Source organism: Marmota flaviventris, chromosome 9 (assembly GCF_047511675.1).
Source record: "Marmota flaviventris isolate mMarFla1 chromosome 9, mMarFla1.hap1, whole genome shotgun sequence".
Taxonomy (NCBI): domain Eukaryota; kingdom Metazoa; phylum Chordata; class Mammalia; order Rodentia; family Sciuridae; genus Marmota; species Marmota flaviventris.
In genome coordinates, this window is record NC_092506.1 from 90,719,629 (window position 1) to 90,791,717 (window position 72,089).

Genomic DNA, 72,089 nt, shown 5'->3' on the forward strand with positions numbered 1-72,089 from the left:
TCTGTCCCTCCTGCACAACATAGCTTTTCCCTAACTCAGGACGTGGTGACATCATTCATCCAGTTGCCAAACCAAAAATAAGAGGCTGTTTTCTTTTTACCTTATCCTGCACTGCATCCACTGGTAAGCTTACCCACTCATCTTCATCTCTTAGAGATAATTATTGCAAAAGCCGTTATCCCTTTTTGGAATCGAATTTATTTTAATGTATAAAACCTAAAAATTGTACATATTAATGGGGTGATATGTGATATTCCAATACATAAATGTACATTGCAGAACATTTAAATCAGGCTAACTATATCTATCTCCTCAAACGGGATTTTATTCTTTTTATGGCTGAATAGTATCCCATCATGTAAATGCACTCATTTTCTTTATTCATAATTTGATAGGCATTTAGGTTGTTTTCATTACTTGACTATTGTGAATAGTGCTGTAAAGAACCTGGGAATGCAAATTATCTCTTTGACATACAGATTTCATTTCCTTTGAATATATACCCAGGTGTGAGAGAGCTGGATCAGGTGTTAGTTCCAGCTTTACTTCTTTGTAGAACATCCATACTGTCTTCCATAAAGTTTGTTCTAATTTACCCTTCTACCAACAATGTGCCTAAAAACTGATATCTCTCAACTGAAATATTTAAACAGCTTTCAACTGGACTCTTTGATTCTATGTTTATCCAATTACTTCTCTGCTTAAAAACTGCTAAGGTAGCATATAAATCTTTATAAATCTTCTGCAATAGACGTCAAGTCATCTACTTTCCATTGCAATTCACTTAACTCTATTAACATGTTATGATTTCAACATTGGCAGGAAGAAAAAAGGGAGAATAAAGAGTATGTAGGGAAGAAGATAAATTCAAGCATGGAGAAAAAAAACAGGAAAGAACAGTCGAATATCAATGTGAAAGAGATAGAGCAGATGGAAAGAAAAATGGAGAAAGGGCAGAGAAGAAAAAAATAAGAGAATAAAAAAATCTCTATAAGCTTTTAGCTGGCTTTTCCTTCTATATTTTAGTGAAAGGGATTGCCAGATTCTTAAGAGAGATCTATACCTCATAGCTTCTACATGTTTCTGTCAATTTGTTTTGTGAAAGCTTAGATAAAACTTAGCTTTCATGAAAGTATTCTTTACTGCATGTACCTGCTTTAGACACTTGTTTTAATGATGGATGTTAACTGTAATAGGTTAATAGGTGGCTGGGCAGAGCAGAGGCTGGACAACATGTCTAGAATGTGTAAGGATTGACAAGATTAATAAAGCTTTTTTCTTAAAAAAAAAAAAAAAAAAAAAAAAAAAGCCAGGACGATTCTAAGGATTTCCACAGCAAATAGAATCTAAATTATTTTCCACTGGCAAAAAAAAAAAAAAAAACCTCTGTGTGGTATGTCTCAGATCTAACTATCTAACAGTTCTCTCTATCACACACCCCCTAATTTTCTCTCTCATACCAGATTAGCTTTCCTTGTTCACCTCTTACATGAAAGGCCATTCCTGTCTCAGGCCCCTTACCCTCCTTTCTCATTTTGCCTTAGGGTTTGTCACAATTCCCTCCCCATTTTCCAGGTATGTACTGACGTTATCACCTTGGTGAAGTGGTCAGAACTAATCACCCAATGAACATGCCTTCCTGTGACTCTCTTTACTCCCACCCTCAAAACACCATCTCCTTCTTGGGCCTCATCCTCTTCTTTACTCTGGTTCATTCTCTGAAATTTCAGTATTGTGGATGACCACATAGCATGTGTGACTCACAACTAGCGGGGTGTGTGTGTATAATTTTATTAACCACATTATTCTGTTTTGGTAAGTTGTTATTTTTTATGTCTTTATTGCTTTATGATTTTATTCAAAGATGTTATAAATATGTCTTATAAAGGTGAGCTCTATACGCCAGAGCAGAATGGTAAGTGGCAGTGATGGGCTTGGTGAATATAGTTTCCTTGTGTTACTTCAGTTCTCTTTCCACTGTTCCATAAAGCCCTTTTAAACCTGCTTTAGCTCAAGTAAGGTCATTATGTAACTTGGGATAGAAGGTACCGTCACACATTAGAACTGATGCCTGGAACACTTCAGTGTTCTCCATGTCTTCATCTTTACTTTCTTTTTTTTAAAATCCTAAGAAGAATTGAGGATCAGGGATGTGAATGTTAACTTTGCTTTTGAAGGACCTTTGTTAGAGGCAGTGGTGAGAGAAACCCACATTATCCGAATGTCAAAACAGTGGTCTTTCTATGGCTCCTGTACAGGTGTCTCACTCCAAGTGATATATGAGGGTTTGATGGTAGTTATCTGTTGGAGAGACAGCCAATTCCTGAACTGATGTAGTTTTTTTCTTCAGTTCTACTTTCTTTACTTTCATCTTCACATTCTGAGGTGGAGTGAACACAAATTTAAGATATAGTGCTCTCCTCTGAAAGTCATTTCCAGTGATGAAATTTGATGAAAATCTTTACTGGGATTACTTCTCATGACAATAGAGGTCTTAGAGTTTACATTTGTGATCTGGGGTTTGGGGCAGTTATATAGATAACATAGAAATAATACATAGATAATACACAAAGAGGAAGATGCTGCAGTTTTTCTCAGAATTACTATCCTCGCATTCATGAAGAAATTCTGAAAGAATATGAAAAATATATTTTTTAGCATAACTAAATTTCTGGAATCTACACACTTCAAACTCTTTCCATTGAGCTGATAAATAAATGACCATCTTCCATGGGGCTACTCTATGAAACATGAAAATTTAGCCCATTTTCCAAACTCCATGTTTGTTTCAGAGAACTTTATCCTCTGCCAGGTGAAAAAGAGGACAGAGATTATCTGAAACAAAAAAGAGTGCATTATCTTCTTCCTTATATAAGTGAAAGTAATCAAAATATTTAATTGAGGCTTTTCTTCAATAGCATTGATTACTCTGAAAAAGAGGTGCACATCTCTGTATAAAAGTTTGATAATCTTTCAACAACAAAAAAAAATTCTAGATGAATGTTCCAAGAACTGGGGACATGGCTCATTTCCAGGTTATATTCTAGAACAAAGGTCAGTGAATTATGCCCTGCACACCAAAATCAGTCTTACACCTGTTTAATGTTCACCTTTGTTTTTTGTTGTTTTCCTTTTCTTTCTTTTGCTTCTCTCCCCACAAATCCCTGTGTGTGTGGGGGGGGTGGTGTTAGGGACTGAACTCCGGGGCTTCATATGTTCCAGGCAAGTGCTCTCCCACTGAGCTGCCTCACCAGCCCTGGCACCTGTTTTTGTAAACAGAATTTGGCTGGAGGACATCCACACTCACTGCATACTCTCTGTCCATTGTTACTGTTTTGCAATTACAAATCTGAGCTGTGAAAGATATGATATCATCTAAAAATTTACTATTTTTCAAAGCAAGAATGTGCTGACCTGTGTTCTATAGAGAAAGAATATTTTATGTTTACTGAGCCTCAAATTCCCTGTGTCCACTTTTAACTAGTAGAAATCTAGATTCTCAGAGATTTCTCCCAGGGGCTATGCCACAGCTCAGCAGAAGATGCTGGATTTCCCCCCAGTGAACATTCCATACTGGGAATGATGGCAGTCTCCATTGTATGGCCAGAAGCTTAGACTCCCTAAAGGCTAACTATGAATTCAATTTGGCCCTCAAACCATTCATTCACTTTACAGACACCTATCATGTGTCAGATGCCATTTCTGATGTGTTTGGGATGTCTTTGTCAACACACAGAAAAAGATCCCCACCTCATGTAGCTTATACTTCAGGAGACAGAGTCAGAATTATAAAACAAATTACTATCATGATTATGTAAGGGTGATAATTATTAAAGAAAATGTTCAGCTGTATTAAAGTGATTGGAGTAGGCCAGGGCTATTTGTGGTATTAAGTAAAATAATTAGACCAAACAGGTCCTAGAGATGGGGATGATTTATTCTTCACTTGCAAATGGGAGAAATAAAGGCAGAAATAGCACAAGAATGGTAGAAAAAGAAGATACTAACCCTTTGGCCTAGATTTCTCCCTAAATATTTTGCCTGCCATTTCATTTTTCTCAATGATATCAATGGCGAGGTTTTCAGTATTGTTCTCAATGAAGTTCACAATCTTCTGTTCAGCATCACAATTTAACACATTCTTTTCCATCAAGTCATGAAAAATGCCATCAAGCAGGTTCATGGCAATGAACTTTATCATGTTAACTAAAGTGTTCCCTTAGCTGTGGAACGATAAGTTATTAATATGGACAGAAGACATCTAATCTAGAAAACTAGTTGTCCTCAAGTTTTAATGGACCAAAGAATTTCCTGGGAAAAATCCCTACACTTCATTCCAGATATTCTAATTTGATAGTTGAGGAGAAAGCTCACAAATTTTTGTTTCTTTCTTTTTTTTTTTTTTTTAAGGAGAAAGGGGAGAGAGAGAGAGAGAGAGAGAGAGGGAGAGGGAGGGAGGGAGGGAAGAGTGCCACAGTCTGGCTGGGTGTGGTCAGCCACCACACACCTTGCAGATTCAAACAGCAACTCTTTATTCTCGAACTGTTACCGGCACTTTACACACATGTTCTGGGGAAATTCACGTTCTCTCTGAATCCCGCGAGAACTCAAGGGGAACTCAAGGAGCGGGCGCGCCTGAGACAGCAGGATACGCCTTATTCCCAGCAGGGTACACCTTAAACCTGGAACAGCCCTAAACCCAAGGAGAGGCCTAAACCCTGATCCGCCCTAAACCCGGATCCGCCCTGGTCCTTGAGCAAGGTCACCTTACATGAAATGTCACTGCAAATGACCTGGGTCAATATGGAGAGTCCTTCCTCTAAGCAACATTGGGTAGGCTGACAAAGAAATTGCCATGTGTCATTCCTACTTGGCAATGGCTCTCAGCAGAAGAGGAGAGAGAGAATCTTTTTTTTTTTTTTTTTTTTGTAGATGGACACAACACATGCCTTTATTTTTTTATGTGGTGCTGAGAATCAAACCCGGGTCCTGCCCGTGCTAAGCGAGTGCTCTACCGCTGAGCCATAATCCCAACCCACAAATTTTTATTTCTAACAATTTCTCAGGTGATGCCCAAGCTGCCACTCTAAGAACCACACTCAAAATAACACCTATCTTGTCAAGGCTTTTCCTTTTTCACAGTGGAAATACTGAGTTCAGAGAAGGGAAGCAACTTCACTAAAAAGCTTAGCAACAGCTAAGCTACAGCCTTTGTACCACCCAGGATCCCTTCCCTTTCTGTCATTTTCTGAATAACTTATTTAAAAAGACATTATATTCAATATGTGCAGCAATAAAACATAAACACATTACACCTATAAAATAATACATTTTTGTTTCAATTGCTAAGTCTGGTAAGTGGTTCTGCTTGTAGAGATTTAGAGTACAAACCATGGCTGGTTTACTTGCTGTTACAAATGAAAGGTCATACCGAGAGCAGAAATATGGAAGAAATGCAAATTACTATGCTCAATGCATGGCTTTTACCCTGGAAACAGAACACCTATGAAATGGGTAAGAATTTCAGGTCAGTAAGAGCCAAAATGAAAGACTTAAATCACAGGAAAAATCTTAACATAGGTCTGGATTGTTTACATTTTCTTTCTTTCAAGAAGCTGTGAAATATTAACTAAGATACTTTGTTTGTGTGCTCATTGCTGTGCTCCAAGCCACAATAGCCTCCTCTATTCCTAGACTAAAGCAGCTGTGTCTAGTGAGTCCTTACTACAAGCATCCTTCTTTCACCCAGCAGAGTTGTAGCTCCCTTAAAATAGTCACAAACAAAGAAAAACAAGCCACACCCCAGCCAGGAACCTGGACAACAAAAGCAGTGGAAGTGAAAGCAGGCTGAAAAATCTGCTTCCTTTCCTCTGGGAACAGTGTGTCCATGCTGACTAACTGGGGAATTCCAGCTTCCCAAATTATTTTGTTCCCTGTCAGGATAGAGTGAAATTTTTGCTCTTGTATGCGAACTTCATCTTTCATACAGCAGTTCCCGGGATGATAACATACACATTCACATGCAGATAAAAGTCTCTGTGTTCTGTGTTCCAGTCTATTTTCAGCAGTATCAATAGATCCAGTTAAACTCTATTTGCCTCTGCCACTACCAGCCTCTAAGGAGCAGGAAGGCATTCCTTCAGCCCAGGACTTGTGAATTTGGAACACTTTAGGGGAGAGGGAGAATGACAGAGAAGTGTCCAAAGGTGAAACTCCTACCACTGTTTAAAGCCCTTATGAATGATCTCTTTTTTTTTTTTTTCAGTCTCTCCTGTTCTTTTGTTAGTTTGGAATGCTATTTACCTTTGAGATTCATAAATATATTTTTGTTTATTAAATAAATTTTTTACTTAAATTTTCAAAAATGTGTACCTAATGATGGTCATTAAAATGAAATAATAGAGCAGCTTACACTGTGGAGAAAGGATTATCCACTTTGTTTAATTTCACAGTACAATGTAACCACAATTATATATTTACTTTGCATCTTTGTGAATTTTTTTCCCATATTCTTTTGTAAAGAATTCCAACCCAATGACTTAATACAACACTGATTTTATCACTGGCACACACACACACATACACACACACATACACACACATACATACATGCATATTCTTTTCAGTCTGGGTATTGAACCCAGGGGTTCTCTGTCATAGATCTTCATTTCAATTTTTATTTTTGATTTTGAGACAGGGTCTTGCTAAGGCTGGCTTCCATCTTGTGATCCCCTGCTTCAACCTCCCAAGTTGCTGGGATAACAGGCATGTGCCACCATGCTAGGCTAGTCTCTTTATGTCCTTTGCCTTAACTCTAAACTGAATTTATGAATTGGTTTTGGCTGCCATGATGCCCTAGATGGACTTCTTGAAGTTCTGAGTCCTGCTTTTACAAAACCTTGTGCACTGTTACTTTTTGGACATCTGTATCTCTATGTCAATAAACCTGGGCTAATTTGATAAAGGAAAAAAGCCAACAAATAGAGGAGAGCCCAGTGACCCATCCATTGTCATCTTATACCAGCCTTGAATCAGCCTTGAATCTCCAAATATGAAGGATCTTCGTCTTTTTGTTAGAGATGCCTACCTATGTGCCGGTGATCTCAAAAACATTGATGACCAGCACACAAGAAGAACCAGCCAGCTGACTGCTTGCCTTGTGAGCAATAGTAAATGGTTATTCATTAGACCATAGAATATTTGGATGTTTTGAGACTTAACAATAGATGACTGACAGGCACATATTGATCTTTAGCGTTTTCCTTTTAGTACTAGTATTGTATAATCAAATTAACAATCATTTCTTTTTGCATTTTTTATTTGTTCTAATTAGTTATACATGACAGTAGAATGCATTTTGACATATCATACATAAATGGAGTATAATGTCTTATTCTGTTTAAACATGATGTAGAAATACACTAGTTATGTAATCGCTAGAATTATGCTAGTTGTATAATATGCACATAAGGTAATAATGTCTGATTCATTCCACTGTCCTCCCAACCCCCAAACTTCTTCCCATCCCTTCACTCCCCTCTGTCTAATCCAAAGTATATCTATTTTTTTCCTAACCACTACAACCCCCTCCCTTTTTTGTGAATTAGCATCTGCATATCAGAGTAAATATTTGGCCTTTGGTTGTTTGGGATTGGCTTATTTTGCTTAGCATGATTCCATTTATTTACCAGCAAATGCCATAATTTTATTTTTCTTTAAGGATGAGTAACATTCCATTGTATATGAATACCACATTTACTTTATCCATTCATCTATTAAAGGGCACCTAGGTAAGTTCCATAGTTTAGCTATTGTGAATTTAGCTTCTATAAACATTGATATGGCTGTATCAGTGTAGTATGCTTTTTTAAGTCCTTTGGGTATAACTGAAGAATGGGATAACTGGAAAAATGATGGTTCCATTCCAAATTTTCTGAGGAATCTCCATACTGGTTTCCATAGTGGTTGCATCAAGTTGCAGCCCCATCAGCAGTGTATGAGTGTACCTTTTCCCCCACATCCTCGCCAACATTTATTGTTGCTTGTATTCTTTACAATTGCCATTCTGACTGGAGTGAGATGAAATCTCAGTGGAGTTTTGATTTGCATTTCTCTAATCCTTAGAGATGTTGAATATTTTTTCATGTATTTGTTGATAAATTGTATTTCTTCCATCTGTTCATATCCTTAGCCCACTTATTGATTGGGTTGTTTGTTTATTTGGTGTTAAGTTTTTGAGGTATGTATGTATCTTAGAGATTAATATTCTATCTGAGGTGCATGCAGCAAAGATTTTCTCCCATTCTGTAGGCTTTCTCTTTAGGTTATTATTGTTTCCTATAGTGTGAAGAAGCTTTTTAGTTGATTCCATCCCATTTTATTGATTCTTGATTTTACTTCTTGCACTTTAGGAGTCTTGTTAAGGAAGTCAGTTCCTAAGACAACATTGTGGAAACTTGGGCCTACTTTTTTCTCTATTAGGCGCAGGGTCTCTTGTCTAATTCCTAGGTCATTGATAGACTTTGAGTTGATTTTTTGGGCAGGATGAGAGATAGGGTTCTAACTTCATTTTGCTACATGTGGATTTTCAGTTTTCCCAGCACCATATGTTGAAGAGGCTACCTTTTCTCCAATTAATGTTTTTGGAGATTTTGTATAGTATTAGATTTATGTGGGTATTTATGTGATATGAGTATCTATGTGGGTTTGTCTCTGTGTCTCTATTCTGTACCATTAGTCTATGGGTCTGTTTTAGTGCCAATACCATGCTGTCTTTGTTACTATGACTCTGTAGTATATTTTAAGTTCTGGTGTTTTGATGCCTCCTGATTCACTTTTCTTGCTAAGGATTGTTTTGGCTACTCTGGGCCTCTTATTTTTCCCAAATGAATTTCATGATTGTTTTTCTACTTCTATGAAGAATGTCATTAGGATTTTAATAGGAATTGCATTAAGTCTGTATAACTCTTTTGGTAGTATGGCCATTTTGACAATATTAATTCTGTCTATCCAGGAGCATTGGAGATCTTTCCATCTTCTAAGATCTTCTTCAGTGTCTTTCTTTAGTGTTCTGTAGTTTACATTATAGAGGTCTTTCACCATTTTTGTTAGATTGATTCCCAAGTGTTTTATTTTATTTTTTTTGAAGCTATTGTGAATGGAAGAGTCTCCTTAATTTCTCTTTCAGTGGATTCATCAGTGACATACGTATAGGAACACATTTGATATATGGGTATTAATTTTATATCCTGCTACTTTGCTGGATTCATCTATTAGTTCTAGAAGTTTTCTGTGGAATTTTTTGGATCCTGTTAATATAGATTCATTTTGTGGGAAATTCTTCTTTTTGTATTCATATTCTTTTAATTTTTTCTTCTGATTGCTCTGGCTAGAAGTTTAAGGATGATGTTGAATAAAAGTGGTGAAAGGGGGTTTCCCTGTCTTGTTCCAGTTCTTAAAGGGAATACTTTCACTTAGAATGATTTTGGCTTTGGGTTTAGCATAGATAGCTTTTACAATGTAGAGATGTGTTCCTACTATCCCTTGGTTTTCTACTGTTTGGAATATGAAGGGGTGTTATATTTTGTTAAATGCTTTTTCTGCATTTATTGAGATGTGTTATTCCTACTGTTTGAGTCCTAGGTAGGTGAGCCAAGAGAAATGCTGCCTCACACTAATTCACCATCTTTGAGCCAATAATTTTGTTTTTAACTTCAGAATGTATGACAAAATTTTTAAAAAGTCATAGTAAGGACTATCTAGTTTTTAAATGGTTGTATAAAATAGATATCAGTGTATTAAAATTTTAAAATGTTTTGTTCGGTTAATATGTTTAAAAGGCAAGTAATTCAGTAGAATGGAAAAGCATATAATAAAAACCATCTTCTCCCCTTTACCCTCAGTCCCACATTCTAGTTGTAATTTCTCTGTTATTTCTGATAGTGTTTTATTTTTCCAGTGATAATCTTTAGAACACTTAATAATGCCTATTCTATCACTCTATCTCCTGATATATTAAGTAAAATAATGCCACTGACTACCATGTATGAAAAATGAAATGTGTCTCTATCTTGTTGGTTACCATGACTCTCAGCTTTTTTCTTGATTAATTTAGAAAATCGTCAATAATATATTCAAACTTCATTTTTCTTCCAGCAGTATTGCTCATTAACTTAAATCTTCTGTATGTAATTTGATGACAGCTGTCCCATGCCATTTTTCTCCATAGTTTAACACCTCCAATAATGTCATCATCTTATTTTTCATTACCTTCATTATGCAAAAACTACATAACACAAAATTTACCATCTTCACCATTTTTATGTGTTTAGTCCAGTGACATTGGACACATTCATACTATTGTGCCACAGTCAGCACTAGGGAGCTCTAAAACTTTTTTTTTTCATTTTGTACAACTGAAAATGTGTACCCACTAACTAATAAATGCTTGCTATGGTTTGAATATCATTTTAGCATGTTCCTCCAAAGACATATGTGCCTGAAACTTGGTTCCCAGTGTGGTGGCATTGAAATGGTAGAACTTTTAAGAGGTGGGGCCTAAGTGTAAAATAATTACACCATTGGGGGCCCACCTTTGTAAGGTATAAATGTTTATATCATGAAGTGAGTTGATTCTGGCAAGTCTTTTGGTTGTTATAAAGTAAGAATATGCCAAGTACTTGGTTCCCTTTCAGTTTCTCTTTCATGTTGTGATATAGCCATGGGGTCCTTGCAAGGATACTTTTTGGACCCTCCAGACATCAGAATCATGAGCCAAATAAACCTCTTTATTTTTAAAAGTACCCAAGCTCAGGTATTCAGTTATAGCAACATAGAAAGGACTAATACGTTCCCCACTTCTTCCTCTTCCTAGCCCCTGGCAACAAACATTCTACTATCTGTTTATCTCTGTGAATTTGACTATTTTAGGTATCTCATAAATGTGGAATCATACAGTTTTGTTTTGTTTTTGTGGATTGCTTATTTTCCCTCACATAATATCTGCAAAGTTCATCTGTAGCATATGTCAGAATTTCCTTCCATTTTTAAGGCTAAATAGTATGCATACACACACACATATTCATATCCACACACATACATATACATACACACACATTTCACATTTTGCTTATCCATTCATCAGTTAATAGATACTCAGATTGCTTCCATGTTTTAGCTATTGTAAATAATTCTGCCTATGAAATGGGTATGCAGATATCTGTTTGAGACTCTACCTTCTATACTTTGGGGTATACACCCAGAAGTGGGATTGCTACATTGCATGGTGATTCAATTTTAAATTTTTCAGAAACCACCATACTGTTTTTCACAGTGGCTACATAATTTTACACCCCTACCAACAGTGCATAGTGGCTGTAATTATACCACATCCTTGAACACCAATTGTTATTTTCTGTTCTTAGGGGGTTTCATGTTTTATAGTAGCCAACTTACTGTGTGAGGTGATGTCTGCATAGAGTCCAGAGGATACAGACTTCTCATCACAGTTTTAGGCACCATCTCTTTCTATCCTACTGCTGGAGGTAAGTCACAGCTGGTTCTCTTTCCTCAGTGAAGTGCAGATATTTTATGAGCCATAAGCTAAAAAATCCAATCCACTTTTCCCACTTTATTTTCACACACTCACCATGTTAATTGAAATCTTGTTGTCAATTGAGGAATACCAAAAGGCACTGTTAATTTGTTTTCATTTTTATTGAAATAAAAATGTTTAAATACATGTACAAAAGTGCTTCTTAAAGTTGATAAAGGAAGGCTGGGCTGCCTGTGGTTTCCTGCAGAAGAAATAAAGGAGAGAAGGTCAAGAGGTTGCAGCCTTTGTTCCACTTGTTACCATGACTCTTCCATTCTCTCCCATGTGCTTGCTGATACCCTTGATATCCACTTATGTCCTGTGTACTCTAGTCAGGAAATGGCACTTAAAATGAACTTTGCAAAACCTAAGTTATAGTATATCACTTCTCTGTTCAAAAGTACTTGAAGGGTTTTCGTTCTCACTCAGGACAAAACATAATTAATATTTGCTATGGGATCACCAAAGCCTTTGGCTCAGGCTCATCCCCATTTCTCTGAATCTGTCTCTGCCATTTTTTCCACTCTCATTCTTCTCTGGCTACACTGGTTTCTTGCAGCTCTTTAAACATAGCAAGTACATCTCTGCACCAGGGCATTTTTACTTGCTTTTGTCCTGGGGTGGGACACTTTTCCTGGATAAGAATCACAAGGTTTATTTCCCCTCTCTGTCCATTCTTTGTTCTGATTTCATCATTTCAAATAATGCTTTCCTGAATAACCTATCATTAGCAGTACAACCTCTACCTCTTGGTGTCCCCCTTCGCTTTTTTTATTTTCTACTTTACTCTTATCTCTCTGTGACTTATGATAAATTTGTGTGTTTATGAATTCAGATCCTGATTCTACTTATTAGACTATGAGATCTTTGAGGGTAAAGCTTCCATTTACTTTGTTCCCTGGTATGTTTCATGCATCTGTAACAGAACCTGATAGTGCTGACAAATATTAGTCAAAAAATAATTCAGTTCTCAAATGTGGTCCTATTGGATGAATTAGATAATAAAGCCTGTCCTGAAATATCTATGCAATTTTATGACTAAAGTGTCAGAAAGCAGAAATAAAAGATGAATTCAGTACATATTTTCAGTGTTGAAATAAATTTTAAAATAATGTGAAATTTAAAGTATGTTTTTCAGAGGGATCAATCATATGATAGGGTGTGATGATATAATGCTGTTGTGAGTAAATAAAGTAATCATTGGGTCTAAATTAATTTATCCACTTATCCACTCTAAAATATTTTAATCAAAAAATGTTTGAGGGTTAACATGAAAGCTTGAAGGAATTACTGAGAAGTAATTGAGGATCTGAGATATACTGTGAGTGATTTGTCATCTACAGTGTGAGAACAGCACAAGAACCAGAGCACACAGGGTACAAGTCAAGGATATATGTTGTTGTTTTCCAGAAATGAGGAATAGACCCAAGAGTGCTTTACCATTGAGAAACATCCATCCACAGTGGGTTTTTTTTAATTAAATATTTTTGAGACAGGGTCTTGCTAAATTGCTAGGCTGATATCAAACTTATAATCCTCCTGCTTTAGCCTCCTGAGTTATTGGAATTACATTTCCAGGATGTATTTTATATTGTTTGGTAAAGTAGCTCAATGCCACCAATGTGATACTTTTGGTCCACTCTGTGGACCAAAGAGCTGTTTCTTCCATATTCAGCTCCCTCCTTTGTTTTCTGTTTATTTTCAAGGTCTGATATCACATTTGGCAACACTGTGTGTGTGTGTGTGTGTGTGTGTGTGTGTGTGTGTGTGAATGCATGTATGTATATGTGTGTGCATGTGCATTTTGTGTATGAGACAGCTCAAGAGAGAGAAAGGGAATTGGGAGGGCTAATGAGAGAGAAATGAATATGTAACAATTTAAGCATAAGTACATTTGTATTTTAATAATTGCTATCCAGGATCTTTCATTGTTTATCATTTTTTGCCTTGGTTTTGCCTCCTTGATTGATTGATTGCTGTGTTGGTTGTGGAGGTAAAGGGGATTCAGATGCATACAAGGAGAATAAAAACTAGCAAATTATTACCAACTATGTCAACAAAGAATCCTAGGTTGATCATTGAAGCAATCAGGTGCAATTGGTCACTAAACCTCACCACCAATATGACCCTCCTACCTATTTCACTTCCTAACACCAATGCAGGACTTACAATAGCCAGGAAAGAGGTAGAAAGGTTTTGTCAAGGTTACTCTCTCAACAGTGGGCATCTGGGCTCGAACACCTGGTTCCTCAAATGAACTTCTTACCTAAAACCAAAAACAGCTCTAGATGAGATAAGCCTTATAAATTCACAGAAAATATTTTGCACCATAAACCAGAAAATTCCAGGAGTGGAAAGGACACTCCTGGGGCTGATGAGACCAAACCCATGGATATTCTACCTTGCTGATACTTCTAATCTTCCTGTCAGAATTGAGAACCAATCTAGGACTGTAATCTTTACTTAAAAAATAACAACTGCCTCATCCAAGCCCTTTCTATATCCATTTCCTCTCCTTTCTATTTGTGAATTATAAACCTCACCGTTAATTATTCCTGGAGGTCTGTTAATGAGGATTGGATTTAGAAGAGTCCCTGTTTTTAACCCTCACACAGGATGACTCCTCAATTTGAGGAGAATTGATTCACAGGATTGTCTTCAAGACTTGAATACAGAACAGCTTTCACTTCCACCTCTGCAACAAGCTGACCTCTGAAATCTTGTCTGGAACTGATCAGTGAGATCTTCCTTACCCTAAACACACTATTTTTGGTCTTTTTTCTAGGAGCATCCTGAAAGTACTATCTCTAATTTTTATTCATCCAACAGGTCTTAACTTTCTAGGTTCCTATTTGCAGAAACCCTGACTTGTTACAATAGAATATTCTCCAATATTCTCATAAGTACATCTCTTTTCCCAGGGAAGTATTACTGTCCTCTACAGTATTAAATTTTAAAACAACCACAGTTTCCTGTGTTATTTAATTAATTTATTTATTTTTAGTTGTTGTGGGACCTTTATTTTATTTATTTATATGTGGTACTGAGAATCTAACTCAGTGCCTCACACATGCTAGACAACCGCTTTACCGGTAAGCCACAACTCCAGTCTCTCCTATGTTCTTAATACCAGTCCCTCCTCTGTAAAAAAAATGAGCATTCATTCATTCATTCATTCATCTATTTATTCAATTAATATTAATTGAAGATCTGTTTGGTGCATGTTGAAATGTTCAGCAAATTCTTGCCTTCATTAAGCTTTCATGTGAGTGAGAAAATACACATTAAAAAAGCCAAAACACGTAAATAAAATATATACTGAGTGGATGGCGGTAAGTACTATAAAGAAAAATAATTTAGGAACAAGGGTGAATAAGGAATGTCCCAAATCAAGGAAGAAGTATTAAGTCTCCCTTTCCTGATCATTCCCTTTAAAGAATGCATTTATTCTCTTCCACATGTTTAGGTCTTTCTCTTTATGGATATCATCGTAATCTGTAATCACATACTTCTTTCTTGACCTACTTTTCTTAATACCCATATGTCTGACAGCAATTTAAGTCCTGTGTGGTCTTAAGCTCACAATAAGTTTCATTTACCCCAACATCAACAGGAGAGAACCCATCCCCTTGTAGACCACCCAGTATGCATTTATAATAAATTAAGCAATGAAAGTTAATGTCAAATACTTTTCATTCTCTGAATTCTAAGAACTCATAGCTTTCTATCCCATAATATAAAGCTTAGATTTTATGTCATTTTGTTGTACTTTGATCTCCCACTGTGGCACACTAGCTCCCTTTTCTAAACCTGATTTTAAATACCTGAATGACAGAAAACAGGTACTTTTTCTTGCTTGATACAGTACATCACTGACATGTGAAAGTTGAATAACGATATTGTTCTTTATGAATAAATAAATGGCTGAATTGAAAAGGAAAGAGAAGCTTACCCTCAGAAATAGTTCCTCGAGGTGATTGCAGCAGGAATATTTCTGGAAGCATTTGATAAGTTCTATGATGAAGGGAGAGCCCCCAGTTTTGTATCTCCAGGAAATGTTATCTGTGGAGATTTAGGTGTTATGGTGTCATGCCTTGGTCTGAGGGCTTTCGCTATTTGCTCTGTTCAATTTTTTTTTGTGTTTTAGATTTTTTTTTCTTTTTTAAAACATAGCTTAGGAATTACCTTTTACAGGTTTAGGGGAAGACTTTATCATTCCCACATTAACATCACAGGAAATCCATAAACACAGAGAATATTAAAATGAATAGAGAAAAAAAGTTTCTGGAGGGGAGGTATATGTTTATGTCATAGATTGTGGTGATAAGTTCATACTATCTCCAAATTCATTAAGTTCTATACATTAAATCTGCACAGTGTTTTTGTATGTCGATTTTGCATCAGTGAAAATATTTTAGAAATAAGAATTGAGAGTTTGCAATTTAGGGAATGTGAATGTAAGGCTTCTAAAATGTTTATCTGCAGCCAAACTACTAATTGCTGTTACCTATTATTAGACTGAATGAGCCTCCCCATGACATTATCTACTCTTTTAAAAGGGCATCCACTTTCCTACTGGAGCATGTAACAGCATCATACATGGACAATCAAATTGGAAATATGGAGAAAATGACTTGGAGTTGATCACATGAGATGGGGAGACCAGTTCTGGGGCTCATAAAATCTCCATTAAAAATGTTAAATAGATTTAGTAGAAAATGATATCAGTCATATGTGCTTAAGTGGTGTGTAGTTAAGGGGATTCCTTGTATTGGGTTGCTTTAATATTTGGGCATATCTTTGATTGTAAGTGTAATATTGAAAATAAAAGAACATTTTTTAGTGTTGAGGCTAAGAATCTCTGACCCCCAGCACAGATAAGATTTATGTAAAATATATCAAAAGCCTTCAAAATGTCTCTCAGACTACTGCTGCACAGGGCCTATCTTGATTTCCTACAATCATTGAAAAGTAGCCTTAGGACCATAAATGTCTGTCTGTAACTGAAAGACATACGTGGGGTTGATGAATAGAAAGCAATGAAGTCCTTCTCCACATGGGTCTTGTAAACACCATCTTCATCCAGGTTCATCTGAGAGTATAAAGAGCTGTCTTCCAGGGCTGGAGAGTCTCCAACCCATGTTTCGCCTCTGTTTCCTGTAGAGACATCAACTATCTGCACCCTGTGCCCCCCTCAGTATGACTGTCACAATTGCCCACCTTGTTCTTCTGAATGTTCACCCAATTAGTTACACACACCACTGTCTCCAGAGAGAGAAGAGTGAGAGAGGGCATTATACCAACAAAGAATTAACATATCACAAAAAGAAAACAAACCATTTTTTTAAGAAGAATAAAGAAGGAGTTAAAGCCTTATCTGCATAGTTTCAGAGTACAGCTATCAGTTTTTAGTAAAATTATTTTTGCTTAAAAGAAAAAAAGAGCCAGGCATGGTGGCACACGCTTTTAATTCCAGTGGCTCTGCAGGTGAGGCAGGAGGATCAGTAGTTCAAAGCCAGCTTCAGCAAAAGCGAGGTGTTAAGCAACTCAGTGAGGCCCTGTCTCTAAATAAAATACAAAATAGTGCTGGGGATGTGTCTCAATAGAACAATGCCCATAACTTCAATCTCCAGTACCCAGAAAAAAAAAAGCAACAGTAGCTCCCAATAGCCACCAGGAAACTAAAATTTAACTGCTATCCCTCATGTCCCCTAAAAAACCTACTTACTTCATCATCAATATTATATATAAACAGGGTGCTGTTGTTATATAATGGTTCCACTTTCTTTTTAAAAATTATTTTGATATATAATTATTAACATATTAACAGTACAAATTAATTGATTTCACTGAAACATTTCTACACATGTATATATTATGTCAATTTCCCTTCTACCCTCTTACCATTTCTTTTTATCTGCTCTACACCCAGATCCCTCTTTATTCCCTGATGATCCCTCTTCTTTTTTTTAGTTCTGTTTTCTTTTGTTCTCATTTATGAGATAAAACATGTGATACTTCTCTTTTTGTGTCTGATTATTTTGCTTAACATCATGTACCCAAGATGGATCCTTTTCCTGCAAATGGCACAATTTTATTCTTCTTTATAGTTGAATAATATTCCTTTGTATGTGTGGATATATGTGTTTTTGTATACATATATGAAAGTGTGTATATATGCATGTTTTCTTCATCCATTCATCTATTGATAGGCACCTAGGCTGATTCCATATCTTAACTATTATGAATAATGCTGCAATAAACACAGGAAGCAGCATTCTCTCTTTTGTATGCTGACCTCATTACCTTGGGGTATAAGCAGAGGCTGGAATAGTTAGATCCTACAGTAGTTTTACTTTTAATTTTGGATAAATCTACATACTGTGAAAAACATCAAATTACCTGGAAAGAACAATTGAGAGGAGGAAAAATTGAATTTGGACTCCTAACTTTAGAGGTTCACTTCACAGTCATCTGACTTCATTATTCTCAGGACTTCATCCTCCCAAGACCAGAACATCATGGCAGAAAGGCATAGCAGAGGAAAACTTTTCAGCTCATGGCAGCCAGAAAGCAGAGAGGGGAAGAGAGGAGGGGACCAGGGAGCAGGTAAACACTTTCAGGGTGTCCTCCAATGACCTACTTCTTCTAACTAGGTCCCACCTCCCTGTAGTCCATTCAGCTATCAGTGGATGAATCTAGCACATGGACTAATCCTCTAATGAGATCAGAGCCCTAATCATTGCTTAAAATCCCTATCTCTGAACCTTGCTGTATTGGGGCCACGCTTCTAATGCATGAGCTTTGAGGGCCATTCTAGTTCTAAATCATAACAGGCTCTTTTTTCTCTCCATCCTTGCCACCATTTGTTATCTTTTGCTTTGTTGGTAATAACCATTCCACTGGAATGAGATGGAATATCAATGTAGTTTTAATTTGCATTTCTGTTATAGAAAAAGTTGTTGAACTTTTTTATAGGCTTTTTGTTCATTTGTACTTTTTTAGAAAAGTATCTGTTCAGATCATTGGCCCATTAATTGGCTGAATTATTTGTTCTTTTGTTGTTACTTTTTTAAAGTTCGTTATATATTCTGGATATATATTCATCCTTTTTCAAAAGAGTGGTTGGCAAAGATTTTCTCCCATTCTATAAGCTGACTCTTCACTCTGTTGTTTCCTTTGCTATGCAGAAAGCTTTTTAATTTGCTGCTATCCATTAGTCAATTCTTGCTTTTGTCAGAAAATTATTGACTCTGACATTATCTTGTAGTATATCTACCATATTTTCCTCTCATAGTCCATGTCTTACATTAAAATCTTCCATTCATTTTGAGCTAATGTTTTGCAGGGTAAAGACAAGCATCTAGTTTCATACTTCTGTGTGTGGATATGAAATTTTCCTGGCTCCATTTGTTGAAGAAACTATCTTTTTTCCAAAGTATGTTGTTGGCACCCTTGTTGAAAATCAGATGGTAGTAGATGAGTGGATTCATTTCTGGGTCTTTGATTTTATTTCATCCTTCTATATGTCTGTTTTAATGCCAATATCATGCTGTTTTTGTGGCTTTGTAGTATAATTTGAAATCAGGTATTGTGATTCTTCCAGCATTGCTTTTATTTATTTAATATTTTGCTTGTTTATTTATTTATTTACTTTTTGCTCAGGATTCCTTTCCCTATCTGGAATATTTCATACTTCATAAGAATTTTAGGATTGTTTGTTTTTAGTTCTGTGAACAATATCATTAGTATTTTAATTTTGTTTTGTTTTTATTGATTTGTTTGTTCAGTACTGGGGACTGAACCCAAGGACACTTTACCACTGAACTATATCCCCAGCCCTTTTTATTTTTTTTTTTATTTTAAGGGTCTGGCTAAGTTGCTTAGGTCCTCACTAAGTTGCTGAGACTGGCCTTGAATTTACAATTCTCCAACTTCAGGATCCTAAGTCACCGAAATCATAGATATTTTGCCACCATGTCCAGCACTAGCAACAGTGTTTTGGTGGAGGTTTCTTTGAATCTATAGATTATTCAGGGTAATATTGCCATTTTAACATATTATTAATCCTCCACATTCTTGAGTGTGAGAGGATTTTTCAACCTTCTAGTGTCTTCTTCAGTTACTTTTTCAGTGTTTTATTATTTTTCATTCTAGAGGCCTTTTACCTCCTTGGCTAGGTTTATTTGTAGATATTTTATTTCTTTTGAGGCCATTGTGAATGCAATTGTTTTCCTGATTTCTTTCTCAGCAAGTTTTTATTGTTGTATAGGAGGACCGATTTTTGTATGTTGATTTTGTATTCTTCTACCTTACTGAATTTGTTTATCAGTATTTGTGAAGACTTGAAGGTTTTCTATCTGCAAATTGAGAAAATTTGACTTCTTCCTTTCAAACTTTCAACCCTGTTGTTTCTTTCTTTTGCCTAATTTCTCTGGCTATAATTTATAGTACCATATTGAATAAGAGTGGTAAGCATGGATATCCTCTTCTTGTTCCTAATCTTAAAGGAAATACTTTCAGGTTTTCTCAATTCTGTATGGTGTTGACTATGGGTCTGTCATATAGCATTCATTATGTTGAGATATACTTTTTCTGTATTTAATTTATTCAGGAATTTTTATCAGGAAGGCAGATTGAATTTTATCAAAGGCTTTTACTGCATCAATTGAGATGATTATGTGATTTCATACTGGATTTGATTTATGTGCTTTATTATAGTTATTTATTTGGATATTTTGAACCATATTTGCATCTCTGGAATAAATTAACTTGATCATTGTACATGATCTTTTAAATGTGCTGTTCAATTTGCATTATTTTATTGAGGACTTTTGCATTTATGCTTATCAGGGATATTCATCTGTAGTTTTATTTGTTGTTGTGTCTTTATCAGGTTTTATTAGCAGGATAATATTGGCTTCATAAAATGAGTTTGAAAGGGTTTCTTCCCTTTATATTTTATGAAATATTTTGAAAATCATTGGTGTCAATTCTTTTTAAAATCTGGTAGAACTGAGCAATGAATCCATCTAGTCCTAGGCCTTTCTTTGTTGGAAGTCTTTTTATTATTGCTTTAATCTCACTACTCATAATGATCCATTTAGGTTTTTATACACATTTGATTTTGTTTTATCAAGTCATATGTGACTAGAAATGGCCCATTTCTTCTAGATTATCTAATTTATTGGCTTATGTTTTAAAAATGTTCTCTAATTATCCTTTATATTTTAGTGATATTTTTGTCTCCTTTTTCATGTTTAGCTTCATTTAGTTCAATCTTGTCTTTTGGGGGGGCAGAGGTCAGTTTAGCTAAAATTTTGTTTTATCTTTTCAAAGAAACAATTCAATTTTTTTGTTGCTGTTGATACTTTGTACTATCTTTTTGTCTTCATTTTTTTCTCCTCTGATCTTTATCATTTGTTTCCTTCTATTAAATTTGGTTTGATTTCTTGATATTTTAAGCCCTTGAGATGTATGACTGTGTTATTTATTTAAAATGTTTCTGTTTGTTTCTTGATGTAGGCACTCGCTGCCATAAACATTCCCCTTAGTACTGCTTCTGCGATGTCATACAGGTTCTGGCATGTGGTGTGTCCATTTTCACTTGGTTTTTATATTTTTACATTTCCCATCCCTGATTTCTTCAATAACTTACTCACTGTTCATTCAAAACCTCCATGTGCATAATATCTTTAGTTTTTCTTGCTGTTAATTTCTAGTTTCATTTCTCTGTGATAAGATATAAGAAATTATTTTAGTTTTTTTTTTTTAATCTGTAAGGACTTGTTTATGACCTAATAAGTGTTATATTTTGGAATAAAGTTCCATGTGCTCCTGAAAAGAATGTGTTCTTCAAATGTTGGATGAAATATTATATAGATAATTGTCAAGTCCATTTGATCTATAATGTTTCCCTGGTTTTTATTTTTGGTGGAGGTAGTGTGTGTCTGAAAGAGCTATGTATTGGTGAGAGTGGGTCAGTGAAGTCACTCACTATTATTATATTAGAGAATTTCCTTACTTTCAAATGCATTTCATTAAAATGATTCTGTTCCAGAGTTTTAATATTTATGCTTAACAGACTTAGAAATTCTGGAATTCTCTTTCATCACTTACACTGAATTAAAATTATATAAAAATGTCTTCACTGAATTAGAGCAAATTATAGTCCATGCTTTTATAATTATGTCAATATGAATCCTAATGTTATGTATAACTAAAAAAATAACAAAGGGAAAAAAGTGAACAAAATGTCTTAACTGACAAGAAAAATTCTCATAATACCACTGTAAATGGGATTTTCTAATAATTAAATTTAGTTTATGTGCAGTAGATAAGGCCTATGATTATTTCTGTAGACATAAAACATCCATCATAGTGTCCTGCACACCTTCAAAATTATTTTATCTTCCATCTCAGAACTCACCACCTCTGCAGGCCTGCACAATGATGACCTTGGGTTTGTCTTTAAGCGCGACACAGTTGCAGTTGTTGAATATCTGGAAGATGCTGTCATAAGGTAGCACATCTTCATTTTCCTTACTATGCATAGTTCCACAGATTCCATGAAGGGTGCCATGAGACATAAGCACCAAGAACATGCTGTCTGAGGATTTGTGCTCTGGTAAGTCAGCAAATTTCTTCAGCTCTAACTTCATATCCTGTGAAAAGGCCAATTTCATACTTTAATAAGAGATATTAAAGTCAATCTGACTTCCTAGATTCACTACAAGCATTCAAGGAAACACACATAATTTTTATCATGGTATCTTTACATAGTGGTTACTCAATAATGATAATTGTTTTATTTTTCTTTCTCAATAGGACAGTAGGTTCAAACTTTCTGATCTTGATGACATATTATAAACTGTCTTCTTAATGTATTATATATTCATGAATGCTACTCACAATATTTCTTCCTTTCTCCCTCTATCTTTTCTCTCCTTAACTAACTGGAGTCTTATGTTTTAAATGCATCATACCACTTTCCTTCTTAACTCCTTCCTATACGCTTAAACTAAAATAGAAAGCTTCTGGCCTGATTGTATTCCACTCTCCAGCTATACTCCTGCCCTTGCTTGTCTTGCTGGTCTCTTTCCCATACTATATTTATTCTCAGCTTAGCCCTTTCAATTTCTAATTAATTATTGGGGTCAGGACCCATGCCAATCATTTTTTTGTCTAGATGCATGTAATTAAGGATATTTGAAGTTGAAAAGAGACATAGAGATCCTGGGAAATAGTAGACTAGAGGGATCCATCTGTATGGTAGCTATTCTTAGATTGAATAAGAACAACAGTTCTGGGTCTGCATATTGGGAAAGTACTTACAAGGGGCACTTTCATTTCAAATTGGTGGTCTGAACTCTGTGATAAGGAGCAAGACCTAGAGGGATAGAACCTGGACTAATCAGGGTTGGGCAGAAAGGGTGACCTGCAGTGTCCTGCTACCAGCTCTACTACATCTCCTATGCCCACAAGGATCTGAAGAAACTGCTAAAGTAATCTGGAGACTTTTCACACACCTCTTCCCAGGACAGAAACAGAGGTTCTCAGAACAAGGGATGCAGCACAATCTGGATTGTTCCACAGACTCACTGGGCAAGAGGCCTTTCCAGTAGCACCTGCCAGAGTTGCAATCCCATCCCCAATTGGAAGAACATAGTCATACTGAAGTGAATCTGTTCACAACAGTTCACACTCCCTCCAATACTTTTTTTCCGGGTAAGGAGGGGGTAAAGCTTAGAATACAGATGTTCTTACCAAGTTTGGCTAATATGAGAAAGAGCTGAGAACTAACAAATAGTATGAAAAGTGTGCAATGCAAACATTCTTATAGCTGGATAATTCTAAACTTGAAACATTGGAAAGAAATTTCTCCTTTTTTAATACCTCAGTAAGAAGAAAACATGTTTTTTTATGATTGCAAAGTGATTTCTAGTGTTTTCCCTCATTATTATTTTCTTTTTCATAGTTGTATCTAATTTACTTATATTGTCAATAAATTATATTCTTTCTCGATAGACCTTTTCTTCTTTTCATTTCCATTCCCTTCTCTGCCACTCTTTTTCCGTCCTCATTTTAAATTCTGTCTCACTTACTTCCTCCACCATTTTTTCTTTCTTGTTTTTGTCCCTTCTTTGAATAAAATTTGATATTAAGTATACTACCATTAATATTTAACCTGTCAGTTTATTTTATATTATGTCTTACCTACTTCTTTCATTGCTTAATGGAGTTGTAGAGATTATTGGTAATTAGTTTTTTTAAACATATGTTGACATATGGTTTGCTATTATGCTATCACTGTTACTGTAAGTTACTCTTTTCTCTCAGAGCACTGGTGGTTGAACTTAGAACATTGATTATGCCAATTGGATGTTCTCAAGCCAAGATATACCCCTCAACTCAGAGTAGATTGTAAAGAGATAATGACTCACTAAAGAATTTCATAGCTACTAAACCAACATTGAAAAAGATGCTTAAAGAAATCCTATACATATAAGTAGATGTAATTAACAACCAAAAAAAGATCATGAAAGAATAAATCTTGTTAAAAGACTAGATAGGCAAATACTAATTAGGATTAAATTAGACATTAGAAGTAAATCAAGATGGTAGAGAATAATAAATGCCTTCCTATAATAGCACTGAATGTTAATAATTTCAACTCTTCATTTAAAAGACATAAATTTGAAGTTTTGATTTTTAAAAAAGAACAAACTATGTATTGCCTACAAGAAACGTAACTCACAAGCAAATACATTAATAGGTTAAAAGTGAGAGGATGAAAAATTATATTCTATGCATATGGAACCCAAAAGCAAACAGTACTTAATTTAAGCTCTCATATCTGACAAAATAGACTTCAAGCCAAAATAAATCTGAAGAGACAAATGAAAGTCACTACAAACTTGTAAATGGAACAGTCCAACAAAAAGATATAATGATAATAAAAAGTTATGCCCCAAACTTTGAAGTACCTACTTACATAAACCAAACTCTGTTCAACATGAAGGTTCAGATAGATTCCAATAGAATAAAATTTGATAATTTCAATACATCTTTTACCAATAGAAAGATCATCAGTTATAAAATGAGCAAGAATTTAAAACATGATAAATCAAATAAAATTAACAGACATCTATAGAACATGTGATTCAACAATAGCTGAATTTACTTTCTTCTCAGATGCTATTTTGGAATTCTTTTCCAAAATAGTCCACAGTTTAAGCTATAAAACAAGATTTGGCAAAAAAAACTGATTGATAACAATCCCCTGAATTTTAACAGATCATAATGGAATGATATTAGAAAGCAACACAAGAAAAAACTAAAGAAAGCATATAAATCCATGAAAATAGATTGAAACATTTTTATATGATGAATGTGTCATCAAGGAAGGCATAGAAAAAATTAAAACATTTTTAGAATCACATAAGAATATAAATAGTATATACCAAAACCTCTTTGACACTAGAAAGGCAGTTCTATGAATAGAGTCCATAATAATGAATGCCTATATTAAAAAATCAGAAAGGAATCAAATAACCTACTGATGCAGCTCAAGGTCTTAGAAAATAAGAACAATCAATTGCACAACCAACAACAAGAAGGAAATAAAAAAGATCAGAACCAAAATTGATGAAGTAGAAAACAAAAATACAAAGGTGTGGTTCTTTGAAAAGAAAATAATATTTGTAATCTCTTAATGTCATTGAAATCCAGAAAAGCGATAGGAACTACATCAAAAAAGTGTATTCCAATAAACAGAAAAATTATGAGGAAATGGATAACGTTCTAGACACATATGACCTATCAAAATTGACCCAAGAGGGGGAAAAAATAAATAGGCCAATAACAATCAATGTAAGTGAAGGAAAACTAAGAAGTCTTCCAGAAAAGAAAAGTTCAGGACCAGATGTTTTCCCATCTAAATTAAGCCAGATATTTAAAGAAAAATTAATGCCCATGTTCCTCAAATTATTTCATGAAATAGAAACTGGTGGAACACTCTGTATTAATTCTATGAAACAAGTATCACTCCAATACCCAAACCAGATACAAATATATCAAGGAAAGGAAGCTAGAGACCAATAACCCTGTTAAACATAGGCAGAAAGTCTGTAATAAAATATTGGTAAATCATATTCAGAACGCATTAAAAAGATTGCACATCATGACCAAGTTGGCTTCATTCCAAGGAAACAGGGTGGTTCAACATATGCAAATAAATAAATGTAATTCACCCTAAAATAGAATAGACACAGAGAAAACCTTCAAAAAATTCAGCATCCATTAATGACAAAAACATGTAGAAGCTAGGGATAAAAGGAACTTAAATAACATTATATGGGCTCTATACAACAAGCCCAAAGCTAACATTATAGTGAATTGGGGCCATCTAAAAGCATTTCCTCTAAAATCCGAAAAAGCCAAAGTTATTAATTCTCACCAGTCTTATTCAGTGCAGTAATTAAAATTCTAGCCAGGGAAATTAGGCAAGAAAATGAAATTAAAATGATACAAATAATAAAGGAAAAAGTCAAAATATCACAGTTTGCAGATTATACATTTCTATAATTAGAAGATCCTAAAAGCTTCACCAAAGTCTTCTAGAGCTGGTAAACAAATTCAGTAAACTAATAGGATACAAAATTAACATACAAAAACAAGAATTTTTCTATAATCCAAGAGTGAATTTGCTAAGAAAGAAATAAGAAAAATAATACCTATCATAATAATCTCAAAAAATACTAACAATGAATCTAAACAAAAATGAGAAAAACCTCTTTAGCATATATAGAAAAAAATTGAAGAATACACTAGAAGATTGAAAGACATCCTGTGTTCATGAATGGACAGAATTAATATTGGTAAAATGGCTGTATTACCAAATTGCATTGAATTACCAGATTCAATGCAATTTCCATTAAAGTACCAATGAAACTTTTTACAGAACTAGAAACCTGCTCCTTAGATTCACATGGAAGAATAATAGACCTAGAATAGTCAACATGACACTGAGCAAAAGGAGCAACACTGGAATCATCATAATACCCAATTCCAAATTATATATTTCAAATTATAGATATGTAATAACAAAACAATACAGTACAGGAATAAAAGCAGAAATATATAACAATGGGATAGAATAGAAGACCAAGAGACAAACCCCAACTGATACAGTCATCTAATCCTTGACAAAGACACGAAAAACATATGTTGGAGAAAAGATAGCCTCTTTAACAAGTGGTGCTGAGAAAACTGGATATCCACATGTAAAAGAATGAAAATAGATCCCTATCTTTCGCCCTGCACAAAAGGCAACTCAAAATGGATCAATAACTTGCAATTATTAGACCTGAAACATTGCTACTGCTAAAAGAAAACAGGGGCAACATTCCAACACATACATGCAGGCAACAATTTTCTCATCAAGATTCCTAAAGCTCAGAAAATAATTTTTTAAAAATAAAGAAAAATGGGATAGAATTAAGTTTAAAAATTTCGGTACAGCAACATGAACATTTAACAGCCTTAATAGAGAGCCCACAGATTGAGGGAAAATCTTTGCCATCCATTCTTCCAACATAGGATCTCTATTCACAATATATAAATAATTCATAAAATTTAAAACTAAAACAAAACATACAAATAACCCAATTGATCAATGGGCATGTGAACCAAACAGGCATTTATCAAAAGAAGAAATACAAATGGCCAAAAATATATGAAGAAAAATATGTCAAATATCTTTAGCAATCAAAGGAATAAAAATAAAAGATGCACTGAGATTTCATCTAACTCAAGTTAGAATGGCCATCATCAAGAATACAAATAACAATTAATGCTAGTAAGAATGTGGGGAAAAGGTAACTTTTACACATTGTTAGTAGGGATGAAAATCTGTATGAATGTTCTTCAAAAGATGAGAATGGAACCACCACAAGATATAGCTATACCACTCCTTGCTATTCACCCAAAATAATTAAAGTGAGCATACTATATAAATATATTAATACTCATGTTTATATCAGCACAATTCAGAATAGTCAAATTATGGTACCAATCTAAATGTCCATCAATTGCAAAATGAATAAAGAAAATGAGATACATACACACAGCCATAAAGAAGAATGAAAATACATAATTCACATGAAAATGTATGGAACTAGAGAGCATTGTGTTGAGTGAAATAAAGCAGACTCAAAAATTCAAGGGTTTAATGTTTTATCTCATAAGTAGAGAGAGAAAGAAAAGGAAGAAAAGGGATCTCATGGAAATAGAAAGAGACCAATAGGATAGAGGCCGAGGGGAGAGGAGGGCAAAGGGAGATGATGAGGAATGAAATTGAGCAAATTATGTGCATGTACAAATATGTCACAACAAATCTCATTTTTATGTATAATCATCATGCACCGATAAATTAAAAAAATAAATAAACAGACATAAATTTAATTCTTTCATTTTGGTCACACATACTATATAAAGTTATTAAAATTTTTGTCTATCATGGAGCTACTTTGTTAGTAGAAGGATATACATTAAATATGTATTAGTTTGGAGTTGGTGAGGGGCTCTTACCTCAGCTTTAAGATTCTTTTTCACCTTCACAGTGTAGTCCAGGCTTTCAAGCAGCCCCTTCATTTCTGTGATGTCACATTCAGCCCCACTCCTCACAGGAATATACTCAAACTCTATATTGCATATAATGAGCGCCTGACGAGTGCGATTATTTTTCTCCTTTATTGGATAGATCTGTATGAAATGGATATATAGCAAATTTGATTTAGCTGAGCCCTTTTAAGTACCCATACACCTATGAGCATACATTATTAGGTCTAATTTAACTCCTTTCTCCCCTAAATTCTAAAAAAAGATACATCTTCATCTCTCAAGGTTCTAGATCCAGAATCAGGACACATCTGGAATGGTTACTCAATCTGGAGGAAACTAGAATAATTCCTACATTCTCCTCCTTCTCTTTCTGTTCATCCAGTAAATCTTTCTTAGTATTCAAGGTTCTGATCAAATTTCATAAAATCTAAGATATATTTGTCATTGACTCCAGTAAAAAGAAAAAAAATGAATGAAACAAATATCTTTTGGCAACTGCATTATTTTGACACTACTTTTAACATGTCAGCTTAAAATCCTTTAGAAGCTTTAATGATTTTTTAATGTTTTTAAAAAAATATCCTGCAAGTCTAGGCTTCCCAACTAGAGTACAAATAATAAATACTCAGTCATGTTATCTGATAAATATTTTGATTCTATGTGCACAGCTGAAATTTCATAACCGCAAAATATGAGAGTGAATAAATCAACAATATGACTCATATGCCTTTTACTATGCAGTTAAAAGAGAACTGGACTTTAACTGAAGCAATATGATCTTGTCCTTGCTCCAAATCATCTATGATAAAGGTAACTGTCCCTCCTCCCTGAAGTTGGTGTTATATCCTTAGTGAGAGCAATTGCTTATTTCTCCTCTTTTTCATGCACAGATCACAGTACCTTTTTGGTGTTTTCATTATGCAGTCTCTGGAATTGCTCAGGAGAACAAAGCTTGAGGGTATTAGTTGATTCTACTGGCTCAACTGCTCCGGCCTTAGTTTCTGAATAAGCAGTAGGATGCATTACATTATATAAATTTTCATTTCTGCCTCGTTGACCCTATTTATCACCTGATAAATTTGAGAGAGTGGTAAATCCTAAGACGAATTTTAAATAACTAAAGACTATACTCACATCTAACCACAGGTATATGGAGATGTATTGTGACTGGGGAAGAAGAAAGAAGTTTTTGATAGAGAAAACTGATCCATTAAAAAATGCAAGAACAGATTCTCATAATTCTGAGGGAAATACCTCCAAGTTTTCAAGTCAAATTTGGCCTTTTCACATTCTGCAAAAACAATGATTTTTCCAGTGGTTTTACTTTATGGTTTTTACTCATTCACGTAGACTTCTGTGGTCTCTGAGCAAGAACATTATAAGTAAATATTTATCAGTGTGCTTTCCAATGGATATACAATGTGAATTGCATGTGCAATTTAAACTTTTGTACTATCTGTATTAACAAAGTAAAAATAAACAGGAAAAATTAATTTTAATAGTATGTTTTCTATTTCCAAAATAGTGTGTAGTATGTTCAAAAAATTATCATTTCAACCTTTGTAACTGGATGCAATTCAATGTCACATGTGGCTAGTGGCTACCATATTGAATAGTATAATATCCCATATTGGACAAGTAGTTTGAACTCTGGAAGATCAAGTCTGTCACTGGTGACTTGTGTCTCAGAACTTTTGAACTCTAGCAATTCTCTTTATTCAATATGGGTAAAATGCTTTCACAAAGTTATGAAATTTGGGACATTTTAAAGGGGTTTCCTTAGTCATAGTTGTAATTAACAGAAATGTGTAAGCATTGAAAAAGTCTAAATTTTGGCACTTACATAATAATCATAACTAACATTTGTCACATGCTTATCTTTCATTTGTTTATGCCTCTTACATTAATTAGTTGTTTGCTGTGTGTCAAGAACTCTACTTATTGCTGTTACTCATTGAAAAAGAAATCAGGTATGACCTAGTGGGAAAAACTTGATAGACATAGTCTTGTCTACTGAGATGGAAGAGGAATAGAAATGGAACAGATTTAATTAGGGGAGCAAGTCTTTAATTTAAAATATGTTACTTCTATGAAATCAATGGAACATTTGAGCAGAAATGTTGAATATGCAGTTAGAGCTAAATGAGTTTGGAGCTTCTGGAGAAAATTTTGGACAAGAGCTAATATTTTGGGAATTATCATGTGTCTGTCAGTAGATGTTCCTAGCCTTACAAAGTCATATAAAGAAGTAGTATATTATCCCATCTAACAGATACTAAGCCTGATAACTGAAGAGGTGGAAAAACTTATACAAAATTACCTAATTTACAAGGTGACAGAATCTTATTGTAGATTTTGCTTTCTATAATGTTTCTAATAGTGAACTATTTCTATGAACAGCCTAAACATAAGGATAGCTTTTTAGCGATTTAGAAACTGGATCTCACCAGAGAAAAGGCAAAGTGGCCTATGAAAAGACAATGATTGCTTTTGTGAAAACTACATTCATGATGAAATGATAGGAGGATCATAGAGATTCTGCATGGGCCCAAGGTTTGAAAAATTCCGGAAATTTTGAGATAGCTTTTGTCAATGATTCCAGTCTTACCTTCTGTATCATTGGCCTTTTTGACCGCCTTAAGTAAACTCTGGATAACCGAGGGAACTGCCTCTTGGGGCTTCTGTCGTATGAAGTCCCCCACAATCCAGGCCTTGTCTCTAGGTGTGGCATTATTAAATTTTTTCTTTTCATCTTCTGGTAATTTAATCACATCTTTTTTCACCAAATTGTCCAAAAAACCAGTGATGGCTTTTTTGCTCTCAATTTCCAACCTCTTAAGTCGTTCTATTTCTTGTTTTTTTTCTGTCAGAAATAGAAAAAAATCCTTCAACTGTAGGCTAGGCTTTAAGAGTTTTACTCTCACCTTAGACACAGCCTTAACATAAAATATCCTTGAAAATGCAATCACCATCTCCAAAACAACCTGCTCACCTCTTCATTGTACCCATGGACATGTCACATCTCCTTGAATTTGGAACAAACTATAGTGATTCCTTGTTACCTAAGTGTTTGGTCTTTCTTTCTTTCTTTTTTCTTTTTTTTTGGTTTGTTTGTTTTTTAAAGAGTTTCTTTTCTCCCAAATGTGGCATTGGGCCAAATGTTACGTCATCCACTGTTCTCATATTCTTGTTCTTTTACTTACCGCCTAGGGTAGTGATGATGCTCCTCCTGGGATATGTGATCTCAGGAAACTCCATGCCTTTGTCTAGCAATTAATTCCTCCCACTAGAGCATGGGCTTTTCCCGCTCCTCTGTTTTGAGTGTCTTTGGTCAAGTGCTATCTTGGAATGCACATCATTTTATACAGTTGCTATACTCACACCTCAGAGCCTAAAAATATTGTAAAAGACCTTATATGCTTACTGAATATATAAATTAATGAACAAATAAAGGAATGCCCTTAAAGTTCTAATCCTTTAAAATTTTATTCTCAACCAAAAATCAGAATTAAATCTATGATGACAAACCTTCCATTATGGTAAATTATTTGTCACTGGGTTACTGTATCACTACTTCTTAGGACAATTTAAAATTTTATAGAGGAAAAGGATACAGATATCAAAGTATTAAATTAATCCTTTATTTTAATATTATCAATGGAAATTGGGAAGTTTGTAAATAGGAAGGCAGGATACCTAATAAGTTCTCAGTTAACTTTATAAATATAGTTATTCAATCTTTCTAGATGTCAGGATGACTTTGACACAAAATGACATTATTTAAAGAAAATATCAAGACATTGAACAAGAACTTTGGCCTAGAAGCACCAGCCACATCATTCATACTATCTTGACTTATATTTTCAGCAAATGTTTATTGAGTAATTATTATGTGAAAGGCATATGGAAGCTGAAAACCATAAAAAAGTTCCCTAATATCAATTAATTTAATGAAAAATGAAATCTTATGCACTAGTTATGACTAGTTATGAAAATAATACATAGCAAACCAACATATATCAGCATTATTTCTAAGTCATCATATTAGGTTGTTTACAAATATCAATTAAAACCAGGATTCTCACACTAAACTAATGGATTAGTTATCACATCCCTTTTTTAAATAATAAAGTGACAAATAAATTATAAAATATATAGAATTTAAGTAATGACTTTACACTAAGTACATAAATTGGTGTTCAAATTACATTCTTATTCTGTGTTCTGTGTAGTTAAATATCACACAGTTACAGCAACAATAGTCAAAATTTATTAAGCACACATCATGCCAAGTGCTTGACATAAATCTCACTAAAATATAATAAAAACTATCTCAAAGGTATATTAATATATTGTATCTCATACACAGAGTCATGTAATAAGAATATAGGGTAACTAGTAACTGAGAAGCAAGAATTAAAACCAAGGGTTTTAGAATTTAGAGGCTCTAGTCTTGAATTATCAAGTGACATTACATGAACTTGGTGAAAATTCCCTTAGGGAAAAACAAATGAATCACTTCAGAGACTCAGAAAAGATGCATAAATTCTAGCTGGTGAGATTATTGAGGCTCCATAGAAGAGGTGGCAGAAAAACACTGGTCTTGAAATACAGAACATGAGTGTTGTAGAGTTTTTGAAGAGTTGAAAACAGTACTTAGGTTAGTGTGTACAGTATCCACCCTGCCTGAGGTCTGGGCTTCTGTTTTGTTTATTTGTGTGTGCAAGAAATAGTGAAGTATTGACTAAATGAATGATATGTAAAGTAACATGGTAAGCAATAAGAGATTTACAAAAGAATAAGGGCCTGAATAAAAGTTGTCAACATCATATTCAATAATCAAAAGTTGAAGTTTTTTAATAAAATTGGGAACAGGGAAAATATGCTACCCTTGCTACTTTTATTCAACATAGTACTGGAAGTCCTAACAGGAGCAACTGGGCAAGAGAAAAAAATAAAAGGCATACATACTAGAAAGGAAGAAGTTAAAATGCCCCTGTCTGTAGACACATGATTTTATAGACAGAAAATCCTAAACAGTCCACCATAAATCTATTAGAACAAATAAGTAAATTCAGCAAAGTTTCAGTATGCAAAATCAACACACAAAAATGAGTAACCTTTCTGGCCACTTACAACAAAATATCTGAAAAATAAGTTAAGAAGGTAGTTTTACTTAAAATAGCTGCAAAAATAAATTTAAACAAGGAGGTGGAAACATATGCACTGAAAACTATAAATCCCTGATGAAAGAAATAGAATAAGACATGTAAATAGAATTATATACTGTGTTCATGAGTTGGAAGAATTAATATTGTTATAATGTTCATAATACCTAATGTAATCTAAATATTCAATGCAATGCCTTTAAAAGTTGCAATGACATTTTTATAAAAATAGAAAAAAACATCCTAAAATTCAAGTGAACCCCCCACACACACACACACACACAAATAGCAAAGACACTCTTAAGAAAATAAAGTTGAAGTCAATGTCCTTATTTTAAAATAGACCACAAAACTTGAGTAATCGAAACAGCATGGTACTGACATTAAAACAAAGACATGGACCAATGAACCAGATAGAAAGCATAGAAATAAACCCAAGTACTTACAGTCATTTGATTTTCAACTTAAGTGCCAAGAACACAGAGAGGGGAAAAGGTACTCTCTTCAATAAAAGGTTTTGGGGAAAACTGGATAGCCATATACAGAATAAAATTAGATCCTTATTTTATGCCATATACAAAAATTAACTCAAAAAGAAGTTAAAGATCTACACTTAAAACCAGAAATTGTAAAACTTCTAGAAGACAGAAAGAAAGTTCCATTGCTTTGGTCTGGGCAATGATGGATATGACCCTAGAAGCACAGGTAACAAAAGTGTGTGTGTGTGTGTGTGTGTGTGTGTGTGTGTGTATGATTACATCAAACTAGAAAGCTTTTCTCTTTATAGAGAAAGGGAAACAACAGAGTGAAGACATGACCTACAGAATGAAAGAAAATATTTGCAAATGGTACATTTGGTCAGGGGTTCATATCCAAAATATGTCAAAAAAAATAATAACAACAAGAAAAACCTTCAAATCACATAAAACCAAGACAAAAAAAATGATTTTTAAATGGATGAAGGACTTGAATAGAAAGTTGTCAAAAATGGACACACAAATTACCCACAGGTATTTGAAAAAGTGTTCAACATCTGTAATCATCAGGGAAATGCAAGTTAAAGCCTCTATGAGACATCACTTCAATATCTAATCAAATGGCACTATCAAAAAGATACAAATTCGATGTTGCAGAAAATATGTAGAAAAGGAACCCCTTGGACACTGTTGATGGGAATGTAAAATTAATATAATCACTACGGAACAGAATATGGGGTTTCCTGAAAAATACTAAGTAGAACTACTGTATGATATAACAAGTCTACTGCTGGGAATATATTCAAAACATATGAAATTAGTTTGTTGAATGTTTTTGCACTTATAATATTTATTGCAGCAGTAGTCACAACAGCCAAGAAATGGAATCAATGTCAATATCTGTGGACAGAAAAACAGGTAAGAAAAATGAGGTATCTATACACAATGGAATACTATTCAGTCATTAACAAAGGAAATTCTGTCATTTGTGAAAACATGGACAAAATTGAAAGATATTATGTAAAGTGAAATTAAATAGGCCAGGCACAGAAAGCTAAATTCCACATGATCTCACTTATACACAGAATCTAAAAAAGCAAAACTCATAGAAATGGAGACTAGAAAGTGCTTACAAGAAGGAAATTAGTTTGGAAGATATTAGTCAAAGGAATCCAAATTACAATTATGTAAGAGAAACAAGCTCTAGAGATCTATTGGGCAACATGATGATTATAGTTAATAGTGATGTACTGTATCATTTAAATTTTTTCACAGAGTAAATTTAAAGTGTCCTCACACAAAACCTGATAAACATAGGAGTCAATACATATGTTGTTTATCTCTGTTTAGGCATTCTACAGTGTACATGTATTTTGAAACATAATAAGCATATTTAATTTTATTTTGCCAGTTAAAATAAATAAATACATAAATTACAATTAACAAGATAAAGAGGTTTGGATTATTTATTTTATAATTTACATAATCTTATTGAACCAATTGTAGATTTTAAAGAGTAGATTAATGGCTCTCACATGTGTAGAGTCAGCCTAGACATGGAACCCGGGACTGAGTACCAGTTGTCTGAGAGTCAATGTGATATATCTTCTCCATATCCCACAAACTCATTAAATTAACTTTTAAAAGTAAACTCACTTTAATTCCCTTCTTTCATTTCCTTACTACTAAATAATATCTAACTTCCAGTATATGAAATTAGCGAAACCTGGTGCTGTACACATCTTTTACCTTATTTATAGCTTATTTTCTATCACTGTTCATATACTGATTTCATCTGCTAAATATGTGCAAAATTCTAACTGTTCAGTTCTCCTCTTCAGACCAACATCTTTCTCTTCTTAATTACCCCCAAGAGCCTTTATATACTTTTTATCCCCTTCTTATCTATTTTTCACAAGGAAGCAGAGTGAGTATTCCACTGTTAAGAGATCATCAAACCTCTCAATTTAACCTAATTTAGGTGTCATCATTCAGCCTCATCTTCTGATCCTGTCTTCACCTTGCTCACTACATTTGAAATATTCTGCCCTTCTTTTTTTTTTCTAGAAAACCTCTGCTGCTGGATCCCTTCATTTTCAATCCCCTACCCCTTCATTTCTTCCTGTCTTCCCATCATCTCTTTTTATCCTCCATATCTCAGATGTGACAGCACTTTCTTAGGGGAATGCTCCTTGATGCTTCCTAGACAAAAATGTCAAATGTATGTGATCCTAGGGTGGCTTGTTTCTCCCAAAGATAGCATTATTTTCCATATGAGTGTGGTTCCAAACCTACTTATCGCCATCCCACCATCATATTCCATGCTTGCTCCGTGAGTACAGGTTCTGTGAGATAGGTCTACACTATTGGCATTCAGAGGGCATAAGTAATTTTCTACTGAATCACTGATCACTGAATGTGGTAAAAAATACAGAATTTAGCCATGACCTGACTTAGAGAATATTTAACAGCAAGCTAAGTAAATTTGATACATTTGACAGGTAATAAGAGCACACTGGAAATTTTCAAGTGATGGTAGTTACATTTATTCTTCTACTCATTCAGGGATATGGAATGGGTGTCTACCTATAAATACATTCTGCTAAGGTTAGAGATACCATTTTGGAAAGATATTCTTACATATCAAGGCTTACATCAAAATGGAGAGATGGATGTGCAAGTAAGTAAATACAAACACTAATAATTTAAGTAACGGGCGTATGAATAAAAAAAGCAGAGTGTGGGAGGGGACTGTAACCCATGGTAGAGGACAGCTGCCCAGAGGAGTAAGGGCTTGGAACTGAGACCTGAAAGTGGAAAGCTACACCTTTGAGAACCTGGGAGCTTGTCTTCTGGCAGGGAACAAGGTGGGCAGAAACAGAAAGGCTCAAGAGATCTGATGTAATCTGGAAGCTGGGAGAGCTGCGCATTAGAAGGAATACTACGGTAAGCAGAAATGTACAGCAAAAACTGAAATGGGAGAATTCAGATGCAAGCAGCAATTTAGGGACTTTTGCAGAAAACTAAGGTAATGTCAGTATCTCAGGATCTTCATTTTGAGAATCAGATCTACCTAGGATCACACTGCTCAGTAAACATTTGACCTAAGGCAAATTATGTAACTCATCTCTAAGTATCTTCTTCAGCTACAAAATGGCAATAATATAGATCTAATTACATAGTTTTAAATCTTTAATTAAAAAGCATAAAATAGCTACCATATAGATTGTTTCCAAAAAATCAGTTGTTATTTATTATTGTGGTAGTAATTGCCAAATTACTTATAGTAATTATAAAAATGGAGGAAATAATTTAGAAGACAAAATTAATCAAGACCACAATTTTGGTCCTGATTCCTCAGGAATTTTAGTTAACAATGGCCAAAAAAACTATGTGGTTTCTATTTATTGAGCCATTTCATATGCTTTTTTTCCTAGTGCATTTCAATTTCTCATATCTTTTATCTAATGATGCCCTGATTCCAATCCAATAACCAGTGTATTAGACTTGCCTGGCCAAAGTCACAGCCATGGGCATGAATTTAACTTATTCCTTTCTAGAAAATTCCTTATTAAAGTAAGAAGATGACAAGGAAAGAAAATAATCAATCCTTATATTTTGGATCTTAATTTAATTTTTTTCAGATAAGACACAAGGTCTGGAAAGAATTATCCTACAGAGAGATTCAAAAAAGTAAAGAAACAACAGCAAGAATTTGTAAGTGTAGTGAATGCAGTATATACATTATGTTTATATGCAGGAAGCTGAAATCATGCCTGAAGGGGATTAATGAAATTATGATTAACTTAATTGAGAAGGTGGAAAACTTGTCTAAAAAGTTCAGATAGATTTTAAAAGGCAATAAGTAGCCAGTGTGTGTTCCTGAGTTGGAAAATTGCAGAAATACGTACCTAGAATGTAAGAACTAAGCATTAACTAACTGATCATCTTTGCCAAAAGTGCAAATCTGCAGATAAACTTACACAAAACCAGCTACATGAGAATTATGTAGATCTCTGAAAGATTATATGTGCCTATAGTTTATTTAAGAATGAACTATGTGACTGGGCATGGTGGTACATGCCTATACTCCCAGCAATTTAGGAGGCTGAGGCAGGAGGATTGCAAGTTCAAAGCCAGACTCAGCAATTATCGAGGCCCTAAGCAACTTAATGAGAACTTGTCTCAAAATTAAAAACAAACAAACAAACACAAAGTACTGGGGATGTGGCTCAGTGATTAAGTGCTACTGGGTTCAATTCCTGGTTAAAAAAAAAAAAAAAAGAATGAGCTATGCAGGGTGAGGGTAATGGGGTAACATGAGAAAAATGACAAAACATTGTCCTTTAGGCTGGCATCTATGACGTGTCTCATGTTTTTCTCTTTTTTCTTTTCTTTGTCCATGGTCCCCAAACCTTCTCTTAGTCCATTTTTCTCCTCTGATTTCTCAGCATTTCTATCTCTGTTCATTGAAAGCACAAATCCTGAATTTTTAAAATGACTGTAGATTATTAAGATTTATCAGGTCTAATACCTAAATATTAGAAATGTAGATATAAAGTTTAGAAACTGCTGATCTAGTCCAACCTCTTCATTTTCAAATGAGGAGAATAAAGCCAAAGAAGTGATATGATGTGATTGAATACTAGCTGCCTCAATACCTAATGACTCCTGACTTAAGCCTTTCCTTTCTGGGTATGAGACAGGCAACCTGGAAATCATGTGCAGGATGGACTGATTGGAGGGTAAGTCCTGGAGACAGGGACACTAGCTGAAAAACTGTGATAGAAATCCAAGACATCCAGAGTTTTCAGTACAAGAACCAGAAAAATGGAGCCACTTTAAACTGAACAAGGATATAATTCAACATAAGAAACAGTAAAGGGGCAGGAACTGAAAGCCTCTTAGATCTGTTTCTGGAAAGACTGTTTATGAACTGATGATTAATGCAAAGTCTACAGGAAGCAGAAAAAAAATCAGAGTGCATTTACAAACTTTGAGAATTGTCCAACTCTCAAGCCTTACTCTGTCTTTACCTCCCCCTTGATCATCAGAAACTGAAGGAGAGGAATAAACTTCTGTCTGACTCAAAGATACCTGGAGACCTCACTCAGTGTCTCTAAATCCACATCTTGAGTCCAGTGGCACACAAGTGATAAGGGGAAGAACCCAGCTTGTACCCAGCTGGTCTGCTTCCTTTCTGTTACTTCTGCCTGTCACAGAGCAATGAATATAGTGTTTTCTAAGATCCAAGTCCCTAGGTCCTAGTCAGGAGGGTACCCCACTCACCAGCCATGGAGGACAGCCTTGGTCCCTTCCTTCTCCAGTGGAGAGAGCGCCAGACTAGAAAACGAAAGAAAGTCACCCAGTGTTTCTTTAGTTTAGAGGGCGGGACATCTATTTATTGATTTCGAAACTGCTGCTCGGAATTCTTGTTTCCTTGTCGGGAAGTCCCCTGTAGTTTCCAAAATAGCCTCATAGTTTTGAACTACAATCTTAGTCCTGAACTCTAGTTCTTTTCTTTGGAAAGGAGAAAAATAAAGTGGACATGACAAAACATCATCCTATAAGTTGACAGCTGCGTTGTGTTTTCTTTGTTTTTCTTTTCTCTGTGCACAGCCCCCACACCTGCTCTCAGTCCTTCCTTCTCTGCTCTCAGTATTTCTACCTCTGCTCACTAAAAGCACACATCCTGAAGGATTTACACCTAACTAATGTCCTTTCATTTCCAGATATCATTAACCATGTTGCTTCTGTTTCCTCTTTAGACTGTGTTACTCATGACAGTATCTTCCTCTCTCTGTCTCCCTGTTTTTTCAATCTTTACTGGAAATTGTTCTGAAGTAACCCTTTTCTTCTCTCCCCAATATGCTTTTCTTGAACTGCCTAACACTGCCCTGACATTTAATTTTTATTGAGGGTAGCTGTTCTCTGCTTTTTGAAATCTTCTGTCCAAAGGCAGAAGAGGTCTCAGGCTGGAGAAGGAACACCTGAATGTACTAGACAGGTCTATCTGAAGGAACAATTAATGACAACAAGGGAAAGGGCTGGGAGGTATTCAACTTTGAAGGTTTTTCAAAAGGTCAAAATTTACCTTTACTCTAAGGAGTTTATAATTAGAAAGGGCTCCTTCTTCCACATAGAAGTTATGTTTTTCCAGCCCTTCCCAAACTGAACATTACTGAGTGAATGATTCACTTGAAGTTCATTTTCACAGGACCATAAAGAGAAATCATACCCTAATGTTTGTTCATAGTGTCATATATGTCTCCTGCTTGTTTCATGTCTGTTGACTGTTTTATCTTCTCAAGGAGACTGTAGCTTACTAGGGACCTAAGGTTAAATAAAAATGTACTTTGTGTCTCAAATTTCTTAACAAAGAATAGAAATAAGTAGTTTTGATAATAAGTCTGTCAACAGTGTATCCATCAGATTTTGGGATAAGTTGCTTTACTGCTGCTGTCATAACTCTCTGTCTTCTGTGTGCCTCTCCTGATCAACTCTAGATTTTTTGAAGTTAGGTACCCATTGTTACTTTACCTACTTTGTATCTTCATCACTAATGCAGAAAGCCAAGCAAATATATATTATAAGAAAGAATGGTGCTATTAGCCAGTGTAGCTGTTGTAGGTCAAATCAAGACAAGAAATCTGATACCTGCTCTAAGTTCCACCTCCTGTCTTTCCAGCATAGAAAAATCAAAACAAAAGCAGGACAAACTTTTTTTTTCTCTCAGATTTATTAGCTTGTTTAAAGAAATGTTTATTTTTAATAGACATGACTCCAAAAACAGGTACAGAAAGACAAAACTGGCTTCCTAGGGAAAAGAAAATAACACAAGTATAAGAAAGTGTTCTGCTAAATATCATGCAAGTTATGATGTCACTCTACTCATGAGTCCTCACTTACCAAAGGATAGTGCCCAGATGCTATGCTTAAATACTGTGCTTAAATATTATGTCATATGGAGGTGAAGAAAGCACATCCAAAAGTGAGCTTTTGTAATCATATGACTACCTTTTGATTGATAGCAGCTGACCCTGAGAAAGGACTATCTGACTCTGTAGAACCTTCCTGAACGGAAAAAGAAAAGACCTCCCTTTGGTGTCTCCCCATTTATTAAACCAGACCTAGAAGCCTGGGCTAGCATGGGACTTCAGAATCCCCCCCCCCAACACGCATATGCACAAACATAAACAGATAATGTTACAGCTTACTTATTTTAATGTCCTGGGAAGAGGTAGAAACATCTTGTCAAAGTCACCCTTTCAGTGGTGGGCATCTGTGCCCTACCATCTGGTAGCTCAAATGAAAATCGAACCTAAAAGAAAAGGGAAATTCTGTAGACTTTTTTTTTTCCTTAGTGGAGAATCTTGAATTAAGCTGGAAAAACTGCAATGGAAAAACTGTAAGATAAATGATATAAACAAAAAAAAATAGCAAATTAGAGTTTATTGACTTTATCTACTCAGAGTGGAATGAAAGTTAAAATACATGATTGTTTTATAGGGATTATGGACCATAACAGATTAGATCTGGCTTTCAGGTATACCCACATACCAAAGAACCTCATAGAGTTTCTCTGGGGAAAAAAAATGGAATTATTGGAAGATAAACATGTCCAGAGATTCCATGTGGAATAGCCAACTCCAGGGACTAGAGTGGAAGAAGCAACTGGAGCCCTACCTTTCGAAAAATTTCCTCCAGATCACAGGACCAGGCATATTCTTGAATATTTTTTATGAGTTTCATAATAAAAAGAGAGCCCAGTGTGGGATGCCTCCAAGAAACATTATCTGTTAAAAAAAAAATCACATTCCAAATCTCATTACAGGATTTTGATTAGACATAGAGAAGTAGCTCTAGTATTTCCACTCCCCTTGGGGCATGGTATTGAGTTGGTTCTGTTTTGTTACACACCATTTGCCAATTTTTTAACGTATTTAAAGTTCCTGGTTATATTTTTACCAATACTCAATAAAAAGCTGTATAGAATTCACATAGTGGGACATAATCCCTGATTTTAAGTAGCTGAAAATCTAGCAGAAAGAGAGGAAAAGACAGAATTGAGCAGAGAAGATTGACTGGTTCTTGAAGATTGAGTGTGCATTTCAGGGGTGCTACTTAATGACTCTGATTTAAGTTATTCACTTTGAAATGCACAGCCTCAACTATAAAGTGGAGCATAATAATTTCTGATACAAAGAGATATTTGAGGAATAGATGATATGACACGTCACAAATGTCTGAGAGGTTATAGGATATATAATGGAAAATAACAGAATGAAAACAGTACCAGCACAATGAAAATACAAACTAGAATGGGTTCAAGAGGGAAAAGTCACATCCTGTGGGATGACAAAAGGTCTTTCAGGGTTAAGAATTTCTAAAGAGGAACAACATTAAATGTGTAACAGGAGACACAGAGAAGTAATGGAGAGATACAAAAAATTACTCAAAGGAATGCATGCATAAGAGAAAAAGCCATAGTAGCAAGTATGCATAAAATTGTGGCTATATTCTCTGACCAAATTCTTTAGCCAATATTCATGATAAAATGCACATTAATAGTTAAAATTCTATTTAAAAGCACAACTGATTTATCTTGTTCTCTCCAGTTAAAGAAAATGGATAGGAGAGGGTCGAGGCAGGTATTACTGCCAAGTCCTTTATAAAATTAAGGAAGTGGATGGACAATTTTCTTCAGGAAAACATCACAATGTGTTGGGATTTATGCTGGGGAACATGGAACTAGGTTCTGTAGTTAAGCTGAAGATAACCGAATGGGAGTTTTCGGGAGTCATCTGGAAAAGAGGAGTGAGAGAAGCAAATAAAAGAAGGAGACAGAAATCAACAAAAAGGTGTCAAGAAGCCCAGAGCCTGCAAAGAATTATATTATTACCAGAGGTAAATTTCTTGTGGAAGGCTGGGATCAAAGGATTTCAGAGGACTACTACATATAATACTGAAATATCCTTATTACTTAAGCTAAACATGTATGGGATTTTTGCATGGCATTATTGTTTTGATTAAAAAAATAACTGAGTTCCATATCAAGACATGGTTAGCACAATACAGAACCAGCTATCTCCAGAGGGATGGCATCTCATTACAGAAAATAATCTGTAAACTAAGCTCTTTGAGCAGAAGCAGGACCTTAGGATCAGAGGTGACTAAGGGAATGTAAGTCCCAGAAAGTTGCAAAATTCAGTAATTAAATGAACTCAATGACTCAATGATTTCTATTTAATCCTTAATAAAAGAATGCATATGAGTTACATTATAGAAGAAACATCCTTAATAACAAGTCATTTAATGTGTTTTACTCTGTGGCATTCTCAATATTTCACATATAATATCTTTTTTAATCTTTAGAACAGTGATATTATATTTACATGTATAGGTAAGGAATTAAAAGGAACCCCAGAGAAACTAAATAAATAGACCTAATTTACCAAGTACTAAATAGAAGGGTTAGAATATAGTCACAATACTATTCCACAGCTTACACTTGGAATCATTTGGTATGTTCTGTTTTATACACTGCTTACTTCTAGTTAAAACTCAGTCTAGTTTAGGGTCCAATTATGCTTTGTCTACCTTTTTGTCCCCATTATTTTTCTATAAATATATAATGTCTAGGCAGTTAGACTCTTGATAGTGCCAACACTGTGGACCTTTTTCTATGTGAAGTTGGATTTCAATTTTACTTCAGTGTAAATATACTTTTACTTAATTTTCTGTTATCCCTCACAATTTCAGGAAGAAATATGTTTCCATGGAAGGATTTACTTATTATCACTTCAGTGAAATATATATATATATATATATATATATATATATATATATATATATATATATATATATATATTCATTTTGTCTCTTTGGTGAGGGAAACTGAAAGTGTTACTGCATGAAACCTAAAACTGGTCTTCAAAATCCTTGTCTAAAGTTAAATACAGGTAACTATCCTCTGACAGGTGACTGAATTCTTTATTAGTCACCACCCCACTGAAGGTATCCTGCACATAAACCCATTACCTGGTGTTGAAGAGCAGAAAGCAATAAAATCCTTCTCTACATGGGCTTTCTTAATTCCATCATCTTCAAGGTCTTCTGAATCCAGTAAGAATTTGCCTTCAGTGTCTCCTGCTGAATCTTTTAACCACACCACCCCTTGATTCTCTGGAAAGACAAAGTTTAGCTAGCTGCTTATTACCAACTGCCAAGAGAACTACCTCCTCTAAACCCCTGTTGAACCATACTTATTCACTTATTTTTTATTCACATACACATACATGCATTCATCTCAAGAGCTACCTTTCCAATAATTCTTTCTTTTTTTCAATTCATGCATTATTATTATACACAATAGTGGAATTTATTGTGACATATTCCCATGTAAGATCTTCTCAATAATTCTTATCTAACAAAATGCTGAAACTAACAACATCCAAGCATTAAAATCTCAAAACTAAAAGTGATTTATCCTTAATTGAAAATGGAACAGGTAACTACCAACCAGAAACATAATTCACAGAAGTCACTCTCATTGATTGGGAACAACAGGTGTTCTTTGATATTAGGAACAGACACAAAGACATTGGATGTATGAAGCTGTACACAGGTCAGTGTTGGATGACTCCTGTCCTAGGAGACATCAGGACTCACCACCACGGCAGGCCTGGATGATGATCACCTTGGGTTTGTCCTTCAAACTTGGACAGTTCCAGGTGTTCAGCATTTGAAAGATGGTGTTGACTTCTAACACATCTGAGACTTTCTCAGAATATTTCGTGCCACAAATCCCATCCCGGATACCATGAGACATGAACACCAGAAAAGTACTGTCAGAGGTCTGGTGTTCTGGGCGGGCAGCAAATGCCTTCAGCTCTGTAGCCATGTCCTGAAAGAAACCACTGAATTTTAATCCATGTGATTTACTACCATTGTCCTTTGGGGATCTAATGCAGAGATACTTAAGGAATTCATTGAGGAATTCTATGAAAATAAATGACGTGGAAAATAAAATTAATGTCTCAATTCTCTGATAAAGTAAAGAAAGAAATGCTTATAGGAAGTCACTAAGATTTCTAGTAGAAACATAGGAGCACGGTTTAGGTGGAACACTTTCCATTTAAAATTTACACCAGGGTCTTGCTAAAGGACTCCTACGTTGGAAGGAGCTATGTAATATCAAGCACCCTCCAAGGAAAAATTGAGATTATACACTGCCAAGAGACAAAGTGTCCTGGTACTAAAGCATGCTTGCTAGCATTATTTAGGAGTATGAAGTATAAGACTATTGATTTTATAGTTTAGAAGCCTTACTGAAGCAGTGATATTTTCTTTCACATCCACTCTGTATCCTAGATTTTCCAGCAGCATTTTCATATCTCTGATATCAACATCAGCTCCAGCCCTCCTGGGAAGACTGTCAAACTCTGTATTGCAGATAATGAGGGCAAGACGAGTGCGGGTCATCCTAGCCATTATTGGATAAATCTGTAAGAAAGGAGATTGGATGAATAGTTTTGTTCTCTTTAATTCAATATTCAACCTGTATGTTTAAAATAGCCTCCCATGCCCTAATCCTATTGAGAAAACAAATCCCATGAATTCCAGATTAAGAATAGGGAAGGCAACTGAATCTTAATTTGGGAGTTTGCAAGTGACTAAAAGGCAGCTCAGCATCTTACTCTAAATTTGATATGAGATTTTGAAACATACAAAGGTTTTAATGCCAGGATTACTGAATTTCAACACTGACTTGCCCATTTTCTGATTGTGTAACTTTGGGAAAAATTTCTTTAAAATCCCTGCATGTTTCAGCACTCTAAACTGAGTTATTTTGATGGTTAAAAGTATTGTTATATGCAAAGAATTTAGAGCAACGTGTGACTCACAGCCAATACCAGACACTGATGTTATGGATATTATATTATGATTTACACAGGAAATTGATCCAAACTTGGAATTCTATATAAGCCTTGGATTCTAGAGATGGAAATCATCTATTTAAGGGGAGCAGCCCAATTATTCTCCAAAACATCTCAAGGAAATTGTCTCTAAGGAAGAACCACTGCACTTCAGAAGAGTCTCAAGGGTGTCTTTCAGTTCACTCATTTTATTTTCTGAGCACAGCACCTCTGTTGACTTTTCTTTCCAAATCCTTTGTGCTGTTTCTAAGGGGCAAAGCTTGAGGCTCCCTCCTGGGCCTGAGGATGTGAGCTCAACTTGGTGGCTTTTCACCTCTTGAGGAGCTGCAAGAGACAAGAAGCGTTATGAATAATTACATCCCTGATGGTCTCATTTTGAGGAAATATCTCAGAAATTCAATCCTAGGTTAGTCATGAATGTTATGGAGTGAGCTCACTGTTAATGGAACACTTTCCAAGCCAGAGACTTCCAGTACTTTGATATAGGGGTCAGGATCAGCATTATAATAAAAATATTTTGATAAATACATAGAAAGGAAGTTTCTTAAGGCCATGAATGATTAAAAAATACTGAGAAAACAATCAGTATTTTAGAAATATTGAAGGTATAAATTTACTTGAAAGATTTAAAGCCTACAATAAAATTGTGGGGAGTTAGAGGTAGAGGACTTAAGGAACTATATTAAAATGTTTTATAAACTATAGATATTTGCCTATTAATTTATATAACAGGCATGATAGTAGACATCAGGGATATATATTTTTTTTAAATGAGCCTTTGTTTCATTCTTCAGGATCATTTTCCAATGTGTACAGATGTAAGGTAGAGAGGCAAGATTGAATAGAAGGACTGTAATGAAGAATGATAAATGCTAAAATCAAAATACACACTAAATAGATTCATTTCACTAAGCACTGATCACACAAATATATTAAGAAGGGTTTTCACAGTAGTTGATGTGCAAAAATTCCTGAGGCTTTCATTTGATCACAAATTCAATACCATCCAACAATGTGATGCCCTTGCTAAAAAAATTAATGCAGTCTGTTGTAGTTCGGAAGAGAAATGTTACAATGAGAAATCACATTTAATCTCAAAGAGGAACTTAAACTGTTGTATACTCAATAAAGTAAATCAAGGTATCATAATGTGTGTTGACTCCAAGAAAAGGGGCTAAAAAGAATGGATGTTTTGAAAAAAAACACATAGAAATAATTTTTATGTGGGATGAGTGGTCTGTTTCTGCATAAAGAAATCTAGAGAAGAGTAGGAAAAACTAGAAATGTTTGAATTACTTTTTTTTTTAGTAGTGGGATAGTGCATTTGGTTATGGTTAGTATCCCTTCCCATGAAACATCTAAGAAAACATATGTGAGATACTCTCCATTATTTGATTCAGCAGAGCAATGTTTTTACTTATTGAAATACTTGCTTTCCTGGTTTCTAAATTTCTTCCAAATATAAGTTCCTTTCATTTTTAAGAGAAAAGAATCACCTTTGGATTAAATTAGTCTAGAATTGTGAATGGAAAACCATTCTAGCACATAAAATCACTTAAATTTTTTTAAGAGGATGGACTCATGCAAAAAGAAAATTGTCTTTTTGTTTTTAGGTTTATTTATTTTTTTTCTTTTTTTCACCAATGAACAAAAGGGTGCCTGTTGACCATGTCAGGATTCATTAAGGCTGAGACCATTTTCAAGGTACAGCACTGAAATACTTAAGATGTTGCTTGTCCTCTGAGACCTGAGTTTTTTCTGTGCTACCTCTAATATTGTGTAAAATAAAGAGGTTTTACTAATTTTTGTGGCAGAGACTGCACACTCTGAGCATCTACAGAGACCACAAGATGCTCTTCTCTTCCTCATGGTACCCAGCTGGTTCATGTTGCTAATCACTCCAGAAGTTAGGTGTAGCCAAGTGACTGACTGTAATGTGAGCACATTTGATGCGATGCACCTAGGCTGAACCTAGGTGACCTTCCATATTCTTTCCTGTGGCACAAACTTGATGGTTATGGCCACATTATTTTGGCATCGTATGTTACAGATATTTTCTTCCATGGGATGGAAGATATCTAGGTATCTGGGTTAACAGTTGGAAGGGAGTGGCTGCTGATCAATAAATGGCCAATTCAGAATTGTCAGGAATGAAAACAATTTTCTATTATCTATATGAGACATTATAAAATTTTGACTTTATTATTGTATCCTATGTTGTCTTAACTTATACAGGTATGTGTAGTATCTTTTATATTCCTAAAACTTTGGTAACTTTAAAATTTGATGATAGATTCCTAAATACTTATTCATTTGAGATTTATGTACCCATGCAAATTCAATCCAAGCAAAAACATTATTAGTCATGTTCATTATTCTCTAACAGTACAGGATCTGGAACAGAATTAATGTAAGAAATATTTTCCTAATTGACTAGTATCTGATCATAATTATGACATATATTATCTAATGAAATGGTCTTTTAACATTTATTGCCTGCACACTATGAGCCAACCAAGGTTAGATAGAACTATAACTATGAAAAAATAAATAAGTTTTATTTCATCAAGAAGCAAAAAGTCCAAAAGAGTGAAAGAATAAATGTAGTGAGAAAGGAAAAATGTAGTTAGAGTTAATGACTGGAGAATTACTGGGCATATTCAGAATACGGACTTTGAAATACAGCAGTGGAAGTTAAAAAAAAAAAAAAAAAGCAGAAACGGATCCAGATTTGAGAGAGGAATCAATAAAAGTTAGCCACTGCTTGAAAGTTAGAGGTAAGGAAAAAGAAAGAACCAAGGATGAATCTTAGATTTCAGATGTGAACAAATAGTGATGGTGACACAATTAGCAAAGGCAGAATTAACTGGAAGCAGTTCAGGATGGGAGAAGAAGGGGAAGTTCAGCTCTGGCAAAGTTTAGATAAATAAGTCCAGAAAAGATGTGAATAAATATCTTTAATAGGCACTTGAATAGTGAGGTATGGCACACAAGTGGGAAATTAGGATTTGAGGCATAGGTTCGTACATTTTTACTGATAGATAGATAGATACAGAAGTTGCAAGAAATGCTTCTGCTAAAAAAGAGTAGATTAAGAAGAGAAAAAAGCACAGGATAAATCTGTGGGACTCTCGCCCTGGGTTTATGGCATTAAGTCAATGACTAGGAAAATCGGGTTTACAGAATGTTCTTCCTTTGAAAACATGATTACCTGAGAAGGAAAGAAATGTTTCTCGGGAATCTTGCATACTAAAGTAATCTCCAGTTTGTGGACCTGAAGAAAGATAAAGGATATTAAAATTCATAATCTTTGAAGAACTTTGCCCCAGGTGTTGAATACTCCCCATGAAAATTCCTTTCACAGACCTGATTGATAATTAATCCTTTTCAACATGTGACTCACCTGAAACCACACTCATCACTGGGGGGAAAAAGGCCTCTAGGTATAGATGGCTGTATAGTTCCTTAGCATTTGAGGCAGAACATAAGAATGTTTCTAACTGATTCCCTTGATCTTGGCTCTATAGTAAAAGTGGAAATGAGACATCGTTGGCTGTAGAATCAATAATTTTCTTGATGTGTGTATTTCAAGATGTCTCCTGAGGTTAACTCTACTGCATTACATATGAGTGCAAAGTAAAGTTGTCTAAGAGTAGACTATGGTTTTAAAGAAAAATATGATGCTAGACAGTTAACGTTTGAACACTTACTCTTGTTAGGTTTTACCACAGCAGAAAATGGTGAGGTGACCCTTTGTCAAAATCAGGGAAGAACAAACCCTAGTTTCAGTGTGAGAGAAGTTGGTGAATTTCTCAGCAGTCTACTTACATCCTAGGAAGAAGGTTGTCAGAGAAATACTTGGACTCACAGGGTATTTTAGTTTTCTCATAGATATGTTCATCAACCCAGAATCACAGATTTTTATTCAAAATCAATAAAATTTTGTCACAAAATTCTCAAAACTCTTTCAAATGTGTTCCTCACTTAAATTAATAATATCAACTCTTGTGAACTAGTGATATTTCCATAGTCCAGAGAAACTGGAGAAACATGGGTTAGAGCATTTGATAAATTTAGTGAAAGGATATAAATGAAAGTTACAGGAAAATACCCTGCAAACTTGACTCTCAGAATTAGGTTCCCAACCGTATTCTATATTCTGTACTTTATTCTCTATTTTCTTTGTATTCTCCATATTCTGTCACTGTGACGAAAAATAAGAATAAATTTAAAAACAATAATAAGTAATATGGTGATTTTATGGACTGGCCCTTAATTCATTAGCTCATATAGCTCATTAACACATTATTTCAGAAGGATTGAATCATTTCCTAAGTGTAAAAAGTGGTGGATCCAGGATGTGAACATAAGTCTGTCTTCACTACCAATCCTGGGGCTTTCATCACTAAGCCACTCTTGCTGGCCACTCCAGGTGGCACACAAAGGGTGGCACACATTTACCTGTCTCCCAGGTAAATCAAATCTCCTTGTTAGTATCATTAGCACTAACTACTCTGAGGAGGAAAATGTTGGAAACCTACAATTTAATTATTTGGGTTTTTGTAAAATCAGTCAAACCTATTGTTCTTACTTCTACCAGAATCCATAGTACTGTCTGTTTGAAGACAAGAGAGCAGCAGATTTTAGATAACAGAATAGTCACAGTGAGTTATGCAAGTAGCTCTGAAATTCAAGAACTATGGGTTGACAGGATAGGAGCAAAGAAGATGACATCTTGGCTATTCTACAATCATTTCCGAACCCTATTGGCATTTACTGGTTGTCTTTAATTGAAGGGATAGAAGAGGACATAAAATGAAAAGGAAATATTAAAAGAAAAATAAGAAATTAATTACACACAGGAAATACATAATGTCAGCTTAGATAGGCAAAGACTTCCCCAAATGCCTAGAAAAAAAGGCATCTGACTCTCAAAGTACTTCTCCTCTGCAGTAGCTTTGGGAAGTGCAACAGAGATCCATGACTGGGTGGCCATTGTGCTAGTAAGGATATTAGGAGAGAAAATTCAAGGACATAATTGAAAGAAAAAATCACTTAAAAATCTTTACTTTGCTACAAACATTCAAATTATTCAGAGTGTTCCACCATTTCCCAGATATATTTTATTCTTCATAGAAAGCAAAAATTTGGAGAAAATGTATATAAAGTATTTATTACAGATCTTAAGCCTTTATGTCATACAAGTACATTAGTGCCTAGAGAGCTCTGGACTTAAAGAAAATGAACAAACAACAAAAAAAATGTGCCTTGCCTACAGACTGGAGCATTTAATATGAAGTTTTTAAGAATGTTCTCAAGAACTTCAACAAATGAGTGAACCACAGACTAAGGATAGAAAATGAACTCCAAGCAGGAAAAGACCAGTAAGGCATGAGAAATAGAAACAAACAGTCTGTTGACATGCAATAGGAGCATGAAGTCAAAGGCAAGGAAGCTGCTTGGAAACAAGCATGACTAATTAAAGAAATCAGATGTTGGGCACAAAGACACTTGGACTATACAAACCTCAGCCTGAGTCATTTACGCTTACCTGAGGAGAGCCCCAGTGTCCCTGCAAGATAGCAGTCATCTTTGCAAATATGAGTGATAAAGATTTGGCACGCCATGGGCCCTTTTTTAATGACAGAATCAGTCAAAGCTCGGGCCTTATCCATAACCGTAGCATTTTCAGCTCTTACTTTCTCCATCTCTTCCTGGTTCAGCACTCTTTTCTCTAATAATTCATCTAGCAAGCCATTTATTGTGCCAGCTTCCACTGACTGGATAAATAGCTTTCTCTTCTCCTTCAGAATTTTGTCTGTTTGAAGCACAGGAATTTCACAAGTCAAGGAAACAGCCTCATTTTCACCATTAATGAAGAATTGTCTAGATTTAATCAATAACACCTCCCTCTCCACACACTTCAATCTTGCCTCTTATTCTATTGCTGTGCTACTTTTCCCCTTCAATATCACCCATATATGCACATAGAGTGGCCTGAAGACTAAGAGCTACTGTCCCTCTCTTAGTACCTGAAAAGCAGAGGTCATCCTTTCATGTCCCATGTTTCCTCAAATCTAAATAATAAAACAATGAGACAATAATAACCCAGTATCTTTGGGGGAAAACAGCTTCTGTTACTCATCCTGTTCTGATTCTGCTCCCTTTGTAAGGCTTAATGGCATTTGAGAATTAAGATTGCAAAATGACAGCAGGATGCCGGTAAAGCACTAGTTCCTTTCTCACTCTTGCCTTTCCTTTCTGACAACTTTGAAAATCTTCTTGTCTTCTTTCCTTCTGTCCCTTCTCCCTCTCCCTCATTTTGCTCACTAAGCATCCATAAAACCTAATGCAAGCTTCCATAGAGCCAGTCTCTTTCAAAATGATTTCTTCCCCAAGACCAGTTGTTTTAAAGGGAAAAAAAGAAACTCACCAGCCATGTCTTTTCGTTCCTACCCTCGGATGTAATATGAAACTGAAAGCATATTCCACCTTCCTCTTCAGCAGGGTGTGCACACACATTGAGAAATAACCACCATACGTGCATATACATGCTTCTGTAAAGAAGAACACAGATTTCGGAAATTCAGACTTCATTAGGATGTGCATCCTCGAAACTTTTTTTCATTACTACCAGGATTAGCTTAGAGTAGGACAGGACTGAAGCTTGGAGAATAAGGAATGAGAAAGTACTTATACAATTAGACTCACACAATGTACTATCACCCAATCATTAAGTAGTGATATCCAGAAAAGTGATTTATTCTTGGAGGCTTTGAACCACTCTTCCCTTGCCCTACCCTGAAGCTCTTAGGCAAGTCCCATAAGTTATTTGTCCCTGTGAAGCTGTTTTGCTGTTAGGAATGGAAACATTTTTCACTGAAACTGAATCTTGTCTTATCTAATATTCTTCCTTTTCAGATGGCTCTCCTTGGTGTAACACTGTATCATAGTGATGCAGGGGACGGAAGGAAGGCCCAAAGAGATCACTGGTTTTTAAGTACATGTTTAATTGACCATCCCAGAATAAACCCCAATTTATTTTATAAAGCTCATACTTTGAACTAGAATTTGGGATTTAACATTTAAGCATTTTCTTCTTAGTCAAGGTATTAGACTTTCTTATGTGTTTCTCTACATGTAAAATAACTATATTAATGGTACACACTTACACACTATTGAACATAAATTAGTGAAAATAAACAAATTGTATTGATCATTGCCTGGCACATGATCTGTGGTATGATGCTTTTAATTTTATTTACCATTAGAAGACTCACCAAAATTAATTATTTGCAAATTCTATGACTGTTGATTCTCATATAACTCATTCATTCATGCATCTGGAAAATGTACACAGAACATATACTGCATTCCTGACACTGTTCTAGGTTCTGACGGTTCCATCAAACCTGGCCCTGATTTCCTGCCCCCATGGTCTCATATTCAAGAGAAGAAGAAAACATAGAATCCAATATGCAACTACAATATTGTTAATGTTAGAGTGACGCTAAATGTTAAGGAGAAAAAAATTGGAAAGTGGGTGATGACATATAGAAGACTTTGAAAGTATACACAGAGAAGATAAGGAAGACCCAAAGAGATCACTGTTTTTAAGTACATGTTTCATTGATCATCCCAGAATAAAACCCAAAAATTTAGCCTATTTTTTTATAAATATATTTAATGGGCTAAATACAAAATGCAGCTATTAATCCTTCTTGTATTTCAGTGTGATATAAAAATTCCCAGGAAACTGATGGATGTCTTGCCTCTGCTGTTGTGACAGCCACACTTTTCCTGATTAGATTGGCCACAGTGTATCTGCCATGACACAATTCATGAAAATTGATAGGTATACCATATCTGTAGCCAAGTGTGTCAAGCCAAGAGCCACCAGTGAATCTACCACGTCTACAAATGCTATAGCCCAGCTAGCAGAGAAATCCTACATGCACCATAACCTGAGCCAGAGAGAGACTCACAGACATTGCTTAATCTGATTACCAGCTAAGGAAGATATATGGACCCTCCATTACTGTGCTCACTTGGAACTAAAGCCAATGTGTCCCATGAAACCAATCCTCAAGGACATATATATCTAGGATAAAGTATTTTACTATGAAAGACTCCCTGCAAAATTGGTAAAGGCAACTGGTCTGCCAGATGTACAAATATCAACATAGGGACAAAAGAAGCATGTCAACACAAGGTAAAGTGATGATTTTAAAGAAATATAATAACTCTATAACAAAGGACTTCTCCACTAAAAGCAAAAAAAAATAAAGTGTTGAATTGTTTGAAAATGAATTCAAAATTATGATCTTTTTTTTTTTTAATTTTTTATTGTTGGTTGTTCAAAACATTACAAATTTCTTGACATATCATATTCCACACTTTGATTCAAGTGGGTTATGAACTCCCACCTTCACCCCATACACAGATTGCAGAATCACATCAGTTACACATCCATTGATTTACATATTGCCATACTAGTGTCTGTTGTGCTCCGCTGCCTTTCCCATCCTCCACCATCCCCCCTCCCCTCCTCTCCCCTCCCCTCCCCTCCTCTCTCTCTACCCCCTCCACTGTAAACAGGGACACTGCTACATCGATGTTCATAGCAGCACAATTCACAATAGCAAGACTGTGGAACCAACCTAGATGCCCTTCAATAGACGAATGGATAAAAAAAATGTGGCATTTATACACAATGGAGTATTACTCTGCATTAAAAAATGACAAAATCATAGAATTTGCAGGGAAATGGATGGCATTAGAGCATATTATGCTAAGTGAAGCTAGCCAATCCCTAAAAAACAAATGCCAAATTTGATATAAGGAGAGTAACTAAGAACAGAGTAGGGACGAAGAGCATGAGAAGAAGATTAACATTAAACAGGGATGAGAGGTGGGAGGGAAAGGCAGAGAGAAGGGAAATTGCATGGAAATGGAAAATTATGATCTTAAGGATAAAGAGATATAAGAGTACAAACTAATAACTCAATGAAATTGGGAAATTAATTTCATGATCTGAATGAGAAATTCAGCAAAGAGATAGAGATCAGGAATAGTAATAAACAGAAATCTTGAGACTTAAAATTGTGATAAGTAAAATTAAAAAATGCAGGCATGAGACTCAATTTCATTGGTTCTTGCTCTTCTTATTCCTGGAATTAAATCATGAGGTTGTTTGAAATTTTTAATTTTGTTTGATATAAATATTTATTTCTATAAATTTTCCCGATAGTATAGCTTTTTCTGCATAATGATGCCAGCTTTCTGGTATTTCATGTGTTTCTCCTTAATATCAATTGCTGCCTGTGGTAGGTAAAGTTCTTGGGGACAGTAGGCTAAGTTGTAATTCTAAGTGCCTGTAAACTTCCACTTTCACCACTTGAATTATGTTTATCAGATCAGTTATGTTTATTTTCAAACATTTTATAACAGGTATACTAGTTCTTATAATTATTTGATTAGATATTAAGTAAATCCATATAAACCTTATGAGTATAAAAAGAAATTTGTTAAATCTATGAACACTTTGATTGAATACTTGTCTAGATTCATTATGGTAAAGTTTAAAAATGGGTCATTAAATGAGGTATAGGTGACATATTCTAAAAGTTTGGGTGCAGAATCTTAAAATTATGGAATTTTGCACTGTGTTTTGTGATTTTTGATTTTCACTCTATAATAAAGAAAAAGAAATTGGATATTAAGAATAGAAAATATTTCATTGTATCTTTTTAAAGAATGCATTGTGTTTAAGATACATTATATTTAGCTCATTTGCTATAATAATATCAATTTCTTAAACTAAAAGATCAATATGTATAATGACTGGAGAAGATTTTTTCTTTCTTTTTCTAGACATACTCAAGGCTTCATATCAGGCAAAACTCTGCTAAGAGGAAGAGGTTCTTCCAATGACTAAAATAGAGTTACCTCTACCTATTGAGATTTATAGACGCAATGAAAATAATTTATAGGGATCATGGGTCACTTTTTAGAAAATAGTTTTACATAGATAAAGGCAACTTGAAATATGTAAATGTATCAGTTCAGTGATAAGTTGTATTTAAATGAAGAGTAATGATATTAAAAATCCTCATTTTAAATAATACTCATAGGAATAATGAAGAGCTCTGACATAGAAAGCAGATGATCCACGTACTGGAATTAAGCTTGTGCCATTTTCAGCCCTTAGAATGTCACTTACTGCCTCAATTTATCAATCTCATGTTCATCATCTGTTTTGAATTCATAAGACATTTTGATTCATACAACTTAGAGAACTAATCATTCATAAAAGTTTATTTTTTCTGTGTCTAGTACTTTCACTTCTCTAAAGCTTATCTACATGATCAGTATGAAGTGAAATCTGTTAAATCTATGAACACTTCAATTGAATGTGAGTTCTCACATTTTGGATAGATTTTTTTTTACCTATTAGATGTAGATATTGGGCTAGTTATTTAATATCTCCGAGCTTTTCTCTTATTGTATGAGGGAGCCCATAATCATGCTTACATTCTAGAGTGAAATGACAGGTGGAGAGACCTTATGACAGTGCCTTCCATCCATAGCAGACCTGAGCCAGAAAGCAAGGCAGTTTCAAATTGCACTTCTTTCTGAAGTGCATCTACATTTTTCATATGTTTTATTTCATGGCTTGTCACAATGGCTGTGCAAATTAGATAGATTAAATAAGTATTAATTCCATTTATGAATAAGAAGTCTAAGTAAAATGTTGGTTCAAAGATTTGGCTAGGACAAGTTGCAGAATTTGGGTGAAAAGCTGGCTGTCATTCTTACCTGACACTTACCTCTGTGAAAGGGTACTCTTCCACTCGCACCACACTAGGTACTATGGACTGTATAAGCAGAGGTTAGGATTATGCATGTGCACTTATGAAACTGAAGATAATTTGAAGGACATAAAGTATACACATAGATAATAGGTATAATGACAATAGAAGGACATAGACAAAAGCGCTATAAGATATCAGAGGAGGGTCAAATATATATGGCCTGGATCAGACAGAGAATGCTGCTCCAGGATGGAGGGACACAATCTGCAGCTGTCAAAGGGATGGCATCTGGGCCAGTATGAGTGAATAGAGAAGGAAACTAATCTGCTGAGACATTTCTGTGTTCTGAGTACTGAGATGGTTCCTTGGATCATCTCAATTAGTGCTAGAAAATTATTGTCGGTCTTCAATTTTGAAATCAGTAAGTTAACTTTCAGAATGGATATCTCCTTTTCAAGAGCAGAATCCATGAATACAAAATATAATTTGATAGATTTATCCAAAAATCAAGTTTTTTGTTTGTAGTTAATCTGTGAAAGTAGAGATGTGAGACTAGTGCAGTTTAGTGTGAGAGAATGATATAAATGTTTGTAGAGGACAGTCATGAGAGGAAGGGTAAATTAGAAATATAACTTTTCTTAAATCAAAGAGAGCTTGCTTAGGATGAGTGGAATCTAAAATTTGAGAGAGATACTGGATTCTAAATGTGATGATTTGTGACAATCAGCCTCAGTGAGGGATTTTAACAGATGTGACATGCAATGGGGAGATGATACAGTTTTTTCAGTAAAAGTCATAGTAACTAACATGCTTCTTTTAAAGTAGCTATTTTGAGTGCTTAACAAGTCTTAGATTCTAAAATGTGTACTTAGTTTATATTGTTCTGCTAGACAAAACTTTCAAAAAATATTGACCCTCAGGTTTCCCCTAGATTATCTAATCAGAATCTCCAAGGGAGAAGCTCAGGATTATGGCTATATAAAAAAATTCCTAAGTGATTTGTATGTGTGTGTGTGTGTGTGTATGTATATATATAATTATATAGAATTATAAAATATATATATATATATATATATATATATATATATATATATATATATAATTTTTTTTCATTCATTCCTGGGGTTTAAACCCGGGATGTTTAATGACTGAGCCACATCTTCAGCCCTTTTTATTTTATTTATTTTGAGACAGGACCTCACTATGTTGCTCAGAGTCTTGCTAAATTGCTGAGGCTGGCCTCAAACTTGCCATCCTTCTCAGGCTCTAGAGTCTCTGAGATTACAGGCATGTACCACTATGCCAAGCAGTAGCTAGATTTAAAATGAACATATTCTTTGAGACATTGTTAGTTCCAAATTATCCAGGATCTGAGCCCTGAGCTGCAAGAGTATTGGGGCCAAGAGGAAGGGTGAAAGTGCCTAGGAGCTGGGATTGACTGTATAAAGGAGCTATAGAGTTAGCGATTTGGGTTGCAGCAGAAAATTGGTCAGGATTTGTAGGCTGGGAGGGCTGTGGTCTCTCTGAAACTGATTTTTTCACCAAAAGTATAGAAAATATTGACCTATGGACTTTCCACAATGTGAAAAGCAGATTAGAATTGGGTCAGACTTTGAGGTGACACACAAGGTTTTGAATGTGGTGTGCCTCCTAGCAGCAGAAGCAGATGCTGTCTTCTCCAAGTCGTCTTCACAGATCTTACACTCAGTATATGAACCCTACTGATTGGGGAGGTTTAAAGACAACTAGAAAGTGAGGCACTGTAAGACTAGGCACAGTGGTGCACACCTGAAATCCCAGCAATTTGGGAAGCTGAGGCAGAAGGATCACAAGTTTGAGGCCAATCTCAGCAACTGGTGAGACTATGAGCAACTTAGGAAGTCCCTATCTCAAAATTTAAAAAAATAAAAAGTATTGGGGATGTAGCTCACTGGTAAAGCACCCCTGGATTCAATCCCAAGTACCTCCAAATAAAGGAGGAGGAGGAGAGGGAGGAAGAGGAGGAGGAGGAGGAGGAGGGAAGAAGGAGGAAGAGAGGAGCAGAGGAGAAGGAAGTGCGACACTAGTGTAAGGATATATCAGCAAAAACAGTAAACCACAATTCTAGATTCCCGCAGATAAAGTAGATGTTGAACTAACCAAATACATAAAATGGCAGTATAAAAGGAATGCAAACACAGGAAGCAAAAAGAAATTATTTTATAATAAGGGGCAGTCAGAGATATTTAATGAAAATAGGGTATGTATCCAAAAAATAATCAATTCTACTTAACAATGGACAGATTAAAAGGCAGACACTCCAAGTTTGTGAAAGCTAAGTCATTCAGCAAATGTATCCAAATAGCTTATCTAGAGTGCAACAGAGGTGAGGAGCTGGAAAATTTGCAAGGGGAATTCAGAGATAGGAAGAATAGAGGGAAGAATTCTTAGATATCTATGATCAAAATTCCAGAAAGACAGAATGGAGAGTGTAGAAAAGAATTCTCCAGAGCTGAAAAAGAATGTAAATCCATTGAATGAGGAAGCAAAATATATGACCCACATAATAAGTTTAAAGAGTAACAGCATTTTTTCATTTTTCCTATTTTTATTGGTGCGGTTATAATTGTCCACAATGGTAGGATTTGTTGTTACCTATTCATACATGCATATAACAGAGTAACTGCATTTTAACAGTCCAGTGAGTTAGGCATGATTCTGGGTTGAGCTGTGTCCCACAAAATTATATTGAAATCCCAACTTCCAGTGACTCAGAATGTGCCCTTATTAAGAAATAGAATCCTTGTGGATGTATTTAGCTGAGATGAGGTCATGTTGGAGTAAGGCGGGCCTTTAATCCAATAAGACTGGTGTCCTTATAAAAATCAGAGAGACCTGGGGACAGAAGCAGACAGGACAACATATGAAGACACAGGATGATGAAAGCAGAGTTTGAGGAACATGCCTGCAAGAACGGATAATGAAGCATAGCAGAAAAGACCAGCAGTGGGAAGAGAGAGAACGGCCCTGCTGACACCTGGACCCCTGGCTTCCCACCACAGAACTGTGACCGACAGTTCCATTTTAAGCCTCCCAGTTGGTCCTAATTTGCTTTGGCAGTCCTGGAAAATGAATACGGGCATTATTGATTCCATCTTGCAGAGGAGTGCATGAAGTTGTAGAGATTAACTACTTAGGCAAGTGACTGAGGAGCATGTTAATGTCGTGGATTTAGATTCCAATAGTAGAGGAGAGAACACATGTGATAGAACAGAAATTGAAAGCTAGGTGACTATAGACAATCACAGATGTATTTTCTCTGACCTTCACAGGTTTAATTAATTTGACTGTGAATTATTTATCAGAAGTAAAAAATTGTGAGATTCCAACTAAAATTTTGCATTGCAGCCCTGTCTTGCCTGAATTTGCACATGGCAATAGAGACAGGGAGGCTCTAGTGCTGCATCATGCATTCACCTGTTTTTCCATTTTCCCATGGCCACCTAACCTGGCTAACTCAACCTACGTTCCCTGACAATCTTGAAGGGATGCTTTTATTTTGTGACATCTGCTGGGGAAACTAGAAACCAAATACTGGACTCAACCCATCTTATAATGATTAATAATAATTATTTAATTATTATTAATCTCAACACTACACAAGTGTAATGACTGGCATGATAATTATTTACCTTGAGTCTCAATCTTTCTAACTAGAAACCCCCTGCCTTGGAGAAGTTGTTGGATTAATTTAATGTCTGAGAAACAAAAACAGCTCTTGAACAACAGATATCCAGAAATGTTATTTATTACCTTAATATAGCCCTTCAAGTATCTATAATCTAGCAAAGTATGAAGTGTCATAAGAGAAAGGTTTTCATAGGAGTAAAAGAACACATTTCCACAAAGAGTCCAAGAGTGAGCAATTACAATAAAATAAATTTAAGGGATAAAGACCGTAAGTTTCATTAGCAATGTAGTATGTAACATTAATTTGCACTATTAATCTGAAAAATCTTCATTGCATGATGCACCACTTGCCCACTTGCTTTTAGTGCTTCTAAGGTGAAGAGTTGTCATGTGGTCAGTGTCCCACATCAACACATTATATATCAGTTTCTTTCCATTATCTTCCTGAAGATGTTCACTAAAGTACTTAGGGCTACTCCACTCCATGCAGGAGGACACAGAAATTTAATAGCAGCCTGACTCTGTGGGAAAGTTTCAACCAATGGATGGCAGTAATCACTTAATAAATATTCCTACTCCTAATTCCCCATCATCTAGTAAGGTAGTTTCTACATGATTACACAGGCTTCTTAGCAATGATTAAAATCTGGTTTCTCAAAGCAGCAGTGAATCCATCAATGCAAGTCTTTATCATATTAACTTCCTTTCAGTCCAAATAAGCTGTTAAAGTCTCTGACCTCATCTCTACTTTCAGATGCTTCCAAAATCAGTCATTATCATCATCATCATCATCATTGCAAAGGTCTTCATCATTATCATCTTTATTAAATAGTTTCTTTGAGGAAATAAGTATGCTTAATTTTCTATATACATCATATCATGAAATTCTTACTACAGTATGAGATTGGTAGGATTAACTCTCCTCACTGACAAAATCTGTAGCTAGCTAGGATTAATTACACATAAAGTCATACATGAAATAACAAGTATGGGACCTAGATGGATTTGGATACATACCAAGATAAGTTTCCTTATCCAAATCTAGTCTAAAAAGAGTGTCAGATTGGGGCTGGGGATGTGGCTCAAGTGATAAGGTGCTTGCCTGGCATGTGAGGGGTTCTGGGTTCGATCCTCAGCACCACATAAAAATAAAATAAAGATATTGTGTCTACTGAAAACTGAAAAATAAATATTAAAAATTCTCTCTTTTCTCTCAAAAAAAGAGTGTCAGATTCATGTATTTTTAATAGTCCATATTTCTCAGCAATAGCCTATATTACCTCAGCTTCTTTTCTTTTTTAACTTTATTTTATTTTTTTTGTTTTATTTTATTTTTATGTGGTGCTAAGGATCAAACCCAGTGCCTCAGACATTCTAGGCAAGTGCTTTACCACTGAGTCACAACCCCAGCCCTTACCTCAGCTTTTGAAGCCTTGGAAATATGTTCCTCATATATCTTATTAGAATTATCATATATCTTATCTAGAATTATTATTGACCCCACTCTCACACCCTATACAAAAATAATCTAAAAATGAATGAAAGACATAAATATTGTCCCTGAAACTATTAAAATACTCAGAAAAAAAATAGAAAAAAAACACTTTAAGACATGAGTATAGGAAACCAGTTTTTGGATAAGACTCTAAAATCATAGAAAATAAATGGAATTATATCCAACTAAGAAACTTCTTTACAGAAAAGGAAACAGTCAAAAAAGTGAAGAGACAATCAATCTACAGAATGGAAATAAAAATTGCACACTATTTATCTGACAAAGGAATAATATCCAGAATCTATAATGAAGTTTAAAAACCACAACAAAAGAGTCTACTAAAAAATCCCTAGGATATATAAAGAATTCAAAAATCTTAACACACACACACACACACACACACACACACACACACACAGAGTTAAATAACCCAATCAATAAATGGGCCTAGGAACTCAGAGATTACATATAATTAATCAACAAATATATGAAAAAAAATGTTCAATATCTCTACCAATTAGAGAAATGCAAATCAAAACTACTCTAAGATTTCATCTCACTCCAGTCAGAATGGCAGCTATTAGGAATACAAACAACAATAAGTGTTGGCAAGGATTTGGAGGAAAAGGTACAACTCATACATTGCTGGTGGGACTGCAAATTGGTACAGCCAATATGGAAAGCAATATGGAAATTCCTTGGAAAACTGGGAATGGAACCACCATTTGAACCAGCTATCCCACTCCTTGGTCTATACCCAAAAGACTTAAAAACAGCATACTACAGGGACACAGCCACATCAATGTTTATAGCAGCACAATTCACAATAGCTAAATTGTGGAACCAAACTAGATGCCCTGTAGTAGATGAATAGATAAAGAAAATGTGGTGTATATACACAATGGAATATTACTCGCATTAAAAGAGAATAAAATCATGGCATTTGCAGGTAAATGGATGGTGTTGGAGAATATAATGCTAAGTGAAGTAAGTCAATCCCCCAAAAAACAAATGCCGAATGTTTTCCCTGATATAAGGATGTTGATTCGTAATGGGGATGGGGGTTGGGGGTTGGGAGGAATAGATAGGGGAGGGAGGGGAAAGGAGGGGGCATAGAGGTAGGAAAGATGGTGGAATGAGTTGTATATCATTACACTAAGTACATGTATGAAGATACAAATGGTATGTTGTGTACAACCAGAGAAAAATTGTGCTCTATATGTATAATATGAATTGAATCACATTCTGCTATCATATATAACAAACTAGAATAAAAAAAAATTAATGGTCAAAGAAGATAACTTGAGTTGAAAATGTTGATGGAATTTTCAAGGAAGAAGAGTTTTAAAACTCCAAAAGAGATCTAGTCCTCAGATATTTTGAGGATCACTCAGGCCAGGCCATAGCAACTCTTTACTGATCCTCTTAGATTACACCCTGTACTTTAACTTGAAATAAACTCCTCAAATAAAAATTCTTCAAAATGTTCCTTACCTCATGTCATGTGTTTTTCTAATTACCAGATTGGGGTTATATGCCATCTTTAGGAGTCAAGTAATTGGAAATATTGACCTTGTCCATCCTCAGTTTTCATCAAGGGCAGAGTTCTTCAAAATTTAAACCAGTTGCAGTTTAAATCCCAAGTTCTTATCACTGAGTTGCTTAGTGCCTTACTTTTGCTGAGCCTTAATAATAAGGACACTGGCCTCGTAAGAAGGAAACATCATTTCTACTTGATGTGTCTAGTTATCAGTTTATTTATCAGTAATTAACATTATTAAAATAACATATAGAATGAGGGAACAAACATGCATTAAAACTCTAAATAAAATTTTTACCCAATTTGTTAATAAATATTATAATTATTACTGGTTTCCCTCATGAGAAAATAAATTTCTAACAGGCACTGTTATCTTCAGACCCAAAAATGTGCAAGCATATAATAGGTGTTCTATGACTTTGTTGAATATGGTATACATAATTAATTAATGAATTAATACTTTCCATACACCAAATTATTAAAATTCTCCAAGATTGATACTATCATTTTGGTAATATAGTTTGAAGATGGGCATTTCCACATATTATTAGAAATTTTGGGGAATATAGGGAAATCTTGACTATTGACTATATAAATACATAGACACTTTTAACTAGGAAATTCACTTCTAGGAAATTACTCTGCAATTACAGTTGCATACATCTGCAAAGGTTTCTCTACATCATATCATCTGTGCACTGGGCAACTTTAGACAGAAATTAAATATTCACAATACAGGAAGAAATTATATGAACTTGGTACTTTTTAAATGTACTTATATAGAAAAATCTTAAATGATTTAAATGAAAAAGTTAAAATACCTTACAGTGCTAATTATGCCTTACCTGATTAAAAAATAGAGATAAAAGTATATATTTGCATTGGCTTATATATTCCATGAAAATCCTGGGAGGTTAAACAAGAATTATATAATAATGGTTGTCTAGGTAGGGTTGAAGATAATTACTGAGAAGGGCAGAATTTTGTGGGAATCTCCTACTTTTTTCTTAAGCTTTTTGATGTTTGAATCATTTTAAATTTCTTTAAAAATACATTTAGATTTAAAAGGTTAAAACACAATAAAATGTATTTGAAATAACAAAGTAATTAATGATTTATTATGGAGTCTAGGGTTTAAAGAGTATTTCTGGTGTCCTGATTTTCACTGGTGAGAGTGCAGTTGGGTCAGGGTTAATGATTACTAGATGATCTCTTTGGAGCACTCAGGTCAGTTTCAGATGAAAACCATTAGACCTTGGTAAATGTTGTTCAAGGCCATACACGAAGGCATTGAGGAACCAAGGACTGTGCATTTCCCATCTTGGCTGCAGAAGGGAGAAAAATGTACTATTTTTAACATACTCTGTTGTTTGCTCCACTGAGGTATTAGTTAAATTTGACATTTCTCCCCCTAATACCACCTCCGAATCAGAAACAGGTTTCCTGCCAAGAAACAGCACACACTTTCCATTCTATGTGCCAAAACAGGTACTTGGATTTGCTTTTTTCATTTGTGAAATGTTCCATGTCTTCACTGTTGGAATCTATATTATTTTTCAAAATTCAAAATTCTAAAATGACCACACCTAAATAAAAAACTCTCCTTAATTTTCATTCATGAGACATAGTTCCTGGTTTTATAGCACTTATTACAAATTATGAAAATTGATAGATGATAGATTTCAGACAGATAGGTAGATAGATATAAACAGATTGACAGATGGGTCCATTATTTTATCATCAATGCTCCCACTGCATATAAGCTCTATGAAAGCAGGGAATGTCCTTCATGTTACCACTATATTTGCGCCACCTAGCACAATGCTTGCATAGGACAGACACTCTAGATGTTTGTTTAGTGGATATTTTAAGGAAGTGTTTTAAGTGACTTGTGTTTCACAAGTCACAAACCTGTTTTTTTTTTCAATACCAGGGATTGAATTCAGGGGTATTTGACCACCGAGCCATATCTTCAGCCCTATTTTGTATTTATTTAGAGACAGGTTCCCACTGAGTTGCTTAGTGCCTCACTTTGGCTGAGGCTGGCTGTGAACCTCCAACTATGATGTTTTAATTTGTGATTGAAGACCTGATCTTTCAACTCATTCTTTCTAGTTTTTAAACTTGTCTTGATTATGGAAAAATACATATGTCATAGAATTTCACATTCAAATAAAATTAATCATATAATTTAGTGGTTTTAATTTCATTTATAATACTGTGTAACAATCATAATATATATGTATATGTATATGAAACTAAAATTTTTCATCATCCCCAAAAGAAACTCTATTAAGTAATAACTTCTATCCCAAACCCTGGTAATCCCTAATCTATTTTTTGTCTCCTGTAATATTGCTCATTTCAGACATTTCATATGGAAATATATAATATTTTGTCTTATTATATCTGGCTCATTTCACATAGCATAATGTTTTTATAGCATATCCATGTTGTAGCAAGTATCAAAGCTACATTCATTTTCATAGCTAAATAATATTCCATGGTATTATATAATGCATTTGTGCATTGATGAATGCTTGTATTGTTTTCACTTTTTGGCTTTTGTGAATAAGGCTGTTGAAATGAACATTTAATTACAAGTATCCATGTCTTGTTTTAAACTTCTTTGCTGAGTTACATAGTTTTTTTTGGAAAACATGAATATATAGTCTTTTTAGTTATATAACACATTAGGATTAATTTTGCAATAATCGCAAAAGCATAAAAAATAATTTGCTATAATTTAGTCCTCAGCAATTTCCCCCTTAATCCTTATCCTCCTTTTATTCCTCTTCTTCTACTCTACCAATTTTCTGCAGTTTACCTATGGTTTTACTTTGTTTTTAATTAGTGTCTTGTAGATGTACTTAATATTGAGTTCACTGTGGTATATTCATATATGTACATATGAAAATTCATTCAGATTTATTCTATTATTCTTCCTTCTATAGTAGCTGAATAATGTTATGATCCCATCAGAAATATACAAGAGTTCCAATTTACCAACATCCTTGCCAAATTTTTTATTCTATGTTTATTTGTTTGTTTGTGTTTATTATTGTCATCCTAGTAGGTTTGAAGTAGTAGCTTGTTGTGGATTGATTTGCATTTACCTTGTGAGTAATTGAGCATGTTTTCATGTATTTATTATCTAGTAGTATGCCTTCTTTGGAGAAATGTTTAAGATCATTGTTCATTTTTAAATTGGTTGCTTAGAAATTTATTGTTATGCTCTAGGAGTTATTTATATTGTCTGGATATTAAACCCTTATCAATAATAGAAGTTAATATACAAAGTACATATCTAAATATACTTAAATTTTAGTGTCATATCTAAGAATCTGTTCCAAATCCAAAGTCATGAAAATTTACCCACATGTTTTCTTCTAAGATTTTAATAGTTTCAGTAGTGGATTTGTTTTATTTTTTTGGTATGTGGTATGAGGTAGTGTTTCCACCTGCCTTCTTGTCAATATGAAAATCCAGTTTTGCCAGTATCAATTTTTGACATATTTTCCTCCACAATCCTGATCTCTGGACCCCTATGAAAAACTGCCACCTCTTCAACTTAAGACAATAATGTTATTTAATGAATATTTTTTTATTCTACAAAATTATTCTATTGCCTTAATTTGGGGGTAGTTATACTCAGGAACATATACTATTACCATATATTTGTCCTAAATTTTTCTCTTGATTTTTTTCTGTCTTTTCTATCACATTCTCTAATATTAAAAATTTATATCTGTAATAAAAATCTGTACTATATTTATTTGATTTCCAGAATGTGTAGTATTTTCACTTCTAATACAACTGATGATATATATATATATATATATATATATATATATATATATATATATATATATATATCAGAAACAAAGAAAAGGAAGTCTGTCTCTTTAAATGTTTCCTAAATGCAATAGCCCTGGAAATATTTTCAGAAAAGAAATACTTGATAAAGAGATCAAATTACAAAGATAGAATCTTTTTTGTTTGTCTAAGATAAGTCATTTGTAGACAAAAATAATGAAAATTTTGAGTGATAAATTTTGCCTTTCAGAAAGGAAGTTTACAAAATCCTGAATTTAAGCAAATAGGCATTTTGAAGAATCAGACTTTGTACCTAAATTCACACACATACTCCATACCATATCACTTTCTGTCACCTAGATGAGAGAGAACTTTGATCTTGGCAACTAGATGCTGAAAATGTTCAAGCCCAAAATAAATAGAACTTTGATTCTTGAATCACCTCTTGGAGGACAGCCAGACACTGAATGGAAATATTCTCTTTGGAATTGCCATGTATAAAAAAATACATGTTTGTCACATTTAAGCCATCATACATTTTTTTTTTAATTTTTTATTGTTGGTTGTTCAAAACATTACATAGTTCTTGATATATCATATTTCACACTTTGATTCAAGTGGGTTATGAACTCCCATTTTTACCCTGTATATGAATTGCAGAATCACATCAGTTACACATCCAATGATTTACATATTGCCATACTAGTGTCTGTGTATTCTGCTGCCTTTCCTATCCTCTACTATCCCCCCTCCCCTCCCTTCCCCTCCCCTCTTCTCTCTCTACCCCCTCTACTGTCATTCATTTCTCCCCCTTGTATTATTTTCCCCTTTCCCCTCACTTCCTCTTGTATGAAATTTTGTATAACCCTGAGGGTCTCCTTCCATTTCCATGCAATTTCCCTTCTCTCTCCCTTTCCCTCCCACCTCTCATCCCAGTTTAATGTTAATCTTCTTCTCATGCTCTTCGTCCCTACTCTGTTCTTAGTTACTCTCCTTATATCAAAGAAGACATTTGGCATTTGTTTTTTAGGGATTGGCTAGCTTCACTTAGCATAATCTGCTCTAATGCCATCCATTTCCCTGTAAATTCTATGATTTTGTCATTTTTTAATGCAGAGTAATACTCCATTGTGTATAAATACCACATTTGTTTTATCCATTCATCTATTGAAGGGCATCTAGGTTGGTTCCACAGTCTAGCTATTGTGAATTGTGCTGCTATGAACATCGATGTAGCAGTGTCCCTGTAGCATGCTCTTTTTAGGTCTTTAGGGAATAGACCAAGAAAGGGAATAGCTGGGTCAAATGGTGGCTCCATTCCCAGCTTTCCAAGAAATCTCCATACTGCTTTCCAAATTGGCTGCACCAATTTGCAGTCCCACCAGCAATGTACAAGTGTACCCTTTTCCCCACATCCTCCCCAGCACTTGTTGTTTGACTTCATAATGGCTGACAATCTTACTGGAGTGAGAAGGTATCTTAGGGTGGTTTTGATTTGCATTTCTCTGACTGCTAGAGATGGTGAGCATTTTTTCATGTACTTGTTAATTGATTGCATGTCCTCCTCTGAGAAGTGTCTGTTCAGGTCCTTGGCCCATTTGTTGATTGGGTTATTTGTTATCTTATTGTCTAATTTTTTTAGTTCTTTGTATACTCTAGATATTAGGGCTCTATCTGAAGTGTGAGGAGTAAAGATTTGTTCCCAGGATGTAGGCTCCCTATTTACCTCTCTTATTGTTTCTTTTGCTGAGAAAAAAACTTTTTAGTTTGAGTAAGTCCCATTTGTTGATTCTAGTTATTAACTTTTGTGCTATGGGTGTCCTATTGAGGAATTTGGAGCCCGACCCCACCGTATGTAGATCGTAGCCAACTTTTTCTTCTATCAGATGCCGTGTCTCTGATTTCATATCAAGCTCCTTGATCCATTTTGAATTCACTTTTGTGCATGGCGAGAGAAAGGGATTCAGTTTCATTTTGTTGCATATGGATTTCCAGTTTTCCCAGCACCATTTGTTGAAGATGCTATCCTTCCTCCATTGCATGCTTTTAGCCCCTTTATCAAATATAAGGTAGTTGTAGTTTTGTGGATTGGTTTCTATGTCCTCTATTCTGTACCATTGGTCCACCCGCCTGTGCTGGTACCAGTACCATGCTGTTTTGGTTACTATTGCTCTGTAGTATAGTTTGAAGTCTGGTATCGCTATACCGCCTGATTCACACTTCCTGCTTAGCATTGTTTTTGCTATTCTGGGTCTTTTATTTTTCCATATGAATTTCATGATTGCTTTCTCTATTTCTACAAGAAATGCCATTGGGATTTTGATTGGCATTGCATTAAATCTATAGAGAACTTTTGGTAATATCGCCATTTTGATGATGTTAGGTCTGCCTATCCATGAACAGGGTATATTTTTCCATCTTCTAAGATCTTCTACTATTTCTCTCTTTAGGGTTCTGTAGTTTTCATTGTATAAGTCTTTCACCTCTTTTGTTAGGTTGATTCCCAAGTATTTTATTTTTTTGAGGATATTGTGAATGGAGTGGTTGTCCTCATTTCCATTTCAGAGGATTTGTCGCTGATATACAGGAATGCCTTTGATTTATGCATGTTGATTTTATAGCCTGCCACTTTGCTGAATTCATTTATTAGCTCTAATAGTTTCTTTGTAAACCCTTTTGGGTCTGCTAGTTATAGAATCATGTCACCTGCAAATAGTGATAATTTAAGTTCTTCTTTTCCTATTTTTGTGCTTTTAATTTCTTTCGTCTGTCTAATTGCTCTGGCCAGTGTTTCGAGAAATTTGTTGAACAGAAGTGGTGAGAGAGGGCATCCCTGTCTTGTTCCAGATTTTAGAGGGAATGCCTTCAGTTTTTCTCCATTCAGAATGATGCTAGCCTGAGGCTTAGCATAGATTGCTTTTACAATATTGAGGTATGTTCCTGTTATCCCTAGTTTTTCTAGAGTTTTGAACATAAAGGGGTGCTGTACTTTGTCGAATGCTTTTTCCGCATCTATCGAGATGATCATATGGTTCTATTTTTTAAGTCTATTGATGTGGTGAATAACATTTATTGATTTCCGTATATTGAACCAGCCTTGCATCCTAGTGATGAATCCTACTTGATCATGGTGCACAATTTTTTTGGTATGTTTTTGTATCTGATTCACCAGAATTTTATTGAGGATTTTTGCATCTAGGTTCATTAGAGATATTGGTCTGTAGTTTTCTTTCTTTGAAGTGTCTTTGTCTGGTTTAGGTATCAGGGTGATGTTGGCCTCGTAGAATGAATTTGGAAGTTCTCCCTCTTTTTCTATTTCCTGAAGTAGCTTGAAAAGTATTGGTATTAGTTACTCTTTAAAGGTTTTGTAAAACTGCTGTATACACATCCGGTCCTGGGCTTTTCTTAGTTGGTAGTCTTTTGATGGATTCTTCTATTTCCTCAATTGATATTGGTCTGTTTAGGTTGTCTATATCCTCCTGACTCAATCTGGGCAGATCATATGACTTAAGAAATTTATCTATGCCTTCACTATCTTCTAATTTATTGGAGTACAAGGATTCAAAATAATTTCTAATTATCTTCTCTATTTCTGAAGTGTCTGTTGTGATATTGCCTTTTTCATCCCGTATGCTAGTAATTTGAGTTCTCTCTCTTCTTCTCTTCGTTAGCATGGCTAAGGGTCTGTCGATTTTATTTATTTTTTCAAAGAACCAACTTTTAGTTTTGTCAATTTTTTCAATTGTTTCTTTTGTTTCGATTTCATTAATTTCAGCTCTGATTTTAATTATTTCTTGCCTTCTACTTCTTTTGCTGTTGTTTTGCTCTTCTTTTTCTAGGATTTTGAGATGAAGTATGAGATCATTTATTTGTTGGTTTTTCCTTTTTTTAAGGGATGAACTCCAAGCAATGAATTTTCCTCTTAGAACTGCTTTCAATGTGTCCTATAGATTCCGATATGTTGTGTCTGTGTTTTCATTAATCTCTAAGAATTTTTTAATTTCCTCCTTGATGTCTTCTATAACCCATTGATCATTCAGTAACCTATTGTTCATTCTCCAAGTGATGCATGATTTTTCCTTCCTTCTTTTATCGTTGATTTTCAGTTCCATTCCATTATGATCAGATAAGATGCATGGTATTATCTCTACTCCTTTATATTGTCTAAGAGTTGCCCTGTGACATAATATATGATCTATTTTTGAGAAGGATCCATGTGCTGCTGAGAAAAAAGTGTAACTGCTTGATGTTGAGTAGTATATTCTATATATGTCAATTAAGTCTAGGTTATTAATTGTGTTATTGAGTTCTATAGTTTCCTTATTCAACTTTTGTTTGGAAGATCTGTCCATTGGTGAGAGAGGTGTGTTGAAGTCTCCCATGATTATTGTTTGGTGGTCTATTAGACTCTTGAACTTGAGAAGAGTTTGTTTGATGAACATAGCTGCACCATTGTTTGGGGCATATATATTTATGATTGTTATGTCTTGTTGGTGTATGGTTCCCTTGAGCAGTATGTAGTGTCCCTCTTTATCCCTTTTGATGAACTTGGGCTTGAAATCTGTTTTATTTGATATGAGTATGGACACTCCTGCTTGTTTCCGAAGTCCATATGAGTGATATGATTTTTCCCAACCTTTCACCTTCAGCCTATGTATGTCTTTTCCTATCAAATGCGTCTCCTGTAGGCAGCATATTGTTGGGTCTTGTTTTGTGATCCATTCTACTAGCCTGTGTCTCTTAATTGGTGAGTTTAAGCCATTAACATTTAGGGTTATTATTGAGATATGGGTTGTTCTTCCAGCCATATTTGTTTATTTATGTTACTAAACATGGTTTGTTTTCCTCTTTGATCATTTTTCCCCCGTTTAGTGTCCTACCTCCCATTGTTGGTTTTCATTGTTATTTTCCATTTCCTCTTCCTGTAATGTTTTGCTGAGGATGTTTTGAAGAGAT

At 34.8% G+C, this 72,089-nt stretch overlaps 2 protein-coding genes across 6 annotated transcripts; both read right to left on the minus strand.

Annotated features, from left to right (window-relative positions):
* Positions 1–11,696: 11,696 nt before the first annotated feature.
* LOC114088898 (caspase-4-like) lies at positions 11,697–40,566 on the minus strand. Of its 5 annotated transcripts, XM_071616655.1 has the most exons (10): positions 40,518–40,566; positions 39,150–39,203; positions 30,825–31,079; positions 29,117–29,217; positions 28,184–28,357; positions 22,023–22,257; positions 16,610–16,750; positions 15,546–15,655; positions 13,763–13,859; positions 11,697–11,795 (listed from the first exon to the last, which is right to left on the minus strand). In XM_071616655.1, coding segments are annotated over exons 1-10 (1,203 nt in total). In that variant the 5' UTR covers positions 40,552–40,566; the 3' UTR covers positions 11,697–11,793. The 5 variants fall into 5 exon arrangements, with proteins under 5 accessions (XP_071472756.1, XP_027786438.1, XP_027786442.1 ...); XM_027930637.3 differs by lacking the exons at positions 39,150–39,203; positions 40,518–40,566 and having other exon boundaries at positions 30,825–32,072; XM_027930641.3 differs by lacking the exons at positions 39,150–39,203; positions 40,518–40,566 and having other exon boundaries at positions 29,117–29,286; positions 30,825–30,902.
* A 40-nt stretch (positions 40,567–40,606) lies between these two features.
* Casp1 (caspase 1) lies at positions 40,607–52,280 on the minus strand. Its single transcript, XM_027930643.2, has 10 exons — positions 52,233–52,280; positions 51,351–51,617; positions 49,011–49,073; positions 46,008–46,123; positions 45,192–45,365; positions 44,532–44,766; positions 43,902–44,045; positions 41,547–41,656; positions 41,078–41,181; positions 40,607–40,677 (listed from the first exon to the last, which is right to left on the minus strand). Exons 1-9 carry the CDS (start codon positions 52,237–52,239, stop codon positions 41,083–41,085), a joined length of 1,215 nt encoding a protein of 404 aa, XP_027786444.1. The 5' UTR covers positions 52,240–52,280; the 3' UTR covers positions 40,607–40,677; positions 41,078–41,082.
* Between the last annotated feature and the right edge of the window lie 19,809 nt (positions 52,281–72,089).

Excerpts from the sequence above, each read along its gene's own strand:
- LOC114088898 (XM_027930637.3), bottom strand. The coding sequence starts at position 31,188 with ATGGTGATTGCATTTTCAAGGATATTTTATGTTAAGGCTGTGTCTAAG. Across the intron at positions 22,258-28,183 it reads AAAAGAATCTTAAAGCTGAG|GATATGAAGTTAGAGCTGAA; the intron begins GTAAGAGCCCCT and ends GCCTTTTCACAG. Across the intron at positions 13,860-15,545 it reads TCGAGGAACTATTTCTGAGG|GTAAGAAGTTCATTTGAGGA; the intron begins GTAAGCTTCTCT and ends TTTTGGTTTTAG.
- Casp1 (XM_027930643.2), bottom strand. Across the intron at positions 44,767-45,191 it reads AAGAAAATATCACTGCTTCA|GACATGGCTACAGAGCTGAA; the intron begins GTAAGGCTTCTA and ends GGTTTCTTTCAG. Across the intron at positions 41,657-43,901 it reads TTTCTGCTCTTCAACACCAG|ATAATGTTTCTTGGAGGCAT; the intron begins GTAATGGGTTTA and ends TTTTTTTAACAG.